The 72,089-nt window shown below is 38.5% G+C and overlaps 5 protein-coding genes across 6 annotated transcripts; 2 read left to right on the top strand and 3 right to left on the bottom strand.

Moving 5' to 3' along the window:
- Positions 1 to 2,931: 2,931 nt before the first annotated feature.
- LOC111907068 (uncharacterized) lies at positions 2,932 to 3,932 on the top strand. The gene is made up of 2 exons (XM_023902863.3): positions 2,932 to 3,269; positions 3,615 to 3,932. Exons 1-2 carry the CDS (start codon positions 2,977 to 2,979, stop codon positions 3,667 to 3,669), a joined length of 348 nt encoding a protein of 115 aa, XP_023758631.1. The 5' UTR covers positions 2,932 to 2,976; the 3' UTR covers positions 3,670 to 3,932.
- A 296-nt stretch (positions 3,933 to 4,228) lies between these two features.
- Positions 4,229 to 7,536, bottom strand: LOC111907055 (uncharacterized). Of its 2 annotated transcripts, none has more exons than XM_023902854.3 (6): positions 7,224 to 7,536; positions 6,004 to 6,835; positions 5,765 to 5,919; positions 5,464 to 5,500; positions 5,059 to 5,126; positions 4,229 to 4,898 (listed from the first exon to the last, which is right to left on the bottom strand). In XM_023902854.3, the coding sequence occupies exons 1-6, from the start codon at positions 7,310 to 7,312 to the stop codon at positions 4,472 to 4,474; spliced, it is 1,608 nt and encodes a 535-aa protein (XP_023758622.1). In that variant the 5' UTR covers positions 7,313 to 7,536; the 3' UTR covers positions 4,229 to 4,471. The 2 variants fall into 2 exon arrangements, with proteins under 2 accessions (XP_023758622.1, XP_023758616.1); XM_023902848.3 differs by having other exon boundaries at positions 5,765 to 5,931; positions 7,224 to 7,533.
- A 27,958-nt stretch (positions 7,537 to 35,494) lies between these two features.
- On the bottom strand, positions 35,495 to 38,277 carry LOC111907075 (protein HEAT-STRESS-ASSOCIATED 32). The gene is made up of 5 exons (XM_023902868.2): positions 38,001 to 38,277; positions 36,966 to 37,157; positions 36,653 to 36,863; positions 35,979 to 36,202; positions 35,495 to 35,704 (listed from the first exon to the last, which is right to left on the bottom strand). Exons 1-5 carry the CDS (start codon positions 38,124 to 38,126, stop codon positions 35,594 to 35,596), a joined length of 864 nt encoding a protein of 287 aa, XP_023758636.1. The 5' UTR covers positions 38,127 to 38,277; the 3' UTR covers positions 35,495 to 35,593.
- Positions 38,278 to 43,831: 5,554 nt separating this feature from the next.
- On the top strand, positions 43,832 to 45,164 carry LOC111907090 (protein DESIGUAL 2). Its single transcript, XM_023902885.3, has 3 exons — positions 43,832 to 44,025; positions 44,533 to 44,738; positions 44,822 to 45,164. The coding sequence occupies exons 1-3, from the start codon at positions 43,903 to 43,905 to the stop codon at positions 45,099 to 45,101; spliced, it is 609 nt and encodes a 202-aa protein (XP_023758653.1). The 5' UTR covers positions 43,832 to 43,902; the 3' UTR covers positions 45,102 to 45,164.
- A 143-nt stretch (positions 45,165 to 45,307) lies between these two features.
- On the bottom strand, positions 45,308 to 46,857 carry LOC111907083 (GLABROUS1 enhancer-binding protein-like). The gene has a single exon (XM_023902875.3). The coding sequence runs from the start codon at positions 46,680 to 46,682 to the stop codon at positions 45,561 to 45,563; it is 1,122 nt and encodes a 373-aa protein (XP_023758643.1). The 5' UTR covers positions 46,683 to 46,857; the 3' UTR covers positions 45,308 to 45,560.
- Between the last annotated feature and the right edge of the window lie 25,232 nt (positions 46,858 to 72,089).

Genomic DNA, 72,089 nt, shown 5'->3' with positions numbered 1-72,089 from the left:
CGAGTTCCATAACCATACGATAAACTAGATATGGCGCGTAACGGGGCCAATATCATTTATGACTTTTGTCACCCGTAGACCTGTCGGTCCCACTGTAGCTAGCAGCAAGGTGCGGGGTAGTCAGCCCCGTATAGGTCTATACACTCAAGTCACGCTCTCCTTCTAAGAGATTCTGGTTACAGGGGCAGTCCTCCACTCGCGTATCTCTGTGGAGTGTTTCAGAGGACGTGTCTCCAATCTTAAGAATAACAAATTTACAAGTAATAATGCGGAAAATCTTGTTTTATGAATGACATGAAATTCTTTGTGAAATATAAAATATAACATTTTATAATGAGTTTCGCAATTAGTTTGAAAACTAACTCTGCAAGTTAAATGGTTGCTTAATACGGATTTCAGTGCTAAAAGCATATTCAACATGTAACTATAACATACGAAATAATAAGTTTTTAATACAAGTTTCCTTGTACTTTTACTTGTATTCCCCCCCTGAAAACATGAAAAACACGGAAAATGGTGTAGAGGTATGAACTCACCAGACAAGAAATGTGTCGGCTATGATGCTAAGTGTCAGTTTAAGGCTTGAACACGCGCGAGGTTCCTATGTAACATAAGGAGATACATAATTGTATCCAATTAGACTTTGAACTACTAATTAAGTAAGAAAATACACTCCGGGGCACGAAAACACTTTATCTCAAGTGTTAGGAATGATCTGGGTTGCATCTAAGGGTGTGTAGGGCCTAGATAAGGAGTTTACTCTTCAAGAGTAGACCCTTAGGTTGTTTACGGTCCAAACACCATATCCCCATGATTTTACGACCGTAAACTCATGGGTGGTGTGTTCTTGGATGTTTAAAGGTCTTACAATGCACAAGGGAAGGTTCTAAGGTTGCATCAAAGGCTTAGGAAGTGATCGGGACTTGAATTGACCTTGGAAAAAGGGTTTACGGTTCTTGAAGGACCCTTGGGGAGTTTACGGTTGTAAACACATGAGTTTACAGCCGTAAACTCATGTTTGTCCATGATTCATGTGTTTTGGTGGTTGTAGGTTAAGCATACAAAGTTCTAGACCCAAATCTAAGTCATACAAGGTGTTAAGGGCACTTAAACACCCTTGGGAGGTGTTTACGGTTTTGGGAGACCTTCCCAAACCATAAACTCAAGTGTTGCTCATTTGTGCATGGTTTGGTGCATCACATGAAGGAATACAAGGTTCTAGGCACTCATGGAAGCTTTTGGAGGTGTTTAAGGGGCAATTTAACACCTTAAAAGGTGTTCATGGTCTATAAAGGTGTGTTTACGGTCCAAGAATGTTCTTGGGCCGTAAACTCATGTTTACCACCCAAATGACATGATTTTGGTGCTCTAAGCTCGTACATGCAAGTCTTTAAGTCTTAGCTAAACACTAGAAAGGATTTGGAAGGGTTTGGGGGCTTCAAAACCCCTTCATGGGAGTTTACGGTTTTGGGAGGTGTTCCCAAACCGTAAACACAAGTTTTTGAGTGTTTTGAATGATTTAAACATAGATTTGCATGCTTAACAAGTTACACAACAAGTTAGGATAGATCACTTACGATTTTGGAGCTTGAAAGGGGCGTTTTTAGATCAAAACTCGAGTTTTAGAGAGAGAGTAGAGAGAGAAAGTTATGAGGAGGTGGGAAAAAGCTTAAATGAAGTCACTCATCCTTTATATAAGGCTTGAGTTTGTGGCCAAGTGGGAATCCACCCAATACCGACGTTAAACGGGGTTTAAAATTTTACCCGATTAGTTTGTCGTAACCCGAATTAGTTGTAATTAAAACTTTTCCAAATGAATATTGAGGGTGTTTTAACGTGTTTCTAATGTGTTCTGACACTTATGAAGTCAAAATAAAAAGTCCCGATTTAATTAACTTAATCCAAAAGTTAACGGGAAATTTTAATAAAAATAAATTTTATTAACGGAAATGGAATACAGTGACGGAATAAATTTAGAGTTGTCACAAACTCAGCCTTGATGGACTCTCGCCTCAATTGACGCAAAGGGGGAGATTGTTATGAATATTATTTTGCGTCATTGTGTTTGTTTAATAGTTCATTTATGTAAACGGGCTTGGGCTTGTCCACCCGTCATTTATTAGGGTTAGAGTATTTAAGGTGCATGCACCGTGTTTCATAACTTTAGCAATTATTCTTGTAACCCTAATCACGTCTCTACAGTTGCAATTCTTAATCGAGTTCTTCTGAGGCTGTGGCTTATAATCATTAACCATATTTTGAATCATTGTCTTGTTCTTGTTCTTGTTCTTGTTCTTGCTCTTATTTACATTCTGTTTTGAATCTAATTGATCTTTCAAGGATGAATATCCTAACATAAAGTACTAAAGGAATAAAGTCTAAAGTCTAAAACTACAAGTTTAAAATATAATAAATAATATATATGTGGGTCGGTTCGGTTTTCATGGGCGGTTTTATACATCAAAACCGAACCAAACCGTTATTTTTCAGTTTTTGTAAAATTCAAACCTAAAACGTCGATTATTGCTTTGGTTTCGGTTTTTCAGTTTCGGTTATGTCGGGTTTTTTTTTTCGGGTTTTGGTTCGGTTTTTGTTCATCCCTAATAAATTTCAAAAGCATACTTCGAGTCTTCAACTCAGATTTTCGTTCCACCGAAATAAATTATATACTAATTTATAGGACTATAATCAATTTAGTCAACTAAATCAATTCTAAAATCCAAATAATATTATTAAAAAGCTAAATTTACAATCAATCGTTTTCGAATCATATCATAAATCCACCATATCTACTTTTAACTACAATAATTTAAGAATGAGTTAAGTGTGGGAAAACGTCGTAATCAAAAGCTGCCGGCTGCGAATTGATGTCTAAAAAAAAGTTTAAAAGTAAAATAAGATAACATATATAAAAAAGAACATTTATTTCCTTCTTAAAAACACATAGATTCTCGAACTCTTCGAGGCAAACTAAAAATGAAGTTTCTGCTCACTCTTTTTTCTTGTTGTGGCATTTATGAATCCAGGTCTTCATCGGTTTTTAAGGAGAAAAACAATAAAAGTCATAATGTCAGTTTGGTTCGTGAAAAGAAGCTTGGTGGTGGTCGTGGTGGCGGCAATGGTGGTGGTAAAGGTGGTAAAACAGTTGGGAAAAATGGACACTGGCGGCCGTCGCTATGCACGATTTATGAGGAAGATGTGGTCAAGACAAAAAGAATACAAGTGTATGTACCGAGTAATGCACCTTCTGGATACAAGCATGAGTTCGTGTAAGTTATTATGTAGATAAAATTGTATTTTGATTATTTTTTAATTCATCCTCGTATCATACAAAATACTCGTATTATTTTCTAATTCATACTCGCATCATAAAAAACAATTGTATATAAAGGTTGTAAGTTTGTTGAATAAATGATTTTCAAAATATATTTTTGAAAATAATATCATGTGTTCGATGACGGGAAATCTTATTTTTTCTGACTTTTTATTTATCGTTCTTTAGTACATTTATGTCATATAAGGCTTACCAAATTACATATTTTTCTCGTTAATAAAAAACATTGTGTAGTTTTGTAAGATAATCATGATCTTTAACTATTTCATTTTATTTTCAGGTTACAAGGTTCATGGGATATGTTTTCGCCTGTCCCAACATCGTTTTTGTTTTAGATTGTGATTAGCAAAATCAGCCGGTAGATGGAAGCTGTATTCATCAAACTAGTTAAAAACTTATAAAAAATATAGAATTACATAGAACACTAAAAGTTAAAAGCTCCAATAGAAAATATTAAAATGTGTTTTGGATTATGATCTTTTGGTATAAAAGCTTTTCTCTTTTTCCTTTTTTTAGAGTTAAAAGATCTACATTTCTATATGTATTCCTCATTGTATATTTTTTTCCAATAAATTACAATATAAAGAAGGTTTTGTTATTATTGAAAATCTAGAGAGGTGAAGAGACTGGTGTAAAATAGAAACTATAACACTACTAAATTAGAATTTCATCGATCAAATAAATGAAGCATCAAAAAAACACCACCTAAGATAAAACCCGGTCCTAGGGCTAGGGGTCAAATATCCTAAGCCCACTGGGCCGGCCCAATATCACAGATTGAAAAGAAAATTGACCTAACAGATTTATAAACGGAGGTGATAGATGAATCAGCGTAGAAGTGAAACTGTCTAAACGTGCAAACATATTAAAACAAACAAGATGAAGATGAAGATGTGCATGAAATAATTGGCACACTTTTACCCTTTTCAGTAAAAACATCCATCAATCAATCTTTTCCTCGATAAAAAAAAGTGTCAGAAACAAGATTATTGTTTTCCTCTCTCCTCTCCCCTCCCTCCCTTTCTCCAACGTTCATCCCACATATTGGTACTATCACCGAAAACCCACTCACGCTTCATTCAAGTCAACTCTTGACCTTCACGGGCAGCTTCAAGAAACATAATTTTTTCAACACATTCAGTGCCCGTTGATCTGATGAGGCCTAGTTGCGGGCTGCCCGGTCAGCCTAGAAAACGGAATCTGCCCCTGCCCGGGAACCCCTCTCAACCCCACCTTTGGGTCCGAGACCGATTTGGAAAAGGCTTGAGCCAGCTCCACAGCGGAAGCTGCTTTTCCGTAACGTGGCCCCACCGGTGGTGTGGGCTCCACCGGTTTTCGCCAGGTTTCCGGCGATGGTGGCCGCTCCTGTGGCGTCGGCGGTGGTGGTGGTTGTTTTTCGATCTTTCGATTCTCATTTCTCCAGTTGCTTCTTCTCTGAGCATCTGATTTCTCTACATGGTCTCGGGTTTTACTGGCGGTTCTGTGGTGGTCCAGGGGTTCGGGTTTTCCGTTTTGGCGGGACGTGACAGGTGGATTGTCGGCCCTGGTTATTTCCTTTTTTGCCCTGAAAAAAACAACAAAATGACATATGGATTTTATCATTGTGCGGAATACCAATAGCAATGTAACTTCAGTTTCACAACCAATATGGGAATTGTACTTTATTTGTTGTAAAAAATAAATAAATAAGTACAACAAAGAAGTTAAAGTAGATATTTATTTACCTATTAGGAGGAGACTGGATCGTGTCATGGTTAACAGCAACATCATCGACTCCCCTCTCTTTCAAAACCTTACACCACCAACAAAAATGTCAAAAAAAAAAAAAAGTTCATTTATTTTAGGGCAAGATACAAAAAAGCACAACATACTTTCACCATTTTATATCAATTTAGTCGCTTTAACTTATTTCAATTGTGATTAAAGTTTTATACTTTTTGGTTTTTAATGAAAACCCGGATCAATTTTTTCAACAGTTGAAAAAGTATAATTTGTTTATTTGATACTGAAAATAGTTATGCAACTAAATCAATAAAATGATGGAACATACAAATGTTTTTTTTTTGTATTTTGCCCTTTATCTTAACCTTAAAAAACAAACAATCACACAAAGACAGATCAGTCCTTACCAATTCTCGAGGGCGAGCACCACCAAACAAGGAATTTCTGTGACAACAGTAAAAAAATGATAAATACACATCAACTTTGCTTTTTAATGTTGGTTATTGAAACTGTTCATTTTTTCTCCCTTTTACTGTTTGATTCTTTCTACATTTTGAAAAAACTCATCCATACTAAAAAAAAGTTATAGTAGAAAAGAAGATATGTAGCTTGCAGAAGTGTAGAGAACCTTTCCATGATTTGAATCTTAAAGAACAGAAAACAAAATTTTAGAAAATCTTTGAAAGAGACAGTTTACAGTTTACTAACCTTTCTCTATCTGTGTTTCTTTCCATTTGTTCAATAGGTTGTGAACGTGGCTTTAAGTTCACTCTTGGTCTATCAAATCCCTGGTTTCCATCCTCTGTAGCATTTGCATTTCCATAACTCTCATTTCCAGTATCCACCATACCTGCTTCACCCGCCTGTGGGATAGCCTACAAGCAAAACATAATTACCAATTTACCCTCATATAACATCAACACATGAAGGGTCCCCAATTACAATACCTGTTTGTAAGCCACCAAGGGTTCCAAATTCTCGACTGGTTTTGATCTTGGAAGTAACTTCAACTTTGGTCTCTCAGACACCTCTGAAGGCTGCAGATCTTGAACCACATCTGTTCTTGGGACTTCCCGTGGAGCCACTGGCGGCACCACCTCGTTTGTGGTCCAACTCCTGGCGGCTTCCGGTGTGGTGTACATGTTTCCCTTTGTTTGGACTTTAGCTTCAGGCTCAGGGTGTCTAATCACCTCTACATCCACCTGTTTATGTTGGTTAGAAAGCCAGCGACCTGAAGACACCTTCTCCAGTGCACTTGCATGGGCTAACTTGGTGGCGGCATCAGGAGCCGACCAAGAAGCCGCCACTGGCTCGGTGATTCCGGCGACTTTCCTTGGGCCCCACGCGTTTGGTGAGGGGCCGGAGTTTACACCAACATTGGATGATTCGCTAAACCTGGCGGCATAAGAAGCTGAGCTGCCACCAGGGAATTGAGAAACAGGGGTGGTGGCAGGCCGAGTAGGGGCATTTCCAGCCAAGGGGTACTCAAATTTTGGCTCCTGGCGAACCGCCACCCCACCACCACCACCACCGCTGCCGCCACGGATATTTTCATCACTTACGGTTCGTCGTGGAGTAGAGCCGCCATCTAATGGCTTTCTTTCATCTTCATCAAAATTACGCCCAATTTGGACATTGTGAGAGAGGAAGGGGGTTTTATCATCGTATGTTCTCACTGCACCTGCTGAACCTGGACGCAACCTGTGATCTTGTCTTCCCATTGGATTTGTCCATGAAGTATGACGATCAAATCCAGTATGATTCAAAGGCCTCACAGTTCTGGAAGAACAACAGAGTGAAGAAATTGTTAAAAGGAATAACTAAAACCTCACAATGATTTTACTTACAACCAGAAGATCTATAAGTAAGATCAAAAAAGTTGCTCGAAATTGAAGCTGATACAAATTTGTTGATTTTGAGCCGAGGGAGTACATATTACTATTCATAGAAAAAGGAAACTTTTCCCTAGGGTTTCGAGTTTTCGCTAACAGATCTTTCACACACACACAATAAAATAAACAAAACACACAGATTATCGCGCATAAAACATCAGATCTAAATCACGCTCATCCAAAAGAGTAAAAACAAGAACGAGCAGATTTGCTTTCGTATCAACAAATCGGTAATCTTAAATCCAAAAGTTCAAAAAATGAATCGCGGTACTCACACGCCAGGAGCGGAGGGTAGAGGAAGATCAGAAGGGATTGAACCGCCATGGAAGTCTTTGAGAGTCATGGTAGCTTTCTTCTTCGCCATTGTTGTTGCTAATTCTTGGATTTTCGTTCCTCTTTGGGTCTATATACGAATGAATGTATCGAAAGAGGGTATACAAATGGTTGTGTTCCTTAATAATCTCTATGAAACACAGATTTCTCTCTCTAGGGATTCAGAGAGAGGGAGAGAGAGAGAGAGAAAGGGACGTTTGCGTTGGAGTCACGGCTAAATACTTGCGAAGCTACTTGATTTTTCAGGGATAATGGTCATCGAGTCGGCATGGCTTCTTCGCAAAACTACATGTAAATTGTAAAGGGGTGTTTGGACTTTTCATGCCACATTTTTTTCCCCTCACAAACAAGCCGGGTTTTTTTATTGAATAATTTTAGATAAGGATAAAATGCAATAAAATGGAGACATATGAGTTAGACTTAGAGTTAGACTTAGAGTTACAGGTGTAAAAGAGTCGAGTCCGAACTTGATCACGTTTAGCTCGGGCTCGTTTAAGTTATGAGGGCTCAAGCTTGAGCTCAGCTCGATTCGTGTTTTATAGTACGAAGCTTAGCTCAAACTTGTGAAGAATTATACACACTTGGTTCAGGCTCAAGTTCGGCTCGTTTTTTGTCTAATAAGCCTAAAGTAGCTTAAGTTCGGTTCAAACTTGTTTACTAATACCCTAAATCCCTAATTATTTAGGCTCACGAGCTCATTAATTGAAGCTCAAATCGAGCTCATTTAATAAACGAGCCTCATTTTTAGCTCGAGCTTGAGCTTGGGCCCGTTTAATTCGATTTTGAGTCAAGCTTTTAACGAGTTGATCCCAAGTAGCTCAGCTCACTTACACCCCTAGTTAGAGTTCTTGATTTTTATCTCGGTCTTTCGTGTTTTAAGTATGTCTTAGGTGTTGTTTGTTTTTTGTAAAAAATCTCTTCTGACCTCTTATTGTTGCGTGTCGCACAACACTTTTAATCTCGCAATTGTTTGGTTTTTAGAAGTCTTCAGAGTAAAAAACATATGTTCTTATTATGTTTGGCACAGCACTTGTATTGACTCTTCCAACCTCCTCTTCTTCTTTTTTCTTGCTGAAATCTTGATTATATGTCACTGAAATCTTATTTTACATTTTTATTGTTTTTTTTATTCTTGTTGAATTTTTTTTCATTTTTTTATATTAAATAATTATAATTTTTTGATGAAATATCATTATGTTTTGCTAAAATATCTTTATTTTTTTGTTGAAATTTCATTATTTTATGTTGAAATATTATAAATTATTGCTTAAATGTCATACATTATTAAATTTTTGATATTAAAAAACTATTTTCGGTTTAAAAAATCTGTTTATTATAATTTTTTAATATATGCAGCAGCATGCAGATGTTAAAAAAACAAACACTTTTCTTATTACAGTCTTCGGTCGTTTTGTCCACCTCTTCTATTACAGAGGGTTGCAGAGGTGGTCTGTAGACTTCATGAATTTTTGTTTCAAAAAAACAAATAGCACCTTAGTGATGTTAAACCTATAGATATCTACCACTTAGTCTTAAGGGAGAGGATGTCAAAGAGGCATCAGCAATAGTGTGGGCAAAGAATATGTTGTAACATCCCAAAAATACAGACCAAAATTTTCATTTTTTATATAACGATTCATAAAAAAATTTAGAAAAACATCATCAAGTTATTTCATTCCATCAAAGCCAAAGATCATAAGTCTCAAAAGCATATCATAGTATAGTAACAATGTCAGAGTACAATCCCAAGAACATCGTAGTGCGGAAAATAGTGGTGCGATGCGTTGCTACTGTGCCGACTCCTTTCCCTTCGAGAAAGAAGGACCTGAAACAAAAATTGTAACCTGTAAGCACAAAGCTTAGTGAGTTCCCCCATCATACCACATACCATATAACATATATACTGTCTAACTTATCCGAGTACTGGACTACCCCTTCGGTCTTTTTCAACCGGTAACTGCATAGCATATCAGGGTGTTAGCCTACCCCTTCGGTCCTGTCGACCGGTACCTAGCCTAGCATATCAGGGTGTTAGCCTACCCCTTCGGTCCTTTCGACCGGTACCTTGCCTAGCATATCAGGGTGATGGCCTACCCCTTCAGTCATTTCGACCGGTACTCGGGACTATTTCACCCCATACTCTACCACATAGCATCCTAGTGTGTACACATATAATCATATACTGCCTAGCTTATCTGGGTGCTGGCATACCCCTTTCGACCCTATCGACCGGTACTGGGCCTATCCTACCCCTCTTATTACATATCAAATAACATCATAGCATACTGGCACATGATCATAACAGATAGTGACATACCAGATAATTATCACAAAGATAATTATCAACTATAACTCTTACTAGTGGGTCGACCTTGGTGCCTTAAACCCACTTCTACTAGAAGGTAATTCACCTCATAAAGCTGAATGTCGAATATCACTGGAAGGAATCTCTAACAGCTGCTCCAATGACTCCCCGGCTATCATTATCATAACAACACTTAGTCAAAAATCCATAATACTTCTTAGGATAAAATGACCATTTTACCCCTTGGTCTAATTTGGACCATACCCAAGGCCCATTTCCATGTTATCTTTCCCATCCCATTATTAGCCCACTAATGGCCCAATTTTCTAAATTGGGCCCCACTCTTCAAATGGGCCTTTTCACAAGCCCAATAAATCCTTAGTCCAAAATAAATAATCTTGAGTGGCCCAATATGGACCAAAAAGGCCCAATACTCCCAGTTCTAGGCCTAAAAACTTTGCTCCACACTGGGTCACGGGGCCTAACTATCCAGGCCCAGGCTTCTAAGGCCCAAAGGCCCAAGTTCGCCACCCTGCATGCGTACACGTAACGTACTAGGGTGTACGCACGGCGTACCGGTCAGCTTTCTTGGGGCTTCATTTGTGAATTAACCCATTAAGTCCTCTCGTCTAGAATATATATCCAGGTCCTTTAAGGCATCCTAGTCCATAAAGTCACAAACTTTATATGCTTGCATGCATGGTTGGGGTCAAAACATGATTTTTTGTCCTTAACCCAACTTTGTGACCTTCAAACACTTGCATGGTTGTGGCTTAACCATCAAGGTCCGATTTTTATTACTCTAAGTGCTTTTAAGAGCCTAAAAGTATGGATGAGCATCGGAACCGGGTACCCGCTATTGGAACCGGAACCGCCTCGGAACTGCCGGCTTTGGAACCGGAACTGCCTTAAGCGGTTCCGGTTCCTAAAGTTATGGAACTGCCTTAAGCGGTTCCGGTTCCGGTTCTCGTTTTTTCGGAACCGCTACCCGCTGGGTACCCGCCGGAACCGGTTAATATATATATATATATATATATATATATATATATATATATATATATATATATATATATATATATATATATATATATATATATATATATATATATATTATCTCTTATAAATATGTGTGTTACTTAGACCGGTTTAGAATATATATTGGTCCGGTTTTGTCCGTCTTTGGTCCGAATTGACTTAATTTGAATCGAACTAAATTGCGGTTTTATCGACAAAAGTTAACAAAATTAATGTTACCGGGTTACCCGCTCCCGGAACCGGAACCGCTGGTTCCGGGACTGGTTCCAAACATTTAAGAATTGCCTATAGCGGTTCCAGTTCCGGTTCCGGTTCTCGCCAAATGAGGCGGGTACCCGCCTATGCTCATCCCTACCCAAAAGGACAACTCTTATGTTCTGAAACTATCAAGACTCAAACAACATCAACAATGGAGTCCAAAACTGACTTAAAACACCCCAAAATCAAATCTAAACATGTAATGATCAAGTTTGAAGCTTGACACCTCAAATAAGTCAGAAATGGTGCTAATCTTCTGGATCTACAAGCTCCCTTTGAACCCTTGCTCCTTCTTCAAACTTCGTTCTCTTCTAAACACCAAAACAACACTAAAATGATCTCAAGTGGATTCCAAATCACAAGAACACACAAATATGAATTAGGGTTTTTGTGCTGGCTGTCTAACGGTGAGTGGGAGGCTGGACCAAAGGCATAAGGACCTTTATATAGGGATCAAACCCTAAAATTTAGTGTTTTAGAACATGCATAAATATGCTGCACGTACTCCTGGTACGCTTGGCGTACAAGCATGGCTTCCGCGTTCCAGTCTATTGAGTACGCTAAGCGTACATGGCAAGATACGCTCCGCGTACAGTGCTTCCTCATGTGACATCCCCAAAATCACGGCCAGAAAAGACCGATTTTGTTTATGCTTTATAAAAATCAGAGTACTTCATTTTATAAAAATGTTGCGGAATTTGTTCCCAGAAAAACATGGTAAATACGTTATTAAAACATTTTCGAAGAAACGTATTTATTTCATTTTAAAACGTTTGGGATGTCATCGTTAATACAGAAACATAAGCATAAACAGAATTTACAATTATTTACACTAGTGATCTACACCTCTTTAAATCTCTCAGTGTAATGTCACTTCATATCAACACCTGTGATATAAATAAACTGAGTGGGTCAGGTTGGGAAACCTGGTGAGTACATAGGGTTTTCAACCCACAATAATATAATTATTATGTTTTAACAATCAAACAATCAACCCAATTACCCACCCCCATTATCTTCTTTATTCTTAAGGATCTACCCTAAGAACCAACTACTTCTCATTCATTCATTCCTAAGGATCATCCTAAGGAAACAACATGAAGTCCATTGTTGCCAATGACACTTTGGTCAAGCGCAGCTGCTAATCTTGTCACTTAGGACCAGCTGCCAGAATTGGGACATTTTCTATGAGGCGCTTCTGCCGGTATTGACCTTTAAACGCTACTGTCATGGTCATAAGGCTCCCTATAAGGCGCAGCTGCCGATACTGTCCTTAGAGCGCAGCTGCTAGGACGTTTGTCGTAGATCTAAAACATCTACGGGTTGTGGCGCAGCTGCCAGTGCTCCTCTATAGGGTACTAGGTCCACTACTTCCAATGTATACCTATAGGGCACTAGGTCCATGCTACTAATGTTCCTCTATTTTAGCTTTTATCCCTCATCATTCATCTACCCATGTTTTACCCAACATATTTCGTAGATATAAAATACTTTATACAGTATACATCTTTTAAAACATGTAGAAAAATCTTTCACCAGCATAGACAACAAGTATTCAAACAATATGCACACATAGCACGTAGTTTACAATAAAATACTTCATATCTATGTGTAAGATGAAAGGGACCATGCACTCACTTGAAAGGTGGTGACTCAGCTCTCGGACAGCGCTTCGATACTCTCAAAACGATATTCCTTCGATAAAACCTAGTACCAATACCACTAGGGTTTAGTCTAATGATAACCGCGACAAATTAATTAGTCTGACTATTATTAAGCGTTAATAACGCTCAATATAACTCATAATAATAGCCCAAATAATTATTTTAAGGACCTAATAACATTCCAATAATCATTTGAAAGCTATATTAAAAACTGCGTAAGCGTAGCACACTTATAGCGAATTTTATCGAAAATCGGAACTTAACTGGAGCAGCGTTTCGAAACCGGAAAACTCTTTTTTCTCGGGACTCCGGGAGCCTCGGGGCTTCCCTCGGGGGCTAAGGGGCTTAACTAGGGCTTAGTGGGGTTTATAGCACTTAGAGAGAGAAAATTTGTAGAGAGAGAAGTGAAAAATGGTGTGAAGAATGAAGAAATCTCGGCCCCTTTTTATCGCCTTGCGAGGCCTCGGTACGCTGGGCGTACCTCGGACCTACGCGGGGCGTAACCATCGGATAAGGGCGCCACCTCGGACCAGCTGGCTTGCACTCCGGAAGAGATAAGGGCGAGGGTACGCGGTGCGTACTGGCTTTGGACGAGGGCGTAAGCGAGGGCGACGTGTTCTTCATCCGAAGCGAGATCTGATCAGCGATGGACGGCCCACAATGTGCCATGTCATCAATTCCTTATCAGCCTTCGCAAATTGCATTCTCGACTTCTAAAAATCATAACTTTCACATACGAGCTCCGTTTTCGACGTTCTTTATATCCACGCGAAGGTGGGAACGTACTCTACAACTTTCGTTTAGACTTCGTCGGCTAATTTTGGCTCGATTTTAAATTTTATATTATTAACAGGTCGGGACAGGATTGGTCCGTTAAATCCTCATAACTTCTTCATCCGACATCCGTTTTCGCCCATCTTTTTCTCGTTACGCTTTCTCAACGAGATCTTTGATTCTCGTTTAGGTCGTGTAGGCTAAAAACCGCTCGATCTAATTTTCGAATTTCGGGTTGTACACTGCTAACTCGAAACTTCGAAAAATCATAACTTCTTCATACGAAGTCAGATTTGGGCGTTCTTTTTATCGATGTTCTTAGTTTAACATATTCTACGACTTTCGTTTAGATCGCTAAGGCTAAATCTCGCTCTATCGTAAATTCACTATTTACGCTTCTCGGTGCCGTGCCGGTTCTGTCGCGAAACTTCGACAGGTCATAACTTCTTCGTTATAACTCGGATTTCGGCGTTCTTTATATGTACGGAAACCTCGTGACATATACTACAACTTGGTTAAGATTATTTATGCTAAGTAATCTTTTGTCGAAAAGTCGTTTTCGACCCCTATTGCCTCTAAATTGACTAGCCCGGATTTGCGGGCGTTACACCTCATCCTAATTACAAGGGCCTAAAGGTCTAAGCCCAAACCTTATAAAACTATTAACCTTATGTAAATAGAAAAAATAGTACCTTATAAATCCTGAATGTTACATATGTTGAGGTGGAAGATATGGTGGCAAAGATGAGGCTGGGCTAGAAAGAGTTAGGGTTGATCGACACACATCATTTATCTTTTTTTAGCAATGAAATGCCAAATAGAGAGGAAGAAGATGATGATGGTAGAGCTTGGCATGTATGACACCCACTCCCTTGGGTCTTAGCCAATAAATAAGATTATTTGTATTTGAGCTTACTAGCTTGTAATTGTATTTAGAAGATCCAACCCACAATATCTTTGTAAGATTTTGTATAGTTTTGCTTAATGAGAATGAATCCTCATATGTAACGACCCAAAAATCACAACAAAAAATTTTCTTTAAAAACATTACTAAAATCATATTTATAAAAACTGTATCATAAGTCATAACATAATTTCTCGAGTATTAATTTAAAACATAATATCGTTATCAGAGTCAAACATTCCCAGGCTAACTGACTATAGTGTGTGCACTGCAATCTTCCCGAGCTCCTCTTTTGAAAACCGAGTACCTGAAACTAAAACTGAAAAACATAAGCACGAAGCTTAGTGAGCTCCCCCAATCTACCACATACCATGCAATAACATATAAAGCACATACTGGGCCTTGCCCACTGCATCAGACCGAGGTCCGGACTAACTGGGGCCTTGCCCCCCGCATCGGACCGAAGTCCGGAAACTGACTGGGACCTTGTCCCCTGCATCGGACCGAATTCCGGACTAACTGAGGCCTTGCCCCCTGCATCGGACTGAAGTCCGGACTAACTGGGGCCTTGCCCCCTGCATCGGACCGAAGTCCGGACTAACTGACTGGGGCCTTGCCCCCTACATCGGACCGAAGTCCGGAACTAACTGAACAGAACCTAACATAAACATATCAACTAGCATGAACACACATATACTACATCGGGCCGTAGCCCGGAACACATAACACATAAATCCTGTCTGAGCCACGAAGGCATCAAACATGATAACTACTGCATCGGATCAAATCTGGAAACTACTACAAGCTAAATGTGCCGGCATTGTGGCCTTAGACCCGTTCCTACTGGAAGGAAACTCACCTGAACTGCTGACCTCTGCTGATAATCCTCTGGCTGCTACTCGACAATCCCCTGAGCCACTGCTCCTCTAGCTCTCCGAACTATCAATATCAATATGACACTTAGTCTGACAGTCCTCTAAAACTCAACTAAGTCAACTCTGGTCAAGGTCAAAATCCTGGTCAAAGTCAACCTTCCAGGTCAACCCTACTCGCCGAGTCCACCTACTAACTCGCCGAGTTCATATGCTCAGGATCCTTCTATTCGCGACTCGACTCGCCGAGTCAGTCCATGACTCACCGAGTCCAATTATTTCCGAGTCCTGACCTGTCCAACTCGTTGAGTCTCTGTGACAACCCGATATTTCAACTCTTTGTAACGACCATAATGGGTCAAGTATTGTAACCACTTCTGAATAATAAAAAGCTACCTTCATAATAACATGTATAAATAAGTTCTACTTAATTTCCTTCTATGATTAAATGTCTTTGAAACATAATCGTACGTGAAAAGAACGCCCAAATCCGACTTCATATAGCGAAGATGTGATTTTTCCAAGTTCGGCTTAGCATCAGACAACTAAAAACTCGAATCGGAAATCGAGCGACTTTTGGCCGGAATGACCTAAACGAGAATCGAAGGTCTCGTCAATGGTATTTCAGCGGTAAAAAGTCTGGCAAAAACCGACATCAGATAAAGAAGTTATGAATTTTCTAAGAAATTCCTTAAACGCGATGGATTTTTAATAAATAATAAAAATATAATTTTGGAATTTGCCGACGGAGTCTAAACGAAAGTTGTAGAGCGTAGTCTCACCTACGCGAGGATATAAAGACCATCGAAAACGGAGTTCGTATGAAGAAGATATGAATTTTGGAAGTTTATTAAATAAATTAGTTAATTATTTAATTCAAAATTCGGACATTATCCGAAGGGGGGGTCCGCTTCCTCATCCGGGTACGCGCCGCGTACCTCTGTACGCCCTGCGTACTCGTAAGACTTGGCCTCGGATCGTCCACGTCGCCATATCCGAGAAATCCGATCCATCCGACCCGCCCGACCCGTCCGACCCGACGTCCCATCCGACCCGGTGTCCCATCCGACCCACCTCCCCAGCAACCCGTCCCATCCGACCCGAGAACCCAACAACCCGTCCCATCCGAACCGAGGCAGTCGAGGCTTCGGTCATGCATGACGTACGCGTACGCAGCGCGTACGAGCGTACGCCCCGCGTACCGAGGCAGACCAGCCTTCCTATAAATAGAATGCGAGGGTTTCCAAAGAAAGGGTTCATTTCTCTTCTCTCTCTCTCAACTTTGCCTCGTTTTCCGTGTCCGTTCAAACCCGAAGCTCTGGTCTTTTTGGCTCAAGTCCCGAAGGTCGATTTTACTCCCGAGATTCCCGAGAATCCCGAGGAAAATCCGTTTCCCGAGACGAAACTCTGCCCGGTTTTCCATCTCGCTATCTTCAAACTTTCAGGTGAGTTTCATACCCCTTAATCAACCGTTTTAATTATTCTAAATACTTTTATATGTTTTCAAGGGGGGGATTACAAGTAAAACACACGAGTATTATCGTGTGTTCCATAAGGAAACTCTTTTATATACTGTTATATATTCAAATATCATGCGATTTATAAACATTTAAAGGAACTTTTATATATATATAACATATGTCACAATAGCATCTTACCTTTTAAAATATAATGTTCTTGTAATGCATGTATAAACTAAACTATTCTTAGATTTTTCTTGTCTATCCTAGACTCTACACCCAAAAATCTATACTTTCATAAACAAGCGATTCCTTTTCTCAATGTTTCTAAACAAACAAGACACGCTTTTTGAAAACTATAATAGGTATGGTTTTACGAAACAAATTTCTAATTCTTATGTAGTAGAATCACATATTTCAAGAAGTTCACTTTCGTGTACAAGAACAAACGTAACATTTTAACAAGTAGATCTGTTTTTATACCACGGATTTGTGAGACACTAACTTCATGTACGTTCGAGTACACATTTCAAGTCCTGTATTATATACCAGAATCCCTTGGAGGGGGAGCATGGTGTTTGTGTATAGATCTATACGGGCTTGACAAACCCGCGCCCTGACTGTTAGCTGCAGTCCACCGTTTGGGGTGACAAACGTCATAACATTCCAACGCCTGAAGAACGTTGTGTATAGGCATTCAGAGTCAATAGTATGGTTATAAAACTCACAAGGGGTATTAAAATGCATTGATTTACAAGGTTTTCAAATTCATTGGTTCTTTTACATTTACATACATTTTAGAAACAAACATTGGTCTTGAGTGAAGGCTACTTTTATACTAGTAGAAAATATTGGATTTTCTAACCAACGAAGATAAAACATTTCAGTTCATTCAAACATTGTCACTTAAATACTTATGAAATTCACCAGCTTAAATGCTGATCTACTCTTTCAAAATTACTTGTATGTCCCAGGGAATCAGTAATTTCAGGTATTCATTTCGCTTTTGATGAAGGGATGCTGCGGCGCCAGTTTAATCTCGTATTTTGACATCATATTGTAATTGAGTTTTGAACATGTAACTTTTGACAAATGTAAACTTTCAATTATATATATGATGGTTGTATTGCTTTCTTTACTATGTATTCATTTGTTACGTTACCACATGAAGTCATCCGCCCCCGAACGTTTCCGCCGTTCAGGTTTGGGGGTGTGACAGATTGGTATCAGAGCAATGTTTATAGTGAACTAAGTATATCGAACCACATAAGATATACAAACTATAAATGCTTAAGGGACTAATACTCTCTGACAAAACAAATTTTCTTTTTACACTTAAGCCGCATTTCGTTCAACTTAAATTGGTAGTTCATTTAAGTACAAATACATACATACCACGAACTATTTTCATGTTATACAACTATACAAGTATTTAGACAAGTTGACACTACGATTGGGACTCGATATATGTAATCAGATTTTGGACAAATATAGCGTGATCAACTATATTTGCCCAAGATTGGACCAACGTATATCGAGGAATGATCGTAGTAAGCAACAAGTCAAAACTTACCAAACCATTACAAGAATCAAACACAAGCACTTAAATACTATAGGAGTATTTGCTATCTAAACTAGTTTAACTTACATGTTTTACATGTTCCGACTTTACTCAATTCTTATAACCCTATTTCTCGTACAGCCAAATGGCTGGATTTCACCACCCTGGCGACCCCTACTTTCCCAACCAAGGCAACGGAGGATGGATCGAAGATGATCCCGAAGAGGACGAGGAACCCATAGAAGTGGGTGATGACTCCGGTACCGACTCAGAGCCGGAAGTTATCAATCCACCACCCATTCAACCTCCCGTCTTCGTAAGGAACTTTCAAGGACCGACTCCCGTCTGGGGAAGTCACCTCCACCATTGGAGCCAACAGCAAAACCTACGCCCTCCCTACGGCATGTGCCGGGACTTCTATGATGTCCGCGGCGGAGGTTCGGCTGATCGAGCACTCCCGGTAATGGTGGGTAAGTTAGCCAATCAGTCCTATCAGTCTGGAGTACAAGCTAGCCGACTCCGGGATATCAATGTGGAAGTGCAGGTTCACACTTCTGACATCCGTAGGCTGGACAAGATGCAAGACAACGCTCAATTCCAAACCGAAGCGTTTCAAGCGCAAATGATTGCAGCCCTCGCCGAACTAAGGGAACAACAAGCCGCTTTCGATAGGCGTCTAATGGAGTCAAAGCAATCAGATACGGAGTCAAGCTCCAAGCGCAACCTTCGACGCAAGTAGTGCTTGTCAAGGACTCAAATTTTGTTATAGCTTAGGACCTCGGCTAAAAGTCTTTAAATTTCTCGAACTTTGTAATCGGAGACCCTTATTGGGGTCAAATTTTCATGATCGTTGTAACAACTTTTATATTAATATAAGTGGCACTATTACTACAATGTTGAGTATTTCGTTCGAACCTTGAATGGTCTTTGAGAACCCCAAATACTTGTTTCATACCTTCAGTCTTACAAATAACTTTCATCCTTCTATTGTAAGACTCATACTATCATCTGTTGTTGAACTATAGCGATTTAGTTCATGAGACACATACATTTTCCATTCTATGAAATTCTCATCCTTGTCTTTTCAATCTATAGTTGAAGGATGCCTCCGCGTAGGAATCCAAGGCGAAACAACGGTGAGGAAGCACCTATACCACCACCACCTCCACCACCCCAATTTGATGCTGTTATGTTTCAAGCAGCAGTCACCGCAGCAGTGGCAGCTGCCATGTCACAGATCAATAACTCAAGTACTAATGGCTCGGGATCTGGCACACACCCATCCAACCATGGCGAGAGTCATGGACCACCTCGGGAATGCACCTATAAGGACTTCACTAATGCCAAGCCCCGAATGTTTTATGGTACTGGTGGTGTGATGGCCCTGAGGCAGTGGATCGAAAGGACGGAGGCAGTCTTTGAAATATGCTCCTGCCCCGAGCACAGCAAGGTCAAATTCGCAACTTTCACCCTTCTCGATAAAGCTTTAACTTGGTGGAATGGCCACGTTAAAGTACTTACCCTAATCGTGGCGAACTCCATAAGCTGGGAGAACTTGAAGGCCATGATGATGAGAGAATACTGCCCACGGGGAGAAATTCAAAAGCTTGAACACGAGCTATGGACTCTCGGAATGGTGGGTACCGACATCGCTACTTATACCAACAGATTCTGCGAGCTGGCAATCCTTTGTCCAGATATGATTGCTCCCGAGAGCAAGAAGATAGAAAGGTACATCTGGGGACTGACGCCCCAAATGCGATCAAGCGTGTTAGCTTCTAAACCTGACACCTTTGAAAGTGCTAAGGAACTGGCACAATCTCTGATCGACTACGGAGGTCATCAGAACTCAATCACTTCTGCACCAGCACCACAGAAAGCAAACAACAACTACAACAACTACAACAACAACAACCACAACAATGGCAGGAAGAGAGCATGGATTAAAGGGAAGGGTGGATCTTCCCAAGAATCCGCGAAGAAACAACTTGTGTCAGTAAATGCTGCCATTGTACCTACTACAGCCCCTATAAATACCTACCCAACAAAGCCTTATATAGGCAACCTCCCAAAATGCACCAAATGCAATTACCACCACCATGGACCTTGTCGAACTATGCAGTGCGCCAACTGCAGCCAGAAAGGGCACACAGCCCGTTTCTGCAAGGAACCCGCAAAGCCGATCACTCAAGTTCCCGGTGCGGGTGTAGGGCAGGCTTGCTACGGTTGTGGCGAGGTGGGCCACTACCAGAGAAACTGTCCTAAGGCAGCAGGCACCGGAGGTGTGAGACGAGTTTTGGCAATAGGCCACAACGAAGCTGTAGCTGACCCAACTATTGTTGCTGGTACGTTCCTTCTCGATAATTCATACGCATGCATATTATTCGATAGCGGAGCGGAGAGAAGTTTCGTGAGTCAAAACTTTATTCATTTACTTAAACCTAAACCTAGCAAGTTAGAAAAATCATTCACTATAGAGATGGCCAATGGAAAAACCGAAAACACAAATTGCATATACATGGGCTGTACGTTAACATTAGACGGCCATTCTTTCCCAATCAATCTCATGCCGGTTCAAATTAAAAGTTTCGACGTCATAGTCGGCATGGATTGGTTGAGCCTTCTTCGCGCCGACATCATGTGCTTTGAGAAAGCAGTCCGTCTTAACCTCCCAAACAACGAAACATTAGTTGTCTACGGCGACAAATCTAGTGCAAACCTTCGCATCATTTCGTGCATCCAAGCTCGAAAGTGCTTGCGGAAGGATTGTCGAGCATTCCTAGCGCACATCGTCGATACAAGTCAAGAACTGAAGGACATCAAGAGCATCTCGGTAGTACGCGACTTTCCCGATATCTTTCCAGAAGAACTGCCAGGATTACCACCGCAACGCCAAGTCGAGTTTAGAATCGACTTAATTCCAGGAGCTACCCCAGTAGCGAAGTCGCCTTATCGTCTTGCACCAGCAGAGATGCAGGAACTTTCCAGTCAACTTAATGAACTCCTTCGCAAAGGATTCATAAGACCAAGTTTCTCACCTTGGGGAGCACCGGTCTTGTTTGTAAAGAAGAAAGACGGATCGTTCCGTATGTGCATCGACTACAGAGAGCTGAACAAACTTACTGTCAAGAACCGCTATCCTCTACCCCGTATCGACGACCTATTCGATCAACTTCAAGGGGCGAACTACTTCTCCAAAATAGACCTGCGATCCGGATATCACCAATTACGAGTTCTAGAGGGGGACATTCCAAAGACAGCCTTCCGAACTCGTTATGGACACTACGAATTCGTGGTGATGCCGTTAGGATTAACCAATGCACCAGCAGTATTTATGGACCTAATGAATAGGGTATGCCGCCCTTACTTGGATCAGTTCGTCATCGTCTTTATCGATGATATACTTATCTACTCTCGAAGTGAGGAAGAGCATAGTCAACACCTACGAAAAGTCCTAGAAACACTGCGAACGGAGAAACTCTATGCGAAGTTCTCTAAGTGCGAATTTTGGATTCGAAGAGTCGAATTTTTAGGTCACGTTGTTAGCGAGAAAGGTATACACGTGGAACCTTCCAAAATTAAGGCTATTGAGAACTGGTCGGCACCAAAGACACCTACAGAAATTCGCCAATTTCTAGGTCTAGCTGGCTACTATCGCAGATTCATAAAGAACTTTTCGAGCATTGCGAAACCTCTTACTTCATTAACCCAGAAAGGAGTGGCCTTTGACTGGGAAGCGAAACAAGAGAAGGCATTCCAGACACTAAAACAGGCCTTGTGCACCGCACCGATACTATCCCTCCCCGAAGGGATAGAAGACTTCGTAGTGTATTGCGATGCTTCAAATCAAGGACTTGGTTGTGTTCTTATGCAAAGAGGGAAGGTTATCGCTTATGCCTCCCGACAGCTTAAGACACACGAAGTGAACTATACGACACACGACCTTGAGTTAGGAGCAGTGGTATTTGCTCTGAAGATCTGGAGGCACTACTTATACGGAACAAAGAGTACTATATTCACCGATCACAAGAGCCTTCAACACATTTTCGATCAGAAGGAACTCAACATGCGACAACGACGATGGGTTGAGTTACTGAATGACTACGAATGCGAAATTCGTTATCATCCTGGCAAGGCCAACGTAGTAGCCGACGCCCTCAGTCGAAAGGAATACACTGGTCGGAGGGTCAAATCTCTGACCATGACTATCCATTCCCACCTATCCACACAAATTAAAGAAGCACAAATGGAAGCTTTGCAACCTGAAAATGTGGCGGGTGAATCCCTGCGAGGAATGGAGAAGAATTTAGAAGTCAAGGGTGGCGGAGCCTACTATCTCATGGACCGAATCTGGACCCCAAATCATGGTGGTTTCAGAAACGTAGTCATGACCGAGGCTCACAATTCAAGATATTCCGTTCACCCGGGTTCAGATAAAATGTATCTGGATCTTAAGAAACTGTACTGGTGGCCTAACATGAAAGCAGAAATTGCTACCTTCGTGAGTAAATGTCTTACTTGCGCTAAGGTTAAGGTCGAGTACCAGAAACCGTCAGGACTACTACAACAACCAGAGATACCGGAATGGAAATGGGAGCGGATTACTATGGACTTCATAACCAAGTTACCCAAGACGACAAGTGGACTCGATACCATATGGGTCATTGTCGACAGGTTGACCAAATCCGCACATTTCCTACCCATCAAGGAGACTGACAAAATGGAGAAGCTTACAAGAACTTACTTAAGGGAAGTAGTACGACTGCATGGTGTTCCGATATCCATTATCTCCGATCGAGATAGTAGATTCACTTCAAGATTCTGGCAGTCACTACAAAGTTCCCTGGGAACTAGGCTAGACATGAGTACAGCCTACCACCCACAGACAGACGGACAAAGTGAGAGAACAATACAAACTTTAGAAGACATGTTGAGAGCCTGTGTGATTGACTTTGGAAAGGCATGGGATATTCATTTACCCCTTGTCGAATTTTCATACAACAATAGTTATCATACAAGCATAAAGGCTGCTCCGTTTGAAGCCCTCTATGGTCGAAAGTGCAGATCCCCTCTGTGCTGGACTGAAGTTGGCGATACCCAGTTAGCTAGAGGAAGAGTTCCTGAAAGCACTCTCACAGGTCCGGAGATCATACGTGAAACAACAGAGAAGATCGTTCAGATTCGTGAACGATTGAAGGCCTCAAGAGACCGACAGAAAAGCTACGCTGACCAAAGGAGGAAACCTTTAGAATTCCAGGTAGGAGACCACGTCTTATTAAAGGTCTCACCGTGGAAGGGTTTAATACGATTTGGAAAGCGTGGGAAACTAAATCCAAGATACATAGGGCCTTTCGAGATTCTTGCCAGAATCGGCCCTGTGGCTTACAAGCTTAACCTACCGCGCGAACTTAGTAACATCCATCCAACCTTCCACGTCTCAAACTTGAAAAAGTGTCTGTCCGACGAGACTCTTGTTATTCCACTCGACGAGATCGAGATCAACGAGAGCCTCAACTTTGTGGAAGAACCAGTAGAAATCATGGATCGAGAGGTCAAGCAAACAAAACAAAGTCGAATACCCATCGTGAAGGTTCGATGGAACGCCAAGCGGGGACCCGAATTCACATGGGAACGCGAAGATCAGATGAAACAAAAGTACCCTCATCTCTTTCATGTTCACTAGTATCTTTACTACTTTAAATTTCGGGACGAAATTCTCTCTAACGGGGGGATGATGTGACAACCCGATATTTCAACTCTTTGTAACGACCATAATGGGTCAAGTATTGTAACCACTTCTGAATAATAAAAAGCTACCTTCATAATAACATGTATAAATAAGTTCTACTTAATTTCCTTCTATGATTAAATGTCTTTGAAACATAATCGTACGTGAAAAGAACGCCCAAATCCGACTTCATATAGCGAAGATGTGATTTTTCCAAGTTCGGCTTAGCATCAGACAACTAAAAACTCGAATCGGAAATCGAGCGACTTTTGGCTGGAATGACCTAAACGAGAATCGAAGGTCTCGTCAATGGTATTCCAGCGGTAAAAAGTCTGGCAAAAACCGACATCAGATAAAGAAGTTATGAATTTTCTAAGAAATTCCTTAAACGCGATGGATTTTTAATAAATAATAAAAATATAATTTTGGAATTTGCCGACGGAGTCTAAACGAAAGTTGTAGAGCGTAGTCTCACCTACGCGAGGATATAAAGACCATCGAAAACGGAGTTCGTATGAAGAAGATATGAATTTTGGAAGTTTATTAAATAAATTAGTTAATTATTTAATTCAAAATTCGGACATTATCCGAAGGGGGGGTCCGCTTCCTCATCCGGGTACGCGCCGCGTACCTCTGTACGCCCTGCGTACTCGTAAGACTTGGCCTCGGATCGTCCACGTCGCCATATCCGAGAAATCCGATCCATCCGACCCGCCCGACCCGTCCGACCCGACGTCCCATCCGACCCGGTGTCCCATCCGACCCACCTCCCCAGCAACCCGTCCCATCCGACCCGAGAACCCAACAACCCGTCCCATCCGAACCGAGGCAGTCGAGGCTTCGGTCATGCATGACGTACGCGTACGCAGCGCGTACGAGCGTACGCCCCGCGTACCGAGGCAGACCAGCCTTCCTATAAATAGAATGCGAGGGTTTCCAAAGAAAGGGTTCATTTCTCTTCTCTCTCTCTCAACTTTGCCTCGTTTTCCGTGTCCGTTCAAACCCGAAGCTCTGGTCTTTTTGGCTCAAGTCCCGAAGGTCGATTTTACTCCCGAGATTCCCGAGAATCCCGAGGAAAATCCGTTTCCCGAGACGAAACTCTGCCCGGTTTTCCATCTCGCTATCTTCAAACTTTCAGGTGAGTTTCATACCCCTTAATCAACCGTTTTAATTATTCTAAATACTTTTATATGTTTTCAAGGGGGGGATTACAAGTAAAACACACGAGTATTATCGTGTGTTCCATAAGGAAACTCTTTTATATACTGTTATATATTCAAATATCATGCGATTTATAAACATTTAAAGGAACTTTTATATATATATAACATATGTCACAATAGCATCTTACCTTTTAAAATATAATGTTCTTGTAATGCATGTATAAACTAAACTATTCTTAGATTTTTCTTGTCTATCCTAGACTCTACACCCAAAAATCTATACTTTCATAAACAAGCGATTCCTTTTCTCAATGTTTCTAAACAAACAAGACACGCTTTTTGAAAACTATAATAGGTATGGTTTTACGAAACAAATTTCTAATTCTTATGTAGTAGAATCACATATTTCAAGAAGTTCACTTTCGTGTACAAGAACAAACGTAACATTTTAACAAGTAGATCTGTTTTTATACCACGGATTTGTGAGACACTAACTTCATGTACGTTCGAGTACACATTTCAAGTCCTGTATTATATACCAGAATCCCTTGGAGGGGGAGCATGGTGTTTGTGTATAGATCTATACGGGCTTGACAAACCCGCGCCCTGACTGTTAGCTGCAGTCCACCGTTTGGGGTGACAAACGTCATAACATTCCAACGCCTGAAGAACGTTGTGTATAGGCATTCAGAGTCAATAGTATGGTTATAAAACTCACAAGGGGTATTAAAATGCATTGATTTACAAGGTTTTCAAATTCATTGGTTCTTTTACATTTACATACATTTTAGAAACAAACATTGGTCTTGAGTGAAGGCTACTTTTATACTAGTAGAAAATATTGGATTTTCTAACCAACGAAGATAAAACATTTCAGTTCATTCAAACATTGTCACTTAAATACTTATGAAATTCACCAGCTTAAATGCTGATCTACTCTTTCAAAATTACTTGTATGTCCCAGGGAATCAGTAATTTCAGGTATTCATTTCGCTTTTGATGAAGGGATGCTGCGGCGCCAGTTTAATCTCGTATTTTGACATCATATTGTAATTGAGTTTTGAACATGTAACTTTTGACAAATGTAAACTTTCAATTATATATATGATGGTTGTATTGCTTTCTTTACTATGTATTCATTTGTTACGTTACCACATGAAGTCATCCGCCCCCGAACGTTTCCGCCGTTCAGGTTTGGGGGTGTGACAGTCTCCACCCGACTCACTGATTCGAGTTTCAACTCGAAGGGTTTGGGGTTTCGCGACCTGACTCGCCGAGTCCAAGAATAGACTCGCCAAGCCCAAGGCAATCTTCAACCAACTCGTCGATTTGTTCTTCCAACTCGCCGAGTTCATGCCTAACTTCATCCGACTCGACGAGTTGTTCATCCCACTCGTCGAGTTCCTCCTCATCTTCATGCTACTCGCCGAGTCCATTCAGATCTACATACATGCAGAGGACTTTTGAGTCATGCATGGACTCCAAACTGTAGATCCACTCTTCTAAAGCCTATTCCTTACGTAAAGTGGCAAACTTTACGTGTAGCTAACGAGATCTAGGCTCAAATCACTATAAACTAGGGTTTGAGACAAAGGGGCTCAACAATCAACCCATAGACTGATGCTTTATGATTCTCTAGGCCAAGATACACATAAATCTGAAGTAACAACTTCAGATCTGGGCTTCTAACTCGAAATGGTTCATAAACTTGTCCTAAAAGCCCCAAATCCCATGATAAAGGTTGATCTATATGCAAAAGAGGGAAGGTAGCGACTCATTACCTTCAAATGCTCTGGAAGACCTCACAAACTCTGGATCTACTCCCAATTCTTGAATCCCCAATGTGTGCATTCTTCCTTCTTCCTTCAAATCACCCAAAATGGCAAGAAAGCTTGAATGAGCAACAATGGAGGCTTAGGGTTTCTGGTTCTGGACTACAGGGCCGCAAATGAGCCCTAGGGAAGAGAATAAGATGCTTAAATAGGGTACCAAGTCCCGAAATTAGGGTTTCCTCGTTCAGAACCAACTCGCTGAGTTCACGAGCCGACTCGTCAAGTTCCTCCCTGGGCTCGACGAGTCCACTCCTTGACTTAAGGTTTCTTTCCTTTTCTTGGACTTTCTGATCTTGGGTGTTACATCATAAGAAATAGTCATTTTATATGATATCATAGTCAAACATCTATTTTCTTTCTCCTAAGATTTCTTCATTCCTTCTGAACTAGCCACCAACACACTCTTTCCTTGATGACAACCTTCTCTTTCTCCTAATATTATTCTTTTCTTTATATTATGACTACCAACAACGACAACCTTCGAAATTATGAACATCAAATCATACATTTACCTCCCGTTTCTGGCAGAAGTTCCACGAGGAATTGGGCACGCGGCTGCATTTTAGCACAACATATCATCTACAGACCGATGGTCAGAGTGAGCGGACCATTCAGACTCTCGAGGATTTGTTGAGGGCGTGTGTCATTGACTTCGGTGGGAGCTGGGATTCCCACCTACCCCTCGCAGAGTTCGCTTACAACAATAACTATCATTCCAGTATTGGCGCCCCGCCTTACGAGCTGCTGTATGGGCGGAGATGTCGCACCCTGGTTTTTTGGGGTGAGGTTGGACACAGGGTGATAGGATGGACGGATGTAGTCTTGCAGACTACCAAGAAGATTCAGCAAATTAAACAACGACTGCAGACCGCTCAGAGTCGGCAGAAGAGTTACGACAGACGTCGATCTAAGTTGGGGTTCCAGGTGGGGGACATGGTATTATTGAAGCTTTCACCCTGGAAGTGTGTGATTCGTTTCAGAAAGAGGGGAAAGTTGGGTCCCCGATACATTGGGTCGTTCAGGATTATTGTCAGGGTTGGCAAGTTGGCATATAGGCTAGAGTTACCGGAGGATCTTAGTCGGATCCACAACACTTTCCATGTTTTGCAATTGCAAATGTGTATTATGGATCAGGAGGCAGTGGTATCGTTGGATGATATCCAGGTCGATGAACGCCTGAATTACGTGGAGAGGCCAGTGACCATACTAGAGAGGAAGTTGAAGGTCTTTCGGAACAAGGAAATACCTTTGGTGAAGGTACAGTGGGAGCATCAAAGGGGATCCGAGTGGACGTGGGAGCCCGAGTCCGAGATGCGGGAGCATTACCCGGTATGACATCCCCAAAATCACGGCCAGAAAAGACCGATTTTGTTTATGCTTTATAAAAATCAGAGTACTTCTTTTCTTAAAAATGTTGTGGAATTTGTTCCCAGAAAAACACGATGAATACGTTATTAAAAACATTTTCGAAGAAACTTATTTTATTCATTTTAAAACATTTGGGATGTCATTGTCAATAAAGAAACATAAGCATAAACAAAACTTACATTTATTTACACTAGTGATCTACATCTCTTTAATCTCTCAGTGTAATGTGACTTCGTATCAACACCTGTGATATAAATAAACTGAGTGGGTCAGATTGGGAAACCTGGTGAGTACATAGGGTTTCCAACCCACAATAATATAACTATTATGTTTAAACAATCAAACAATCAACCCAATTTACTCTTAAGGATTTAACCTAAGAGTCATCTATCCTGCATTCGTTTATTCCGAAGTCCCTTACTTCTAGAGTTATAGGACTGGCACTAAATCGATAGCTGCTATAGTCTACTCATCGGGTATTAAATCCATAGCTACCAGTGTTTATCTAATAGGTACTAAGTCCATAGCTACCAATTCCTAACAGGTACTAAATCCATAGCTACCAGTTCCTAACAGGTACTAAATCCATAGCTACCAGCTCCTAACAGGTACTAAATCCATAGCTACCAGCTCCTAACAGGTACTAAATCCATAGCTACAAGCGTCTAACTAATAGGTACTAAGTCCATAGCTATCGGTGTTCGTCCCATAGGCACTAAGTCTATAGTTGCCAAAGTATACTCTCATCATCTTATATCTCTCATCATTCATCTACCCATGTCATACCCAACATATTTGTATATATAAAATACGTATACGGTTTAAGTCATTTAAAACATGTATAAAACGTTCATCCAACATAGACAACAAGTATTCAGACAATAAGCATACATAGCACGTAGTTTATATAAAATACTTCATATCTATGTGTAAGTTGAAGGGGACCATGCACTCACTTGAAAGGTGGTGACTCAGCACTCGGACAGCGCTTCGATACTCTCAAAATGATATTCTTTCGATAAAACCTAGTACCAATACCACTAGGGTTTAGTCTAACGATAACCGCGACAAATTAATTAGTCTGACTATTATTAAGCGTTAATAACACTCAATATAACTCATAATAATAGCCCAAATAATTATTTTAAGGACCTAATAACATTCCTATAATTATTTGAAAGCTATATTAAAAATTGCGTAAGCGCAGCACACTTATAGCGAATTTTATCGAAAACCGGAACTTATTTGGAGCAGCGTTTCTAAACCGAAAGACACTTTTTCTCGGGACTTCGGGAGCCTCGAGGCTTCCCTCGGGTGCTAGGGAGGTTCCCTAGGGTTTAGTAGTGTTTAGAACACTTAGAGAGAGAAAGAAGTTAGAGAGAGAGTGAAGAAAGGTGTGGAAAATGCGGAACCCTCGTCCTCCTTTTATACCCAGCGAGGCCTCGGATTACGCTGGGCGTAGTCCTTGGCTACGCTGGGCGTAGTCTCGGATAGGATTGCCAGCTTCGCACAGCTAGCTCGTACCTTCTTCGGATGGATAAGACACGAGGGTACGCGGGGCGTAAAGCGAGGGTGACGCGTCGGTCATCGGATGCGAGACTGTGGGGAGCAAGGGAAGGCTAGGATCGTGCCACGTCATCACCAGCTTTGCAAATTGCACTCTCAACTTCTAAAAATCATAACTTTCACATACGAGCTCCTTTTTCGACGTTCTTTATATCCACGCGAAGGTGGGAACGTACTATACAACTTTCTTTTAGACTTAGTTGGCTAATTTTGACTCGATTTTAAATTTTATATTATTAACGGTCCGGGACATGATTGGTCCGTTAAATCCTCATAACTTCTTCATCCAGCATCCATTTTCGCCCATCTTTTTCTCGTTACACTACTCTCAACGAGATCTTCGATTCTCGTTTAGATTGTGTCGGCTAAAAACCGCTCGATCTAATATTCGAATTTCGGGCTGTACACTGCTAGTCCGAAACTTCGAAAAATCATAACTTCTTCATACGAAGTCAGATTTGGGCGTTCTTTTTATCGATGTTCTTAATTTAACATATTCTACGACTTTTGTTTATAACGCTAAGGCTAAATCTCACTCTATCGTAAATTCACTATTTACGCTTCCCGGTGCCGTGTCGGTTCCTTCGCGAAACTTCGTCGGGTCATAACTTCTTCGTTATAACTCGGATTTCGGCGTTCTTTATATGTATGGAAACCTTGTGACATATACTAAAACTTGGTTCAAATTATTTATTCTAAATAATCTTTTGTCGAAAAGTCGTTTTCGACCCCTATTGCCTCTAAATTGACTAGCCCGGATCTACGGGCGTTACACCGGAATCTATTTACCGCAGCAGACTTCAAGGATGAAGTCTAGGTTAAGTGGGGGAGAGTTGTAACATCCCAAGATTTTTGCAGGTATTTCCAAACTCTCCTCTATCTTTACCTTGCCATTTATAGTCCTTGGGGTTGGAAGTGTAGAGCCAAGTTAAGTTTAAGGGCTAAAGTTGCAACCTTGGGCCAAGAAAGAGTACGTTGGGCGTACTAATGTCAGGATGAAACCCTAATATTTAGGGCTTGGGGGATATATATAAGCAACATTATGAGCACCTACCCTTCCCTTACCCCAACCTCCACTGCTTAGAGTCGTTTTCCTCGAACCCTAGCCATTTTCCTGAGAGTTTGAGATTATTGAGTCTTTCTTGAGATTTTTAAGAATAAGTGTTGCATCAAGGAGTTGGAGAAGAAGATCAAGCTTGTAGATTTGAAGTTGGGTTGTGTCCTAGAAGCTCCATAAGGTAAAAAGCTTCAAACTTTATGCATATATGTATAGATCTTGCCATTTTGCTTTAAAGAACCATTTCTTGTCCCAAAAAGTCCCAAAATGGTGCATGGTGTGATTTGGACGAAAAGAACTGTCCTTATAGACTCTTGAAGGAGCCTTGAGTAATAAAAATGAGGTCCTAACAGCTGAATGTGTCCCATGCATGGAGTAAGAAGGTCTTAATGGATTAAGACCAAGTATTAAGATCTTTTTGGACGTCCAAAGTGATAAAGTTCATGACTTTATGGGTCATAGGCACGTTAGGTCACTGAATTTGTAGTTTGGGCTTAAGTGCTTAAGTTATTAAGCACTTATTAGGGTTTTGGCAAAACCCCGCGTACGCCCAACGTAAATTCAATACGCCCAACGTACTGGGTCAACCACCCCGATGGTGGTCAACATATGGACAAGTACGCCCCGCGTACATCCTAAGTTTGGGCCTTTGATGTTTTTGCTTCGAGTTTTGGACTGTTTATTGGCTAATTGGATTTGGGCCTTTGCTGGACTTTATGAATAAGATGTTTTGGGCCAAGTTTTAGATATTGGATCTTAGGATTAGGCCCAATTAGGGAGTTGAGACCAATTTAGTAAATTGGGCCAATAGTGGGCTTTGCATAAGGACTTTCAAGGTTATGGACTTGGTATTGGGCCTTGGCCCAATAAAGAGAATGGACATCATGGATTGTGTGGACACTTAGTCAAGACTGTGATGTTGAGTATTGACTTGATATTTTTATGTGATAGTTTGGGATTTCCGGTAAGACATCGATTAGAGGTTTTTGGTACTTCGACATTACTTGTAAGGTGAGTTACCTCACTATACTAAGGGGTCTAAGGCACCAAGGTCAGCCCATTAGATATGATATCCTAGCAGTTGGTAGTATGTTGAGTATTAGTTAGTGTTGCATGCTTATTGCTATGCCAGTTAGGTAGATCTGTAGGACTACCTGTAGTATTATGTGATTATTTGTATGCTCATTAGTTGTGTTATATGTCGACATATTATGTGGGATGGGTTGAGGTGATATTGCTCCGTGCGGTAACAAACAAACCCGAGAGCATTCCATATATGAGCTGAGGGAGACTCGTACTGTGGGCTCGGGAGCACTCAAAATACGAGCTGAGGGAGACTCGTACTGTGGGCTCGGTGGCAATCTAGATGTGAGCTATGGGCCCGAAAGGCAATCCAGACTCACACTGTGGGCCCAGGGGTAATCCAGTCTGTAAAGTTGTGGACCCAGTACATGTTGTTATTTGTATATGTGTTATGTGAAGTGTATCAGTATTTTGGGGGAACTCATTAAGCCCCGGGCTTACAGTTTTCAGTTTATTGTTTCAGGTACATCAGGGGATTGCGGAAAGGCAAAGAAATGATCGTACAACTCCTCATATTTATGTTTATGTTTCTGGGATACTCTGATATTATACATTTTGAAAACAAGTTTTGTAATGATTAATGGTTTTGAAATGTTTTTAAAAGTTTAAATTTGGCATGATTTTTATGGGTGTTACAAATACGTTTCTTCGGAAATGTTTTGATAATATCATTATCATGTTTTTGTGAACAGATTCCGCAATATTATTATTTTAAGGATACTATGATTCCAAAATAAGCATAAATAAATCGGTCCTTTTTGGCCGTGAAATTGGGAATGTCACACTACTCAAAGATGTCGTGTAATGTATGATAATGTTATGATTATGTACATTAAGTTATGCTAAACGTTAAATAAAACATGATTAAAATGCAAATGAAATGCAATTTACCACGTGTTAGTGAGTTTATTGAAGTGCTTAATCCTAACATGAAGTTCTAATATGGTTGTTTTAGGAGGGGAGTGTGAAGCTCTTTAAGGAGGTTTCATAGGTATCATGCTTCAACAATGGTAGTGGCTACGCCACAACAATAAATTTGGAAATAACATCATGTTACTTTAAGGAACATGAAATGAGATTATTTCCCAATAAGACATAATAGTTTGACATGGACTGTCTAGTAACTAGAGTCGACGACTGAGTATGCCATGAAACTCATTTGGAAAGTAAAGCAACGACTCTCTCTCTCTCTCTCTCTCTCTCTCTCTCTCTCTATATATATATATATATATATATATATATATATATATATATATATATCTTTCGTATATCCTAATATAGTCTCTATCTCGGAGGGGGAGTGTTATTGTATCCAATATTGGTGGGACACGATCCTATAAGGGTGCAAAAAATAGAGCAAATAGTGGTAGCTAGCGGCGAATGATAGGGGTGGTGCCTCCATTCCTTTCATGTGGGGGCTGAAGTGCTTCCTAGGTGGCAAGGGGTTGGGATAGTTGGAAAAGATAAGTTCCCTCCATCCTAAGGTGTTGTTTATTTTTTAAGAAATAAAAGATCTACAGTCTGCGACCACATATGCAGTCATATGCAGAAGAGGTGGACTAAATAGATGATTAAGAAGTAATAAACACAAAAATAGGATGCACCATCAGAAACCTTACACATATGAGAATTGATTCAATTGAACAAGATTATTTGCTATTGTTTACCAATTCATTGCACAGTTAAAAAGAGTTTGACGATTAAGAAAATGAGTATCGAGTCTCTTGAAAAAGATTTTGACATTGTTTGATTTATGAAGTCAATAACATCAAACAATTTGAACCGACATTGACATCACAATAATTTTATTTTCCTAGACTTACTTTGTGTTAATATTTTTTATAAAATAATGTAGTTTTATGATATTTGTCTTTTTATTAACATGTTTTTACATTTTAAATATATGTCTATCGAAAGCTTTAAAAAATAACACCGAAAGCTTGAAACATTTAGAGACTAAGATGGTTTTAATTATAATTAAATTGGTTTAATTTTAATTTTAGTTTGATATAGAAAGTTTAGTAAAATCAAATGGTATTTTGAATTTCGGATAAGTTTTTCAATATTAAATTGGGTTAATCCTATTAAAAAAATCAAATTTGATATATATTGGAACTTTATTGTTTTAGATGGACGTATATGTAGTTTATCGACATAAAAGTAAAATTTAAAGTTTGTATGGATATTAATAAAATTCTAGCTTTTTATTTATCAGAAAAAAGTTTGCAGACTTAAAAAGATGAGTCTATGTCCGCTTAAAGAAGGCATTCGAATCTTTTTAGTTTTTAAGTTTATGATCTTCTAAAAAACAAGTAGTCTGTAAGAGAAAATGTATATGCAATGTCAATATGAAGCAAACAAAAAAGGTCATAAAGTTCTTGAAAAAAAAACACCATTTAAAGTTATGTTTGGCATAGTATTTAATAGCTGAAAAGCTAGTTGTTGTATGAAAAGTCAGCTGATAAAAATGACGTTTGGTAAAACAAGCTGAGAAGCTAGCTAAAATATATAAAATGACATAAAAATATTTAAAAAAAATATATGTTTTATATAATTAATTAAGGGGTATATTTGAAATTTTTTTAAAACACTCTTACAAAGCTAGTTTAAATAGTTTTTTAAAAATCTAACTTATAAACTACTTTTTTGTTTGTTAAATATGACAACTTAAAAAGCTCAAAAAATAAACTAACTTATTAGCTTGTTGTAGCACGTTAAAGACAACCTAAGTATTTATATATGTTGGGAGTTTTTTTCTTATAAATAAGTAATGACTCACATGTATTTCACACATATGTATGAAAATTCTTTTAGAGAATATCAATTGAGTATATTTTATACACATATCTACAAAAATCAATCAAGTTTCTAAGAAATAGTTATATGACACGTTAGTTCTTTTGGTAGTAAAAAATCAATATCATGATCAAGTTTTAGAGAATTAAAACCAAACTAATATTCCTTGATCATCAGTCAAACTCTCCACTATCACCATGTCCTATCGACAGGGCCCACAACATGTTAAATAGACAACGACTCGTGTTTGCTTTTCGAATAAGGCACTTTCAATAATACAGCCGACAGACACTTTCAGTACTCCGTTTTCATTTTCAGAATCTTGATTTAAAGCAGTTTCTGGTTCATGAAAAGTCTATTCACCATTCAAGACCCAAATCAAGACAAACCCAATTAATTGAGACTATCAGTAAAAATAAATACTATAATCCAAATTACATCAATGAAATGGTTTTTATGTCTTTATTATGGGCTTCAATCTCAAAATCAATGGCTAGGCCCAACTTATGGGTCCCACGAAGAACTTTCTAGAAATAATAATTAAAAAAAAAGATATATATAAGAGAATACTGAATTTGTGGCAAAAATGAAAATATCGAATAAACGACCAAAACGGGTAAGTATTTAATACAAATCAAATCACATTAGACCTTCAAATGTCTTGTGTCCTTTTCAAATTTGATATATAAAATTTTAATATGTTAAAAAAAACTATATATCTCTTTTTAAATGACATAATTTCAACCGATTTATTTAAAAAAAAAAAAATCATTTTTAAAGAAAGATATGTTCGGTATCACACCCTACACACACAACATGCATAACAACAAATACAAGTTTCATAAGCATTCACATTACATATATCACACATATAGTAGACCATATTTCAACATAGAAAAAACGAAGAATCAAGAACCGATTTGTGATTCTTTCCAAAGTTACGTCCTCGAATACACTCCAAATCCAGCACTTGAGAATGATCAACAAAAAGGTTAACCTGTCTCCCATCAATCCATGTGAAAAGGAATAGAAAAAAACTGTTACTTACATAACATGACACAACACAAATTAGGACTGATGTTTACATGACATAACAGAGTCTTGTAATGGGACTGAAACTGTTGTCAATGGGATAAAAAAAATGCAATTTTATTGGAAAAACAATGTGGGACCATGCAAAAGACTGAAAATAGTCATAGAAAGATTGTCCGGTCAGTCAAGTCATGTACTGTGTAACAAATACAAATGCAGTATGAAGGGTATGAACATACATTTGGGCCGTATTGCTTAATGAACCATTCGGAGGTTTTGGGATTTGATGTTTCAAACATGGCCTTTTCGAGTCCTAGACGCCCAATCACCTTTGCTATGATGTCTGCTCTAACAGAATCAGGGTATCTACAGACGTCTTCTGCATCGATTGTTATCATGTCTGCTCCTGCTTCCAAGCATCTCTCAGCTCTTCTGATCAAAAAGTCCACATCCTCCACACGTTCTGTTCATTATACAGTTAGTTGGTATCATGCATTTGTTACACAAGACACGACAAAACATCATGACATTATACTCTAATTTTTGTCTTATTGGCATCAGTCTAGTCCTAGTCTGATTTGACGCATGCCAATTGCAGTACAAGGTCGTCATATTGTGTCTTGTCGAAGCTACAAAAACTACAATTTTTTTTTGCTGAAATCCTAAAGTTAAAATATAAAATGACGATTTTACCCTTGTAATGTTTTCACTCATTTTTTGGATTTGGTCCAAAAAGGAATCTTCTTCCCCTTTTGATCCATGTTTCATTGTTTCATAATGCTTTTAGTCCCTGAATCAAACACAGTTATCGGAAGGATCTAAAAAGCATATAAAATGACTATTTTGCCCTCATAATGTTTTTAGTCCTTCAAATGCTCATGTCAAAAAGGAAAGAAAGTGGAGTCTTAATTACCAGATGTTCGAGGTGTTGGAACAACATAAGCACCATAAGCTCTTGCACGGGTTGGAGGAATGTCAGCCTTATTGAACTTAACAGCAAACTGAGGCTTAGCTTTAAGCCCCTCACTCTTAATTAACCTTATGTATCTCAACAAAGTTTCTTCAGGAAGTTCAAGTGAACCCATATTTAGCTCAACTGTATCAAATCCCAGCTGCTTACATTCCTATTATGGTCATACAATACAATTTATTAGGGTAGAACTGGAAGTCAAAAAATAAGTGAAATGTGATTTGACCTTTTGTGAGTTGTGACAATAGCTAATTACCTCTATATACTCTTTGAAAGAAGATGGACCTTTTTGAAGCAGATATTCGGCCCAATCACCTGTACTAACATATATATCATGTTCATGGGCTAATTTTGTTGCTTCTTTAATGAAGGATTTTGGCATCAAACTTTCAGAGCCTCCTGTAAACTTCAAACCATCAACAAACTGCCCCACAGACTCCAACATATCCTGGCCCAATTAGAAAATCAGTAAACCATTATTACCAAAATGTGCAATCAAGAATTGTATTTCCACATAACCTAAATTGGTTTGCAGCTATATTGAATATCCTCATGAAGTTTGATTCTTGCTATGATGCACAGAGGACCAAGTTCTCTTATGTAAAAGCTATGTTTAGTTGAAGGAATTGCATTGTAACTTGTAAGGTCATATTTTCCTTTGTTACAGATTTAGTAAACCTATGTTAAAGGACATATCACTTGCTTCAAGGAACTCAACCTATTGAATATCAAAAATAATTTTGCTTCACACTACAATTTACATAATAATGCACATAGGAACGAATTCTCCTGGATAGAAACTCTATTTAGTTGAAGGAATTATATTTTAATAATTTTGCTTCTCACTTGCTTCAAGGAACTCAACCTATTGAATATCACAATCATTTTCACAACCGATTGCAGAATACAGCTGATGATGCTCAGAGGACCAAAAGTAGAAGCTATAATTAGCTGAAGCAGCAACTAATCACCAAATCAGAATTGTAATGCAATTAATGGATCTGAGTACAAATTGCATAACATGAGCTTATCATCCGTAGAAGAAAAAAAATCCTATGTATGAGTTATAATTAGTTTAAATATCAATTAATCACCAAATCAACGTTAAAATGCAGATAATCGATCTTACTATGCATAATGCGATCTGATTATTCAGAGGGGGATTATTCTGTGTAGGAGTTGAAATAAGTTGAAGGAACAATAATTCAGCAAAACAACATTAGAACGCAGTACACTGATGAATGATGTGTGTGTGTGTGTGTGTGAGAGAGAGAGAGAGAGAGAGAGAGACCTGAAGCAAATTGTGAGAGAAGAGAGAGTTGTGATTTGGGCCACGGATCTCCGTTACACCGAATCTCCGAGGTTTTTCAGGGCGGTCTTGGTCCTCGACGAAGCTCTTCCATCTGTAAGTCGCCATAGTTGATTAGTTTATCAGTGGCCGAGCTTCCGGAGCTGAATTTGTGAGAATTTTCCGGTGGAAGGATGGGGGGAATGGTAAAAAGTAGAAGCATGTAGATAAGCTGGGAAGCAGATTCTAGAAAGTGTCGGAAGCTATGATCAAGATATTGATCTTCCTCGTGTTTCTTTACGTGTCAATTGCCACGTCAAAAATACTTTTCAGTTTTCACTATCACGGCTACGGGTCCTATCCTCATTATTATTATTTTTATCAAGGTTTTGAAAACCGGACTGGAGACCGAATCGGTCGTCTTACTGGTTCGATGGTTCAGGTGGTCCAACCGGTCGGACCGGTCTCAAAAACCGGAAAAACCGGATGATGTCATAATTATATTTAATTATATAGAAAATACAAAAAATGAAAAAAAATAAATATTTTTTAAAATTTCCGGTTTTACCGGTTCAACCGGACCGGTTTTTACCGGTTCGACCGTTTTTTACCGGTTTTCACCGGTTCAAACGATTACCGGTTTTTTGGCCTTTAAGAACCGGATCCGGGACCGGTTCCCGGTTGAACCGGTCGAACCGGCCGGTCTGGTCCGGTTTTCAAAACATGGATTTATATATATATATATATATATATATATATATATATATATATATATATATATATATATATATATATATATATATATTTCATATCATCATTTACACATTTTATATCTACTTTGCCACATGTCTTTTTCTCATTTTTTTTTTCCGTATCATCATTTACACATTTATATATATATATATATATATATATATATATATATATATATATATATATATATATATATATATATATATATATTTCATATCCTCTTTTCATTTATTTGGACACATGACATTTTCAATAATTTTTTATTTTTCTAGTTTCCACTTGTCATTTTATTGTATTTTTCATTTTATTAAATTAAAATTCAACATTTAATATGTAAGGTAATATATATGTAAGATATTTATTAGAAAGAGTTTATATATGTAATATATTCAATACATTAAAGTCTCATTAATTTTAATAATTCAAAAAAATTCTCATTTTTCTTATAAATTCAAAATTTTCAAATTGTTAAAATTTCATATTTAATTTTTTTCAAATAAACTCATGTAATACATAGGTCTCACACCTAGTTTTTAGAATAAATTATAAGAATTGTCTTTCAGGTGTTCACGTGTCGTTTGGTTTACTGGAATCAGAAAGAATTGGAATCTAATTTCATAATTTTTCTTTGTTTGGTTCAACCTTTCAAAAGGAATTAGATTCCTAAATGAGTCAATTTTTCCTTCCAACGAAGGAAACTAAATTTCATCCAAAAATGAATGAATTAAAATTCCTTTTCAAGTGAGAATGTTGAATATTATCATATTACTCATTTTACTTTTAACACTACATCTGAAACCCCTCTGTTGCCGCCACCACCACCACCGCTACATACCACCTCCACCGCCACCCATTATCACCTCCACCGCTACCCACCATTACCACCACTGGTAAGTCAGCTACCACCACCCTCCACCCACTAGCACCGCCACGTCCACCACCATCGCTACCCACCTTCCGCTACAACCTCCACCACCACATATCACCGCCGTCAACACCCGATACATATCACCTCTACCACCACCCACCACTGCCAAAACCACCCATAACCACCACCGTCACCACCTATACCACCACACTACCTTCCACCTCCACCACCACTCGCTATCATGACCATACCATCACTGTCACCACCACCGCCACCATAATCACCTCCGCTACCACCACCAACACCTTCATCAACACCACCGTTACTACCATCATTTCCACCTTCACCACTACTCATGACCGCTACCATCTCAATCACCATCACAATTAGTACCGCTACCACCATCATCACCTCCGCCACTACCCACCATCACCCCTGTCGCCATCATCACCACTATTGTCACCGTAAACATCACTGTCACTATCACCGTCATTTACTAATTTATAATTTATATAATATAATTTTACATATAAGTTATAAAAATAAGTAATATTAAGCAAAAAAGGGCAATTTTGTCATTTCATATTATTTCAGTTCTATTTTCTACCAACCAAACATAATATGGAATTAGATTCAAATTTCATTCATACCAACCAAACAAAATATGGAATTTGATTGCAATTCCTAGTAGATTCCAATTCCTTAACATATTCTAATTCTTTCAAAAACATTCTGCAAACCAAATGTCACCTCAGTTTTTATTTTTAAAAATCAACTCGGATCGTCCCTCATTATTTTAAAACTTACATGCTTCATCTTCAAAACATAAAAAAAATACAATTTTACCTTTATTTATTTCTTTTTTGATTTATTTTCTATTTATTTTCAATTTATTGATTTGTTTATTATAAAAATAATTATTTATTGTCTTATATAAAAGATATTAAATAAACATTCCTTAAACCCTAAGCACGTCGTCTCTCTCCCACCATTTCTTCTTCAGTCGCCTCCACTACTATTATCGCGACTCCGACGACTTTAGGAGACATCTCTGGTGTTGCTATCAAACCCTCACCCACCACAAACCAACCCACCCTCCCTCTTCCATTTCCCCTATTTCCTTTTATCCTCATTGAAACCATGTCATCAGGTTACAAGTCCATCATGCAAGATCGGATAAGCAAGTTCAGATCGAACCCAGATCATCTCCATCAACGGTCCTCCTCTGCGACGACACGATGATAAGAACACTAGATGATACAACGATGGCAGTGTGCCAATAGCGCTGGTGGCTATATGGGTTTGATATAAATGGAGTTGGCTACGAGGGCAATAGATGTAGAGGTACACAAAAAAAATCGGTACAAGATCATAACCGGTCGAAGAAGCGGTAAACCTGTCCACGATGAACCAAATTTAATTTTGTTAATTTGTTGTCGATGTCATATCTTTCCATAGTTTGATTTACAAAAAGATTAAACAATTAAATATTTAATTACTATGTTTAGAGCTGACAATTAATCGATTTTGGTTGGGTTCGGGTTCAACTCATTAATTAATTGGGTTGAAGATTTTAACCAAATTCCACCTGTTTATTTAAGTGAGTTAATATTTCCAACCTAACCCAACCTTTTAGATAAATAGGTTGTCATCGGTTTGACCCGTTTGTGTAGTTTCTAATCCAACCTATTAAATAAATAGGATAAACATGGGTTAACCCTATTACAATAAAAAAAAATTAAATAAATTAAATAAATATAACACCATTTAAATTACTTCCAAACTTAAATAAAATTTTCAACGTATGATAAACACAATCACAATTCACAAATACAAATACAAATAAATATTCAAATAACAATAAAAAATATTTAATTTCGAAATGATATTGAAGAGTTACTAATATTGTCGGTGTGAAGAAAAAATTTAGGAATTAAGATTGCATCTTTTTTAAAAATATATAATAATACAAAATTATAATTTTTAAATTAATACTTAGAATAATACATGAAAATATTTTAAAAAATTATTAAATTAATATATATTAAAATTAAATGGGTTGGTGAGTTGAAAATTGACGGACAATTTTCAACCAACCCAACCTATTTAATCAATGAGTTAGATGAGTTGACTCATTTAACTTAAATTAGTTGCAAATCTCAACTTAACCTACTAACTTTGAGTCGGGTCCGGGTTGGATTGATAGATTGAGTCAATTTTTGTCGGCTCTAACTATATTGTAGGAATATGAGGAAAGATCTAATCCGTCAAAAAGTCAAAATATATTTTGTTAATTTTTACTCATGGTCATGTCACCAAAATAATATGATAACTTAAAGTGGTTAAAAATTAATAAAGTGTTTGTATGTAGTTTTCGTATTGTTATCCTTTTATGGTTAAATAATATAAAAATAATTTCGAAAAAAACATGGTAACTATCAAAAAGATAAATTAGTAATCTCAAGTCTTAACATTGAGTTTCGTTATGTCATAGTCTTGCCAAAAACAATAAAGACGAGTTGTTCAATCCAATCATATCGTCCGGTTTAATCTTGTTTGGTCTAGTTTAGTTCCACGCACCAAACACTATCTTATGGTAGATGTAGGCATCTCCATCAACCCTTCCAACTCTTTTGCTACATAAACGTCATATCATCTTTTTTTTTTCTCCTATCATTTACATCCCTCACAACCCCAACATAATTAATTTATCTTTTTCAACCCACATCCAACATAAAGAACTGAAGCATATGTTACAAGCTAAGGGTGTGTTTGGGATGGTTTTTTGAGCATAAAAGTCCTTTTTGTAAAAGGACTTTTTGTAAAAGAACTTTGTGGAAAAGATGGTGTTTAAAATGTGTTTGGTTTGACTTTTATAACTTTTAAGTGATAAAAACTAAAAGTCACAAAAAGATAGGAATTCCTATCTTTTCTCCAGCCAAATTTTCCTTCTTACTAAAAGTTGGTTTTAAAATATATTTTTAAATTGCCAAACAACTTTTAGTAATTTTTAACTTTTTGGAAAAGTTAAAAGTCCAAAAGATGATTAAAAAGAAATGTCAAACACCCTCTAAGTGCGTACATGAAAGAGAAAGTGAGACGAGCAGGTTCAAAGAGGTGGTGAACCTTCCCAACCCCTCATCTAGTACCAAGTACCAACCCAAAGACCGATGATCTCACACTAATGAGATAAATAAATATTAGAATTTTAATAATACATTGTACAGCTTTATAAGAAACCAAAAAAAGATAATGATAGACATTAAACAAATTACAAATCAATACGATCGGCTAAAAATCTATTATAATAAATTAAAATCTTTTTGTCAAATATCACACTCTCATTCATTTTGTCACATGTCATTTTATGGTTTTTTCTATTTTATTAAATTTCACAAAATATTTAAATATAATAATTGTAATAAATATAATAATAAATGTATATCAATTTAATTAATGCAACTTTCTTTTTAGTTTCAAAATTTCTAAATTAAAGCCTAATATTTGTTTTGTTTATTTATTTAAATTTAAAAAAGAAATGAACATTTCAATTTTAATAGTTAAAATTTTTTCTTACAAATTCTTTATAAATTCAAACTTTTAAATGTTCTAAATGTTTATACCTTCATATTTTTAACTTGATTTTTAATAAATCCGTATAACACATGGATATCTGAACTAATATAAAAATAAATTGTTATGGTCGAATACTCGAACCTCATTGTCCCACCAATGCTTTTATGTTATTATTTTAATTTTATAAAGAAATATTTATCTTACATTAAACGATGAATTATAGATTAAAATGATTTTTTCTTTTTTCTAAAAATAACAAGATCTAAAAAATCGTAGGAAATTGAATACACTTTGTGCATTCGACTTTCAACTCGAGTTTTAATTTTAACAAAATTGCTTAGTTTTTCCCACTTTACAATTTGATAAAATATAACTTGAATAATGCTCTTTTTTTGTTGCCATATTTACTAAATATTAAGGGTTTAACTTGCATACATTTTAATATTGGCTCAATTAGTTAAAGCGTTTTGTGCCATCATTTGACCAAGATGCTACATTTAGCATGAGTGAAAAGATACCCTTCTTTTCTTGTTAACCATGGAAGGAATCAAAGCTAATCTTACAACATATCCATATGCACTTCAACCTCGTTCACTCATTCACTTTATTCTCCTTTTCCTTCATTTTCTAAGTTCTAAGCCATGCCCATAAAACCCCACAATCTGTTTTGTCTATCTTTCATCTTTTCTAGATCAAAAACAACAAAAAATGGCAATAAACGGTCAATATAATGTGGGTCAATACATTGTACCATTCGTCTGTCTATTGATCATAGCCATGGATCTCAGTGCAGGGATTCTTGGTATTCAAGCTGAGATAGCCCAAAACAAGGTACGTTCTTTGAGCGGTCAATTGGACTAAAACTGATGTCAATGAGACACAAAATTGCAATTTTTTTTACACCCAAAAAGTTAGGACAAAGATTCAATCTATATCTCTCGTTCATGCAAAATCCGTAAAATCTCTCCTAATTGTCATTAAAAAAAAAACTAGAAAACTTGTCTCGTCCCATATTACAAAACACAACCTAAAAAATAGGAAGCTATGAAAGCTCCATCCCAAAAAAAAAAAATCATGTAAGACGTAAATCAAGTGCACAGCGGTCCGATAGGTGGCTGACATAAATGTACACGACCCACAATGAGCCCAATTCACATTGGAAATTACAAATTTCACACTGTTTCTCGAAAACTCGAACCATTGTGCATCACACTGTTTCTCTGAAACTCAAACCATTGTGCATGTCTACCACCTCAAAACCAACTATGCAACACCCTATGGCAAAAACTTATGATTACGGGCTCACATGTTGTATTTTAAACATGTGTGTTCTTGTAGGTGGAAAATCTAAGAGTGTGGATCTTAGAGTGTCGAGATCCAAGTTATCAAGCATTCAAACTAGGGTTTGCAGCCGCAGTTCTTTTGGCGTTTGCTCACGCCATTGCAAACTTATTTGGTGGATGCCACATCGTATTGTCCAAACCAGAGCTAGACCGAGCCACCTCAAACAAACAATTCGCCATGGCTTCACTCATCTTATCATGGTACACTTTTTTTCACATACTCATTTCTCACTTACCCATTTTGCATTAAAAACTTGTACATTACGCATCAACCTTTGTACCAGGATTACATTAATCATTGGGTTCGGGATGCTAATTGCTGGAGTCATGGCTAACTCAAGTTCAAGAAAATCATGTGGAGTTTCAAACCATCGTTATTTGTCAATTGGAGGCATTGCGTGCATCATTCATGGATTGTTTGCTGTTTCTTATTACATTTCTGCCACTGCTGTTGAAAAAGAAGAAAAGAAGTTGAACCCACATGGACCCACCATGATGAACCACCCCCCTGGACCAATGATGATCCCGCCTGGACCTATGCATGCACCCTCGGCACCTGTTTGAATCTTGGATATTTTTTAGTGCTACATGTAAGAAATAGCAATGTGATTCTATTTATTTGTGTTTTATTGCATCTTACTTTCGGAATTTTCTGTTACACCATTGTAGTTTCAAACTTTTTCTTATTAAGACACAGCAGTTTGAAGAATCTACAGGATTACAACATTTTAAAAAATATAAGACATTTACGCCGCATCACAATCACACTATTATATAAAGAAAATTATCAAGCTCTATTATAGAAACAAAGTTAAAAATTGCTACAATACAAGCTCAATTGATTTGTTCATCTTAAAGATACATATTAATTAAAGAAACCATATACGATACTATAACAACAAGTTAACTTTACCAAACTAGCATCCTAAAGATACCAAAACAAACATATTACACACATAACAAAGCCTAACTCTTTTTTTTGCAGAGCTCCTAAACAAATACAACCCATAACAACAATGTAGTTTAATTATCACCAGATTTCACCATAGCATTCAACACGATCTCCCCTTGCTCTTTCAAAAGCTCCACCTTCTTCAAGAAATGCTTAAGTTCTTGAACCTTAAGATTCTTCCATTTTTCTTCCATTTCTAACTTTTTAGGAGCTGAAAGCAGCTCTAACCCCTTGTTCATAATCGCCTCATCTGTAAACATGAACCCCATTGAACCATGGTCCGACCGCAGGGGCTGCACCACTTTCGGTTGAACCTCTTTAGGGGTCACCTCAAGTTCAGGTTCAGGTTCAGGTTCACCCCCTCCATTCACATTACTCTTACGATTCTTGTTTGGTTTGGGTGTCACGTTGACTTTCTTGATGGTGGAACTCATGACTACATTCTTATTACTATCATTACCCCATAAGTTTTTTGATAATTCATACATTTTCTTCTCATGGGGATTCGAAAAAGATCGAACTTTTTTACTTTGGTTCTCAGCTCTAGCTACGTTGTTTTCGTACTTCTTCCTCAGTCTTCTAACTTTGGCAATCACTTGTTTGTTGTTGACATCGACATGAAGTGATTTCTTCACGAAGTCATGAAAATCGTTGACATCTGCAACGGGATCTTTACCCTTTTCATTAACGTAATTAATCATACCTTCGATTAGCTCAATTTCGTTGTCTTCACTCCAGAGTCTTTGAAAAAGTTGTTTCTTTTCACCACCATTACCCGCATCCGGTGCCGCCACCGCGACCACCGTCTTCTTCTTTACCCTCTTCAAATCCTGAGGTTCACCCTCTGCCGCAGGCCGTTTTCCGGTGGATGATTTAAGAGGAGGTGGTGAATAGCGAGTGGTAGGAATCTTGGATCTGGGTTTTTTCGATTGGTCATCTTCCATGGGCTTTGAGGCTATGGGTTTGATACTCGGGTCGGGTATTGTTGGCTTCTCGGGAGGCTTATCGGTGTCGGATTCAGACTCTGAGCCCGATTCGTCAGAAGATGAATTGTGGGTGAGTTGCGTTTTCTTGGAAGAAGGTGGAGGTGTTGACGTCTTGTCGGGCTCCGATTCTGATTCCGACCCTTCAGACGAAACTTCTTCTTCTTCACCGGATGATGAATTCGCTGGTTCACTCTCCGATCCGGCCATTGTTGGTAAGAAAGAGCTGAGTTTGTTGCGATAAATCTAGGGTTTCTTAGTGGAGGAATGAGAGAGGTAGGGACTGGTGATGTATTGAAGCTAAACAAGAAATTCAGTCGTACGCAAAACACGATGCTTATCGAGACTCCTTGGCGTTTGGCTCGTGTTTCGGAATCGGTCATAAGGAATGTAATTGCCGGATTTGGAGTACCAATTTTGAAACAATTTACTATTTCAATCTTTCAAGGCCGTAAACAAACTCAACGTTCAACGAATCGTATATGAATCATTAGGCGGGAAGTCCGTTTGTATTTGTTTATTTAATAAGAGTTAACACCTTAAAAACCATTATTTATACATCTTCGTTTTGATTTAACCCCAATGTTCTTTTTTTGTTACTTATTTGCCGTTAATTGTGTTGATTGTGTATGAAAAGTCAATGCTAGTCAGTGTAATCGGTTTAGCAAGTAACCCTAACTTTTTACATACCCAAAATCGTTATTTGCCCCAAAACCTCTCATTCGCTCTTGGTTCAGTGTTGTTCCTCACACATCACGTCTTCTTCTCCATGGCTTCTCGGGAGGCTTATCGGTGTCGGATTCAGACTCTGAGCCCGATTCGTCAGAAGATGAATTGTGGGTGAGTTGCGTTTTCTTGGAAGAAGGCGGAGGTGTTGACGTCTTGTCGGGCTCCGATTCTGATTCCGACCCTTCAGACGAAACTTCTTCTTCTTCACCGGATGATGAATTCGCTGGTTCACTCTCCGATCCGGCCATTGTTGGTAAGAAAGAGCTGAGTTTGTTGCGATAAATCTAGGGTTTCTTAGTGGAGGAATGAGAGAGGTAGGGACTGGTGATGTATTGAAGCTAAACAAGAAATTCAGTCGTACGCAAAACACGATGCTTATCGAGACTCCTTGGCGTTTGGCTCGTGTTTCGGAATCGGTCATAAGGAATGTAATTGCCGGATTTGGAGTACCAATTTTGAAACAATTTACTATTTCAATCTTTCAAGGCCGTAAACAAACTCAACGTTCAACGAATCGTATATGAATCATTAGGCGGGAAGTCCGTTCGTATTTGTTTATTTAATAAGAGTTAACACCTTAAAAACCATTATTTATACATCTTCGTTTTGATTTAACCCCAATGTTCTTTTTTTGTTACTTATTTGCCGTTAATTGTGTTGATTGTATATGAAAAGTCAATGCTAGTCAGTGTAATCGGTTTAGCAAGTAACCCTAACTTTTTACATACCCAAAATCGTTATTTGCCCCAAAACCTCTCATTCGCTCTTGGTTCAGTGTTGTTCCTCACACATCACGTCTTCTTCTCCATGACTTCATCTTCTATCATCAAACCGATTTATCGCACCAAGTGTGATTGTGGTGATCAACTGCAATACTCAGTTTCAAGAAACGATAAAAACTCAGGAAGAAAGTTCAAGGCATGCCCTAACTATAAGGTAAAATTAAGGGATTTTGTTTTCCCATTTTGTTATCTTTTAAAAGTTATTAAATGAAGATTTTGTTTGCAAGGTACCAAAAAAGGGTGTAAATATTTCAAATGGTTTGACACATACGAGTTGGAGTTTTATGCTAATGAAAGGGAACCCTATAACGAAATTGTTGTCAATGGTGTACTGCAGGTGATCATGTTGTTAAAGTTTGTTTTGGTGATCATTGGAGTAATTCTTATAATTGGCATTGTATTTTAATGTATTCCCCTAGGTTAGGACAGTTGTAATTTTTTGTATTTTGGTAAGGTTAAGGCATTACAGTAAAAGTAGTTGTTGTAAGGATGTTGTAGGTTTGTTATTTTGGTTTGATGTAAGAACCAGTTGGTTAATTGTTGATTTCGGAATGTAATGTTTATGTAAAATTATCTTGATGGTAATCCGATGCTGTTTATGACCCATGTGATTTGGTATTGCATTATAGTGATTCATTACAGTGTAGTTATGGTAATGTACTAAAACTTGTGTAAACAAGTAAAGGACATTAACTAGAATGACAATTAACTTATGATTGTAAATAAGTGAAATGACAAGCAAAGGCACGTACTTTAAATACTTGCAATCTTAATAACATAAAATGGGGTATTACAATAAGAGCCAAACATCCAATCGCCCAAAAAAATTTCATATGGCCATTAACTACCAATGTTCAAAAAGAACTAATTGAATACCACTAGATGTTGATATACAATTGGATGGTTGTTACCAAAACCTGATGCAATGTTAACAAAAAGGGTAAGCAAAATACATAGTACCCATGATACCCCCTCTTAAATAGTCCTACTCCAAATTAACCGGTTTCTCAATACTAGAACCCCTTCCATCCTTATCATAAACTGCTTTTTTCAGCTTGATCTTCACAATTCTCTTAGAAATCTTTATGTTCCTAGGCCTCCCAACAACTTGTGTATCTTCAATGAAGTCATTCTCCCCATCAATTTCCTCATCGGCTTCACTAACCTAAGCATTAGCATCTAAATCTTGTATAGCAGCTTCCCCTTGCACTGGTGGCACAAGGTCAGGTATGACATCCCCTTCTACTTCCAAGTGATCTTCAATCTCATTAACATCTACACCCTGTAAGACATGATGCAGTTAATTACCCTATTTAAATCACATTAATTATAAAAATTTTAAGTAAAGGTTGTCATACCATTTCCAAGTTATCTTCAATCTCATTAACATCCTCTTCTAAGTCTGCTTCCAAGTGATCTTCAATCTCATTAACATTTACATCCTATATCGTATGATGAATTTAAGAATTAAAACACAAATGAGGCAGCTACAAGAAATTAAAAATAGAGTTTGGCATATCATTTCCACTGGTAACACAGGTTTAGGCATCACATTTACCATTTTCCAAAGCTTATGCAATCTCATGAGGTTCATAACCACATTCCTCCAACATCAATACATCATCATTGTAAACAATGTTTGGAGGTTCGACTACATTTTCTGGGGAGGCGGCTCCTGAAACATTTCATCTAAGGTTTCATGACAATGAACATCCTCTTGTACAATTTCATCAATAGTAGCATCTGCAGTTTCATTTTCACTTGCTTGATCATCATCTCTAGTTGCATCATTTGTAGTTTCTTGTACAGTTTCCTGTACAGTATCATTTTCTTACTGTGTTCTTGCTTCATAAGCTTGACCATGTGTAGTTTCTTGAACATTTTCAGCCATTGTACTTGCTTCAATAGTTGCTTGATTTGAGGATCCTTCTCTAGCCTTCTTTGTTTTCTTTTTTCTTTTCACTACAAGCTTAACTTTCCTTTGTTTTGAAGTTCCATCGCCATCCCTATTTGTTATACCATTTCCATCCCTCCTTGGCCTTCCTGTTTTTTAGGTGGCACATAGTCCCTCATTACTTGCTCATTCTTACAGGATTTCAAGTTATGTCCGAATTGTAAACATTTGCTACACCTAACATGTAACAGCCGGAATTCCAGGTATCTTTATTGTTTGATTATTTTGTGTTTTGAGAGGGGACTCGGCGAGTTGGAGCTCAGACTCGCCGAGTAGGGTCGTGATTCTGGACGCGGGATCCGTCTGGACTCGGCGAGTCTGCGTTGTTTAATGAAACCCTAATTTCCCGGTCCTAAGCCCTATTTAAAGGACCTTATGGCCCTCATTTGCGGCCACCTTGAACCCTAAGAGCCCCCATACGACTGTGAGCCCTTGTGAGTGTATTTGGAGGCCATTGTTCACCATTTTGTGTGATATTGCAAGAAAGGAGGGAGAGGATCAAGCTTGAGGAGTTGGGGAGCTTGGATCTGTTGCTAATTCTTCAAGGGAGTCTTCTTGAGGTAAATTTCAGAGCCAAACTTCGTGTTTTGTGTTGATGTGTCAAATCTAGGGTTTCTTCTTGCATTTCTTGGCTTAAATTGGAAGTATGAAAGGTTCTATGGAGATATGGAACCTAGATCTGGGCCTTAGCAGGTCCAGGAGACCCCATATGACTAGCTTTATGTCCATCCTTTTGAGTTAGAAGCTAAGGTGGTCATATTAGAGGTTGTTTCCCCAAAATAAGCCTTGTACGCATTGCATGGCAACCAAGACTGAGACTTTACGTGACAAATAAGCTTGGGAAGGCCAGATCTATGAATGTATGGAACGGATCTGACCGCAAAAGCCAGTTTTAGCTGATGCATGGCATGGACTCGCCGAGTCTGATGAACAGACTCGACGAGTCGCTTGAAGATTGTCCTTGAGACCACCCAGTGTGTAGTCCTGACCGAGTTATGGGCGACTCAGTGAGTCGCAGAGAGTTGGAAAGGTTTTGGCAGGTGGTCGAGTCAAGTTGGGACTCGCCGAGTTGTTCTTGAAACTCGGCGAGTTGAGTCGGGGTGGCCCCGCGATTCTTCCAGGTGGAACTCGTCGAGTCAGGGGGAGTACTCGACGTGTAAGAAGGGAATCCTTGGGAGCTGGCGAAAACGTCTAGACTCGCCGAGTTGCCCTGTGCACTCGCCGAGTCCGGTCAAGTTGACCGTTGACCTATGTTTGACTTCTTAGGGATAGTCAAACTTAGAAGATAAAAGGGTTAATAAGAGATGTATGATGTTATAGGGAGATTGTAGCTCGGCGGATCGAGCACGAGTGACTTCGGGATTTGCTAGCTATCGATATTCACGAGGTGAGTCTTCTCACTATACTGTACCCGGAAGGGTTTGACTGTGTGACCGGAAGGTCGGATGTGATATGAGATATATGTGCTATATGTGATAAGTTAATTGTTATATGTGCTATGTATGTTATGTGGGCCGGAAGGCATTATGTTATGGGCCGGAAGGCGAATATGTTATGAGCCGGAAGGCGTTGTGATGTGGACCGTAAGGTTGGCGTGGGTAGGACCAGAAGGTTTACCCAGCAGGGACGGAAGTCCCCTGAGACACATGGACCGGAAGGTCAGGGCCTGGAAAGGCGTATGTGCGTAAGTTGTATTTTGGGGAACTCACTAAGCAATAATGCTTACAGTTGTTGGGTATGTGTTTCAGGTACTAGCGAGGACCGTGGGAAGGCGCCGGCGTGATCTGTACACACTGATAGATGATTTGGGATCTTGGGATTCATATGATTTGTATTCGGTTATGACACGTGGAACGTTTATGCCTTGTTTTGGATGAAAACACTTTATTTAAAAATGAAAAATTTGTTTGAAAATTTACGTTGTTACATAACAATCCTACAAACTCTAGCTCTAACAGTTGGGAACTTGGAATCATTGACCTCAAACACATACCTTTTTCTCTTGGTTTTTGGCCTACTAATCATTCTCCTTATCAATGGAGGTAATGGCTTTATACAGTCAATGGGTGCCCATATGTTGCTTCCATTCATTGGTGATATATTTGTGGAATATGAAATCACAAATTTCTCTTTTTGGAACCAAATGCTTAGAAAATTAGTTGGATTCATGTAAGTGTCGTTTATTGCTGCTTGACCATGCACATACGGTATTCCGGATATCTCCCATAGTCTACATGTGCAAAAGTGTTGTTCCAAATCCACTTTGTAAGCTACATACCCATACCTTGTCTCAAATACAGACCCCCCCGGTATCTATCACTTTCCAGTTCATATAAATAAAAATTAAAATTAACAATTTCATGTTAAGTATAAAGCACAAATTAATGGTAATTAGTAACAACTTAATGGTAAGTATTTACCTCATCTCTTTTCCAAAATCCTTCATTTTCTCTATGATAGCTGGACAAGATTCAGTTCTCCATGTAGAGGCTTTATCAACTAAATAATAAAACCTAGCCATGACATAGATTATGATTTCCTCTAACATTGTTAGAAGTGGTTTTTTCCTAATATTTATGATCATGGAGTTGAAGAAATCAAAAATGCCATTTTCCACTGCTTCACATACATACCCTTGTGCAAAAATTTCCCTACACCATGATTGTGGATTGTTAGACATCAACTAATCATATCCATTTAAGGTGATTTTCTTAATTTTTTCCATGTTGGCCACAAAATCCCCTTCATGTGACCTAGTTGCAGCAGCCCCGGACAAGTTCTTCAACTCAAAACCTGTATGCCTCTTCTTGAAGTTGGCATAAATGTGTTGTGCACACTGCCTATGTTCAAAATGTGGAAGAATAGCTTTCACTGATTCTAGAAGCCCCTGAAACAAGTAAATAAAACATTAATATTGGTTAGACAATATAAATGAATACATGACAAAATTTGTATAGTATTTATGTTTACCTTGTGTTGATCTGAAATGACAAATAGACCCCTCCCACCCTCAACACCCAAGTCATCAACCAAAAGCTGTAAAAACCAAGTCTAAGTTTCTTTGTTCTCTACATTACTACAACACATGCAATTGGATACACGTGATTGTTAGCATCTCTTCCAATAATAGTCAAAATCTCCCCTTTGATTTGTCCCTTTAGGAAACATCCATCTAATCCAATCACACGTCCGCACCCTCTATTCCAGCCATCTTTTAATGACTTAAAACATACATAAAAACGTTGAAAATAATTCACCCCGTCTGGATTTACTGACACTCGTACTTTGCATGTGCTTCCAAGGTTAGATCTAAGGATTTCATTGGCATAATCCCATACCTTAGCATAGTGTTCCTCTAGTTTACCGTCTATCATTTCCCTTGCCCTTACCCTTGCTCTATGACATTGCCCCTATGACACTTTCATGGAGTATTTTGTAAGGACATCCTCCATCATCTCAGGCAATGTCATTTTGGGCTTCCTAATTGTATCCTTAATGTAGTGTTTTGCTAACAAATTACAACTAACCAAATGTCCAAAATTATAATTCCTTGCACAAAGATGTGTTTCAACCATAGATTTTATCTGAAAAGTACGTTCATTATACTTCCATGAAGCATGGATCCAAAAAGGACATGTCTTTTTTGCATTTTTTTCCCACACCTAACAATTACCTTGTTTTTTTATCACTTTTCATGAACCAAAGTTGGTATCCATTAGCTACAACATAGTTAGTTAGTGCAAACCTTAACTGAGCAGGAGACTCGTATAACTCACCAATTGTAGGCTTCATTTGGTTCCACTTGACGGTAGGATCGTGCACCATGAACTCGACACCCACTTCCAAGTCATTTTCATCTTCTAGGTTTTCATGCTCATGCTATTCCTGGTGGATATCTTCAACATCAGCTTCATCATCCCTTTCAAATTGATTATTATTTAACATTTTACCATCACATAAAATGTTAAGAAAAGGGTCATCACACAAGTTAGATGTAGGATTGAAGTTGTCTGGTTCAACATCCAACAATCCTAAGTCAAGAAGATCATCATTAGACTCTTCATCATGTACGTATCTCATCTTTGTCTTCTTTTTCGTCTTTGATTCTTTACTTTTCCTTCTCTATGATGATTATTCCATCAAACCCTTGAAAACCTTCAAAAACCCTCATCCAAAACCTTCTTTTGATGATGATCGTATCTGGATAACCCTTTGTTAGTCAGTCAACGGAAAAAGTGGTGGCTACTATGCACATTCCCAAGAATTAATACTCGAGTGAAAAGAGGCAACCGGCAAGGACTTGATTACCGGTTGTTAACCGGGTAAGGTTTAATAAATGGAACATCATCTCATTAACGGTGGCAAATAAGTAACAAAAAAAACATTGGGGTTAAATCAAAACGAAGATGTATAAATAATGGTTGTTAAGGTATTAACCATTTAATAAATGAACGAACATGAACAATGATCTCGTTCGTTCATTTATCTTCATGAACGTTTGTTTACGTTTGTTTGTGTTTGTTCGTTTAAGTTAATTTATGTTCGTATATGTTTAATTTTTTTTATTATATTACTATATTATATGTTCGTTTATGTTCATATATGTTCAATTGTGTTTGTTTATCTTTGTTCGTTTTGTTTATGTTCATTTAACATGTTCACAAACATAAATGAACAAACATTAACAAGAAAACTTGTTCGTTTATTCGTTCGTGTTCGTTTTTTTGTTCGGCTAACTTAAACGAACGAACATGAACAAGCTATTATTCGTGTTCGTTCGACTCGTTTACAACTAAATAGTGACAAAAGTCAATGCACCACGATAAAATATACGATAAGAAACAAAATTAGGATAAAATCGAATTTTGAGTTTGTGTTCATGTCATATATAAAAAACACGATGTAGTGTTGTGTCGTGTTCGTGTTTAAAATTCGACACACTAATAGCATGATAATAGTACGAAATATTGTGTTTGTGATGTGTCCGTGTCATGTTTGTCTTCGTGTTTAAAAGTTGTGTAACATCCATTTTAGGTATATATACTTCTTTTGTGAATATGGCTTTCAAGTTCAAAGATGTAACGTCCAAAAAATACTGATAAAAAATTTCATTTTAAATAAAACATCAAAACCATACATCCTTTGTTTGGGAACCCATCACAGTAAAAATATATCAATATCATTAGAGTAAATAGTCATCGATGTGGAAATCATAGGGGATGTTGTGCAGTCAGGCCGGACCCTTCCTTTTAGAACTGGAAATACCTAAAGTTGTTAAACCACAAAACTGTAAGCACGAAGCTTAGTAAGTTCCCCAAAATACCACATATCATACATAACCTCGGGCCCCTTCCACATATCGGTCCTCGCCCACATATCGGGCATCGCCCATCATAATGGGCCCTGATAAACATAAAAATAGGCCCCGCCCGTCATACATAATGGGCCCTGCCCAACATGCAAACAGACCCCACACAACATACAAACGGGCCCCGCCAAATACACAATGCAAGAGTCGCAAAGACAACTAGCATCCTGCACAATATAGTAAGAAGACTCACATGTCTTACATGATTAACTAAAACACAGTTCACTGCCATGCAAACTACACTACAACACACCTATTGAATCAAATAAGGTACCACCTTAGTCTAACCTCCAAAACTAGCTAACTTGACCAAAAGCCAAATCAGTTCAACACACAAGGTCAAAGTCAATGGTCAACATCACCATCAGCGGGCCCTCACGTCATGACCAATATATGGTCACGTCGTGAGATTCACACTTAGATCGGGTCCAACTCGGTTTCCATCCCATTCAACCAACTCATTTTCTTTCCAACTTGGCCAACTCAGTCTCGGTCTTTTTATCCGACACATCATGACCAGAAGAATGTCACGTCGTAAGCACGGGGTTTTTCATGGCATAATGGGTTCAACTCTCAATCCATCAAACCATGCCACCAATCCTTACAGAAAGATTTCAAACATAATTTTGTCCAAACAAACTCTTAATGGATTTGGATCTCATACTTGGTCAAAAGTGAAGACATATCACCAAAACCTGCATGCATGGGTCCAAAACTCTCCCAACTTCTAGATCATAACAAAATAATACTCAAGGGACCCTAGAATCCATAAAGTTGCTAACTTTATGGATCCTAACAATCAAGTTTGCTCAAACAACAAGAAAATGGAACAAAAACTGTCACACTCCCAAATCAAGATGGCAGAAACGTCTGGGGTGGATAACTTCATGAACAATATCACAACATAATGCACAATAGTGATCAAAGCAAACACAATCATCATAAATATAATTGAAAATCTTACATTGTTTCCGAGTGCTGTATGTTTCAAAACCAATTACATTATGATGACAAAATGAATAGTACGACGTCGTAACGTCCCATCCTCAAAAGCCTTGTGACTACCTGTTTAACGGTTTCCTGATAATACAAGTGGTTTTGAAAAGTGTCAACAATTAAGTTGGTGAGGTCATAAGAGCTTTGTATGTGAAAAATCTATAATAATTTCCTTGTAAAATGATAGTGTTTGTTCCCAAAAAATTCAATATTTCCTTAAAAATGAGTTGTCTTAAAAACCCTACGACAAAAAACGTATAAGTATTTCTATACTTAAAATAATATTACGTAGTTTTATTCTTATATAAAACCATTTGAATGCATGTTACCCCGTAAACTAAATGTATCGTTGATTCCCCATGTGAGTTATTATAACCATGCTAAAACCAAAGTTGGCTTGCCGCGACGTTCTTCACGCATCGGAATGTTAGGCATTTATCACCCCAGACCTGCCGGTCTAACTGTAGCTAACAACTTAGGTGCAGGATTGTTAGTCACGTATAGATCCATACACAAGTATCACAATCTGTTATCGAGATTCTGGTTATAATTCAGGACTCTAGTGTGTACTCTATAAAGTACGGTGAAGACTTGGTCTCACATAATTGTTTCAATGTGTTCATGTTTTGTTGTAATGAAAACCCTTGTATGTGTAATTACCACTTTTCCATAATATTAGTATAGTGTATAATAACTATTTACTTTTATATAATTATTCGTCTTGTCCCAAGATATCGTAATAGTGTTAATGACCTAAAAACTACACCTATTATAGTTTATTATATATATATATATTTTGTTACACCTATATATATATATATATATATATATATATATATATATATATATATATATATATATATATATATATATATAGGTTAACATGTTTAAACGTTCATAAGTAACATATATTATACATCTAACACAAATATATGAACTTTTAGTATGATAAAGTCAGTTTTCTAGCTTTTGACTTTCTTTACATCACCAAATTCTAAATATTGAATTATAAACTTTGTAAAATTTGTTATTACATTTTTGTGACATTTAAGTCAAGTTAACATTTTATGTTTAAAACAACATATTTTAGGTCAAATCTCACAAAAATGGTAGCATGACCTGATTATGACCATTTTTGTTAAAAAAACCCTAGTTTTCACATAAAGTGATAGATTTTTAGGTTTTCTTTTTTGTAAAACCAAATCTTTGGTATTTATAACTAGTTTCATAACATATGTCCAAAATAACATATTTTGATTTATATCCCACGAAAATGGTGGAAAAACTTGGTTATAACCATTTTTGCTTGAAAAGTCATATTATATTCATAAAACCATAGTTTTTTTAATGACTTTTTCTTAAAAACATATAGCATGTTTATACTCATTTTTTGTAAATGTGTATTTTAAATAACATACCACACATAAATGTTCATAGTACTAGGTAATAACATTATTTCATGTAGATAACATTTTTACACAACATGAAAGTAAAGCATGTATAACAACCTGTATAATTATACAAGTTTACATGTATTCTCCCACTAAACTTGGATAAAGATGAAAATAAGGGGTATGAACTCACCTTGAGTGTGTTTCTTGGTGGGTAAAGAGGTGAATATGAAAGATTTCAAGTTAAGAACACATGAAGAACACTTGATGATTGGAAGATCCTATGGATATTAACACATATTAATGTGTGTAATTGTAACAAAACTAGTATACATATACGTATAGAATCACTTGATTAGTAAGGAAAAACTTACCAAAAGATCAAGAACCAACTTAAGAAAATTAGCCTTGAGAGAGAAAGCTTGTTCTTGAGGAAGGAGATGAGCAAAAATGAAGAAGATGGGATGGGTGGGGGGGTCGGCCGAATTAAAGAAAAGAATGGGGGAGGGTGGGGTGGGTATGGGGGACATGGAGTGGTTTCTTGAATTTAATATTCAATCTTGTCTCACTTAATTAAATAATAATACTTTAATAAAGGTGTAATAATCATATAAGACAAAGGTGGTCTTATTAGTTTACTCTTATAAAAAAGGGTAATTTTTATAAAAGTTGGTGATTTTTATAAAAAGTGTGGGAAAAATGATGTATAATTACTTAATTTGAATCATATAAATTCAAATTATTATAACAATCATTACCATAAAAATTATAACACGTTACACGAAAGTTAGGATGATTCCTAATTCTTTTTATTAAAGTTTGAGTGTTTAAACCGGGTAAAGAATTTTGTCGCATTTGGTGATGAATTCAGCAAAAGTCCAAATATGTAACATTTGTCATGAATTTTGTCATGTATTATAAAGTTTGTGAACTCAAATACATTGTGTTATGAATATTATTTATACCTAAATAATATATAATTGAATTATCGAATTTTTTACGTTACTAACCCTAGTTAGGGTTTATATTTAATAATTGGTAACAAGAGGGGTACTTTGTATTATAACTTGCCAATAGTACATTAGAAACATTAGGGAATATGAATTTCATATTTCTCCTAAAATTCTAATACGAGTTGAGTTGAACTGGTTGACTTTGTTTGACCAAAATTGAAGTTTGTCACATCATCCCCCTGTTAGAAGAAATTTCGTCCTGAAATTAGCACTGCGAGTGGGTTATCAAGAGCTAGGGAAAAGATGTGGGTATTTCTATTTCATTTGGTCCTCACGATCCCAGGTAAATTCAGGTCCTCGCTTGGCATTCCAACGGACCTTTACTATTGGTATGCGGCTTTGCTTCGTTCTTTTGACTTCCCTGTCCATAATTTCCACAGGTTCCTCGACGAAGTGGAGACTCCCGTTTACTTCGATTTCGTCAAGTGGAATGACGAGAGTCTCATTGGAGAGACACTTCTTCAAGTTGGACACATAAAAAGTGGGGTGCACGTTGCTGAGTTCTTGCGATAGCCGAAGTCTGTAAGCTACCGGGCCAATCCTGGCAAGGATCTCGAATGGCCCTATATACCTTGGATTTAGTTTCCCACGTTTTCCAAAACGTATCATTACCTTCCAGGGGTAAGACCTTCAACAATACGTGGTCACCAACCTGGAATTCCAAGGGTATGTGTCATTTATCCGCATAACTCTTTTGTTCGGTCTCGAGATGCTCTTAGTCGTTAACGGATCTGAACGATCTTCTTCGTCGTTTCCTGTATGATCTCAGGGCCGGTAAGAGTGTTGTTAGGAACTTGTCCTCTAGCTAGGATAGTGTCACCCACCTCATCCCATCACAGAGGTAATCTGCATTTGCGCCCATGGAGGGCTTCAAATGGAGCAACTTTAATGCTAGTGTGATAGTCGTTATTGTATGAGAATTCGATGAGCGGTAAGTGGGTATCCCAAGATTTAACGAAGTTTATCACACAAGCTCTCAACATGTCTACCAACGTTTGAATAGTTATCTCGCTTTTCCCATTGGTTTGTGGGTGATAGGTTGTACTCATGTCGAGACTGGTTCCCAAGGACTTTTGTAGTGATTGCCAAAACCATGAGGTAAACCTGTTATCTCTGTCAAAGATAATGGATATTGGAACAACATGTAATTGTACAATCTCCTTGATGTACATCCGTGTTAGTTTCTCCATGATGAATGGAGTACTTGATCTTATGGGCTTCGTTCACGGTAATGTCTCTGTACCCACCAAATCTCGGTGTCTAGATTAAATTCATGAGATAAAGAGCTCTGTTACCCTTGACCTCAAGGTTTTTATCCATTCCTCGCAAGCTTCACTTGCGACATTATCAGATTTCAAGGCTTCAAGTTGCGCCTCCTTGATCCGAGTGGACATATGTGAATGGATAGTTATTTTCAATGATTTTACTCGGTGGCCCGAGTACTCCTATCGACTTAGGGCATCTGCTACCACGTTGGCCTTGCCTAAATGATAACGAATTTCACATTCGTAATCATTTGGTAACTCTACCCATTTTCGTTGCCTCATATTGAGCTCTTTTTGATTGAAGATGTGTTGGTGACTCTTATGGTCAGCGAAGAGCTTACAATTTGTACCATAGAGGTAGTGTCTCTAGATCTTTAAGGCAAACACTGATTGGTTTTAGACATAAGAACTTTCCTATGTGCACATACAAACCCTAAAGCTTGGATCTAGGTTTCTCTAATTGAACATGCAATATATCCAAGACTTTCATGGCTATATCTAATGTAAACTAACAATTAGAACATGTGAAAACAGATCTAGAATAATACCTTGAGTTACTTGCTTGAAACCTTCTTCTTCTTGGAGCTTAGAGTCACAATTGTCACTCCTCTAATGGCTTACAAACACCAACTAGCAAGAAGATGATTTGAGAGAGGTAAGGAAGAGGGAGATCGGCTCTAGGGTTACTCCAATAACAAGGTGGTCGATTTCCACAACCCCAAGGGTCTATTTATACTATGAGCTCCTAGGGTTTCACCCTAAAACCCTAATTGGATAACTTAGCCTCAAAGCAATCCAATATCCATTCTAGATAAGGCCTTGGACGATTTCTAGGTGATCCATATCCCTAAAATCATCCACCCCATATCCATAAGGATTCTTAGCTCAAAATACAACTATCACACATTTGACAGTTTATACCCCTTTCTTCAATTAATCTCTTTAAGTCACCAAATTAATTCCTAATTAATTTATGACTTATATTAATCAAATAATATTATTATTCCTTTAACATGTTATTCTTATAATACATTAATAATAATATCTCTTCTCTCTATATAAATCACCCTGTCAAGTTGCTATGGTGAAGGCAATCCAAAAGGACCATGCACAATCGGGTCAAGTACTTACCAAATATAGTTACAGCCTTAGACACTAATCCAACAGTCTCCCACTTGGATAAGTCTAGTAACTATAAACGCAAACACAATCCGATTAGCAATCATAGCTCTCAAAGACGCTATCAACTCTGATCTTATCAATAACCTGTCCTTTAGATAAGGGATCGTACAGTCCTCTATTTTGATATCGTGCAGACGATTTCATGAAACATTGTCATACTTATTGTCTAGCAACTATTTTCTCGATCTCAGATTTATTTGACATAGAATTTAATTGAACACATCAAATCAGTCCTGACCGGGCCCGACACATAAGTCAAATCAAATCATCGAGCGACCGTGATATCACTTTTACCCTCTTAGGATAAAAGTAACAGATAAACTTCGAATTATATGCATTTACTTATCGACTAATCAACTATACACAACAATGCGTTTTATGACATCAATTTACTGATACGGTTTCGCATTATCAATGTACAACCAATTAGTAAATAATAAACCATATATCTAGGTTTTAAGACCATATGATATTATCGTCTTGCGATCACCCCAAAGTGATTCCAGCAAGCGCGAGTTTATTCCAATGCTCAAAACTTGTTCATAAGCACTCATGAACGTTGCAGCAAACCTTTGCTATGTCTAATACCATTTAGACAATCTACACACCAATTCATGACAATCTTCATTCATACCTAATTCCAACATATGAACGATTGTGGACAGTTTGAATAATTCGATTATTCTTAATAACCTCAATAATTCTGGAAGTCAAAATATGCAAAGTGAAACAATAGCTAAACAATTAACATAAGATAGTAACTTTACTTATAAACAATACTCTTTTATTTAATCATCAAATGTCAATTACATTTACCTATTACATGTTTCTAAAACTATCTAATCTAAACTAATATCATCCTTCAGCCCAAAACTCCTAGCATGCTGCAAGTGCTTAACCCTGCTCAGTCCCTTCATAAGCGGATCTGCTGGATTATCTTCTGATGATATCCTCTTAACCACGAGGTGTCCTTCTTCTACTCGATGTCTAATAAAGTGATATTTTCTATCGATATGCCGAGATCTACCATGATCCCTCGGTTCCTTGGTCAAGGCAACCGCTCCTTCATTATCACAGAAAATTTCCATGGGCTCCTGTATAGCAGGCACAACTCCAAGATTGCCAATGAAGTTCTTCAACCATATTGCCTCCTTTGACGCTTCGCTCGCTGCAATATACTTTGATTCGCACGTTGAATCAGCTACAGTTTCCTGTTTGAAAATTTTCCAAGTTACCGCTCCTCCATTAAGGGTAAATACCCATCCCGACGGCGAACGGTAGTTGTCCCTGTCGGTCTGGAAACTGGCGTCACTATACCCTCGCACCTTTAAGTCGTCACTCCCTTTGAGGACTAGAAACAATTCCTTGGTCCTCTGAAGGTACTTAAGGGTGTTCTTGACCGCAATCCAATGCGCTCTTCCAGGATTCCCTTGATATCTACTGACCATGCTCAAAGAAAAGGCCACATCAGGACGAGTACAAGTCATAGCATACATGATTGAGCCAACTGCGGAAGTGTAAGGTACTCGGCTCATCTCAACTATCTCGGCTTCAGTACTCGAACTTTGAGTCTTACTCAACTTTGTATCGGTAGTTCTCCCTTCTTCGAGTTCTCCATACTAAAACGTTTTAGTACCTTATCTAAGTAAGTATTCTGACTAAGTCCTATTAGTCTCTTACTTCTTTCTCTCACTATCCTTATTCCCAAAGTATAGGAATCCTCTACGAGGTCCTTCATAGCGATGCACTTCCCGAGCCAGGACTTTACCTCCTGCAGACTCGGGATGTCGTTTCCTATGAGCAATATGTCATCGACATACAAAACGAGAAATCTAACTATGCTCCCATTGGCTTTGACATATACACATGATTCATCTTCGCTTCGTACAAATCCAAACTCTTTGACTTTCTCATCAACACAAAGATTCCATTTGCGAGATGCTTTCTTAAGTCCATAAATGGACTTCTCAATCTTGCACACTCTATTTGGATGCTTCGGATCGACAAAACCCTCTGGCTGAGCCGTGTAAACATCCTCAACCAGCTTCCCATTAAGGAAAGCGGTCTTGACATCCATTTTCCATATCTCATAATCATGAAATGCGGCAATGGCTAGCATCACCCTAATAGATTTTATCTTAGCAACTGGTGAGAAGGTCTCATCATAGTCAACTCCGGGAGTTTGAGTAAAGCCCTTCGCCACCAGTCGTGCCTTGTATGTGTGCACATTCCCATCCACGTCGGTCTTCTTCTTGAAGATCCATTTGCACCCAACTGTCTTACGTCCGGGCACATTGTCAACTAAATTCCAAACTTGGTTGTCATACATGGATTGAATCTCGTGTCCATCGCCTCTTTCCATTTTGCAGACTCCGGGCCTGCCATGGCTTCCTTATAGCAATTAGGTTCATCTAGATTTATTAGTGTACTATCACTAATATACGTGTCCCCTTCGGTAGTAATATGAAAACCATACAACTGGGGTTGAACTCTAACTCTTTCGGAACGTATAAGAGGTAAGGACTTGTCAATTGGTTCAACCGGAGTTTCCTCCTCGGGTTGAGCGCCAGCGGTAGAGGTTCCTTCATCACTCGACTCTTAAATCTCTTCAAGATTGATCTGCCTCCCACTGTTTCCTTGGTTTATGATTTCTCGTTCTCGGAAAACCCCTCTTCTTGCTACGAAGACAACATTGTCACTTGGTCTATAGAAGAGATATCCAAAGGATTTCTGCGGGTAGCCGATGAAAATACATTGCTCACTACAAGGTTCGATCTTGTCATGAGTTTCTCGTCTTACAAAAACTTCACAACCCCAAACCTTGATATGTGCCAACGAGGGAGCTTTCCCTGTCCACATCTCGTGAGTTGTTTTTGCAACCTTCTTAGTAGGGACTCGGTTAAGGATATGGGCGGCAGTCTCTAAGGAATACCCCCAAAATGAGATAGGTAGTGAAGCACGACTCAACATAGAACGAACCATGTCTAACAAGGTTCAATTGCGCCTTTCTGCCACACCATTTAACTGCGGTGTCCTAGGTGGCGTCAATTGCGAAACTATTCTGCATTCCTTAAGATAGTCGTGAAATTCAAGACTTAGGTACTCTCCTCCTCGATCGGATCAAAGCATCTTGATCTTCCTGCCCAATTGATTCTCCACTTCATTCTTGAACTCTTTGAATTTTTCAAACGTTTCAGACTTGTTCTTGATTAAGTAAATACACCCATATCTACTATAATCATCGGTGAAAGTCACGTAGAAGCGGTTTCCATCCTTTGTGGTGGATCTAAAGGGCCCACATACATCGGTATGTATGAGATCCAATAAACCCTCACCCCTCTCACAAGTGCCAGTGAAGGGTGACTTGGTCATCTTCCCAAGTAAACAAGATTCGCACGTGTCATCTTCCCTAAGGTCGAATGACTCCAACACTCCATCCTTTTGGAGTTGGGCTATGCGTTTCTTTTTGACATGTCCAAGACGAAAATGCCACAAAGATGCTTTATCCACACTATTGGAAGAATCCATACACAACACATCATTTCCTAGGTTATCTACAACCATAATAGTTTCATAAATTCCATTACAAGGCATTGCTTCAAAGTATAAAACACCATTTAGATAAGCATAAATAGAACCATTCATATTATTAAACGAATATCTAAATCCTTGTTTAAACAAACCATGAAATGAAATGATGTTTCTTGCCATATCTGGCGAGTGGCAATAATTATTTAAATCTAAACCTAATCCATTACTAAGCACTAAAGAATACACTCCAATCTTGGTGACAGGAGACGATCTTCTGTTTTCCATGATTAGATTTATTCTTCCTTGCTCCACAACTCTATCTCTTCTTAGTCCCTGCAAATCAGAACAAATGTGGTAACCACATCCTGTATCAAGAACCCAATAAATAGTATGAGATGAATCATTAGATTTAATTGTGTATATACCTGCAAAAGATGGCTTGATCTTTCCATCCTTGATGGCTTACAGATATTCCGGGCAGCTTCTCTTCCAATGCCCTATTTTGTGGCAATGATGTCACTCTACCTCCTTCGGGTTAGGGTAAGGCTTAGCAGGATCAACCTTAGTCCCACTTGAAGAGGAACCATCTTGGGACTTTCCCTTGAAGTGGATCTTTGATAGAGCCTTCTTCTTCTTGCCCCTTCCCTACCCTATAGCCAAAACAGGAGCAGCGGTTTGTGCGGGAGTTGGTGCAACAGACTTTTCCTTTAGGTTGCTCTCAGCAGTCCTTAGGAGTCCTTGGAGTTTGCTTAGGGTGACCTCTTCCTTGTTCATGTGGTAGGTCATCCTAAATTGGTTGTAGCATGAAGGCAAGGAGTGAAGAACAATGTCGATGGCCAAATCCTCCCCGAAGTTAACATTTAACTTGCGAAGACGATCAACATATCTTTGCATCTTTTGCAAGTGCACGGTTAACGATTCTCCACTTCCCATCTTGGCGGTGATCATGTTGGTGATGATCTCATAGCACTCTTGCCTCGCGCTTTGGTGGTACCTCTCCATCAAGTCTTAATGCATTTCATAGGGATACATGTCCTCATAGGACTTTTGGAATTCTTGGTTCATAGTGGCTATCATGATGCAATGGACTTTCGTTGCATCACGTTCGTGTGTCTCAAAGACAGCCATCTCTTCGGGAGTAGCGATTTCTGGGTTGAACTTCTCGAGCTTTTAGTCGAGGACATCCTCTTTGTCCTCGTAGCGTGCAATGGTGCGAATGTATCTTATCCATTCGCTAAAGTTCGTACCATCGAAGGTCACCTTTTGGCAAAGACTCATTAACGTGAATGAGTTAGCAACAGCTTTGTTTGCGTTCGACATCTACAATTAGAAAGGACAAAGTTTGATTAGAATTGGATCCCTAATTAAACACCCAAAATGAAAAATTAGGGCTAGGACCCAACAACATTATTTACATATTAGAAAAGGGATGCCGTAATTCAACATGCAAATAATTTGGAGGTAAGTGAATGACGATTCACTAATTCTTCACCTTGAAAACATAACCTTAAGTTTTTATTGAGAATTCCTAGATTTTCTTTGAGATTCATTGAACCTTTCAATGGCATGTTTAAATCTCGATATGCCCCTCTAGTTTGTGATTGGGATACCGAGGATCACAAAGTGGGTGTGAATAACCATGCAAATCTACACGGTGCCTTCATTGTTACAATCAACGATTCGATGGGCTGGTAAACCACACACGCTCCATCGAACTATGATAAACAATGAATCACCCTTTGTCACCTTTTCTTAGAACCAATTAGTGTGCCGGTAAACCACACACGCTCCACTAACTTCTTAGCAGGGGTGCAAAGTGCAATTTCATGGGATTGCATCAATTCACTTTTCCTAAAGTAGCTAAGATTGGGAGTTTTATAAAATAGTTTAGTTACTTTATAAATTCATTATACTTATTAATGAGGAGAGTTAGTTGCCCTATCCTACCCGTTCGGCTAACGACCCTCCACCAGTCAAGCAAGCGGTGGGTGTGAGTGTACACCCATTAAGCGCCATTTTATAGGCAGCAACCTTATACCCACCTTATAGACCGGCTTCGTGAATGAGGCCTACTAACAGTAAGACTAGCATTTTAATTTTACTTATATATTTATTAATCTTTTAATAATATAATAGTATAGGGTTGAATTTTAAACTTGTAAAATTCTAGGGGTTGAAATTTAAATTCTTCTAAATTAAACTATTAATCACCAAATTCAAATTTCAAAACTTTCGGGATAAATATTGAACTTTTCAAAACAATGGGGATCAAATAACAAATAATTCAAATTAAACAATTAATTTCATAATTATTTATATTTGACCTAATCCAATTTTAGTCATTGGATAATTACCAAATAATCTTAAATAGTCCATATTTATCATATAAATAATTAATATTCACAAGATTTGAAATTATCTATTCTTATGTCAAGGATAATCATTAAATTAGGTTAAAATTCGGATTTATACTTAATAAAAGGATTTAGGTATCAATCCAAGACAAAACAACAATAAAATCCCGAATTATCCTCTGTCTAACGCTGGGACTCGCCGAGTCAAGCTTTGGACTCGCCGAGTCCAGACACTGACTCGCCGAGTTGGGTCAGACAAAGGTGAAGAAAAACGATTTTCAGCAAGCAAAACAGTTAAGCATCACATTCAATTGAAACCAATCATGGCTCTGATACCACTGATTGGTTTTAGACATAAGAACTTTCCTATGTGCACATACAAACCCTAAAGCTTGGATCTAGGTTTCTCTAATTGAACATGCAATATATCCAAGACTTTCTTGGCTAGATCTAATGTAAACTAACAATCAAAACATGTGAAAACAGATCTAGAATAATACCTTGAGTTACTTGCTTGAAACCTTCTTCTTCTTGGAGCTTAGAGTCACAATTGTCACTCCTCTAATGGCTTACAAACACCAACTAGCAAGAAGATGATTTGAGAGAGGTAAGGAAGAGGGAGATCGGCTCTAGGGTTACTCCAATAACAAGGTGGTCGATTTCCACAACCCCAAGGGTCTATTTATACTATGAGCTCCTAGGGTTTCACCCTAAAACCCTAATTGGATAACTTAGCCTCAAAGCAATCCAATATCCCTTCTAGATAAGGCCTTGGACGATTTCTAGGTGATCCATATCCCTAAAATCATCCACCCCATATCCATAAGGATTCTTAGCTCAAAATACAACTATCACACATTTGACAGTTTATACCCCTTTCTTCAATTAATCTCTTTAAGTCACCAAATTAATTCCTAATTAATTTATGACTTATATTAATCAAATAATATTATTATTCCTTTAACATATTATTCTTATAATACATTAATAATAATATATCTTCTCTCTATATAAATCACCCTGTCAAGTTGCTATGGTGAAGGCAACCCAAAAGGACCATGCACAATCGGGTCAAGTACTTACCAAATATAGTTATGGCCTTAGACACTAATCCAACAAACACTACTGCCCCTAATTCAAGTTCATGTGTGGTGTAGTTGACCTCGTGAGTCTTAAGTTGTCTTGAGGCGTAGGCAATGACATTTCACCATTGCATGAGTACGCAACCTAGACCCTGCTTGGTCGTATCGCAATAGACCACAAAGTCTTCTGTTCCTTCTGGAAGGGACAAGATCGGAGCACTGCATAAAGCTTGCTTTAGCGTCTGGACGAAAGTTTCTTGTTTACCCCCCCCCCCCCCAGTTGAAGGTCACTCATTTCATATTCAGGGTAGTAAGTGGCTTTACGATGTTGGAAAAGTTCTGTATGAACCTTTAGTAGTAGCCAAAAAGGCCCAAACACTGGCGGATTTCTATCGGTATCCTTGGAGCTTCCCAGTTTTCAATTGTCTTGATTTTGGAGGGATCCACATGTATCCCTTCCTTGTTGACTACGTGTCCCAAGAAGTCCACCTTTCGAATCCAAAATTCACATTTTGAAAACTTTGCATACATTTTCTACGCCCTTAGCGTCTCCAAGACTTGTCACAGATGTTGACTATGCTCTTCCTTACTTCGTGAATATATTAGTATGTCATCGATGAGCACTATCACGAATTTACCTAGGTAAGGTCGGTATACGCAGTTCATTAGAACCATGAACATCGCGGGTGCATTAGTCCATCCAAATGGCATCACAACAAACTCATAGTGACCGTAACGAGTCCTAAATGTCGTCTTAGGAATATCTTCCTCTTGTACTCGGAGCTGATGGTACCCTGACCTTAGATTGATTTTCAAGAAGTAGCTTGATCCTTAGAGTTGGTCAAACTAATCGTCAATTCAGGTTAGGGGATATCGGTTCTTGACGATGAGCTCGTTCAACTCCCGATAGCCAACGCACATACGGAATGATCCGTCTTTCTTCTTTACGAATAGGATTGGTTCTCCCCAAGGTGAGAAGCTTGGTCAGATCAATCCTTTACTTAGCAGTTCATTCAGTTGATTGGACAATTCATGCATATCTGTCGGGGCTAAACGATATGGTGATTTGGCTATGGGGGTGGCTCCAGAAATCAAGTCGATTCTAAACTCGACTTGTCGCACGGGTGGTACTCCCGGAAGGTCTTATGGGAATATGTCGGGAAAATTACATACTTTTGGAATATCCTTGATGTCCTTCACTTCTCTATTCTCATCAACAATGTGGGCAAGGAATGTGTGGTACTTCTTGTGCAGGTACTTTTGAGCCTTGATGCAAGAGACGATTCGGAGGTTTATGTCGGTTTTGTTACCATAGATGACAAGGGTTTCGTTATTTGGTAAGTTAAGTTGAACGGCCCTTTCGTAACACATGATATTGGCATGGTGAGGGCTTAACCAATCCATGCCAATGATCACATCAAAGCTTCCTATTGTAACATGCGTTAGGTCGATTTGCAAGGAGTGATTGTTTAGGGTTAGGGTGCATCCTATGTATATGTTTTTGGTGCTTTCAGTTTTTCCATTAGCCATCTCTACTGTGAATATTTCATTGAGTGATTGAGGTTTTTGTTTGAGTATGTGTTTAAACTTGTGGCTCATGAAACTCCAATCTGCACCACTATCAAAAAGTATCCATGCATACGAGTTATTGAGGAGAAACGTACCGGTAACCAAAACGGGGTCCTTCATCGCTTCCTCATGCTTTATTGTCAAGACCATTCCCATGCCTCCGACATTATTATTAGTTGCCTTTAGGCACTCCCTTTTGAAATGTCCCGTCTCTCCACATCCATAACACGCTTGACTCACCCCAACTTTAGTGGCTTGGGTGGTATGTTGAGTTAGCGCCTTACAGAAACAAGCAATATGCCCTTCCCTGTTATAGTTGTTGTAGTGCATCTCCCGACAATCTCCATTGTGATGGAAGTTGCACTTGTTGCATTTAGGCAGATTCCCAACATATTGTTTAGTTGGTGCTGGGGCAGTAGGGATTGTGGTGGCAAGGACTACCACAGTTTGTGGTCTTCTGAGAGGCTCTTGAGTCGGTTGGCCCTTTTTCTTGTTCCAGAACTTTTTCTTGTTATCTACCCTTTTTGGTTGATCAGGTGAGGGTGTCATAATGCCCTGGAAGACTCCATGGTCAACAAGCCTATGTGCCAAACGTTTGGCAATGTCGTAGGTGGTTGGGTTAGCATATACAACCATTCCTTGAATCTTGGGGGATAGTCCACAGATGTAGCGTTCCACATTCTCGTCTTTCATGGTGACCATCCCAGGGCACAGAACTGCCAAGTCGTTGAACCTAGCAGTATAGGCAATCACTTTAGATCCCGTCATTGTATGTTTCCATAGCTCTTGTTCTGATTTCTGAATTTCTCCCTTCAGGTAGTACACATCCAACATCATGACCTTCAGATCTTCCCAACTCATAAAGTTGGCCACAACGAGAGTCAGGGTTTTAACATGGCCATTCCACCAGGATAAGGCTGCATCGGCAAAAGTGCAAGTTGCGTACTTGACTTTACATTTATTTGGGCATGAACAGACTTCAAACACATATTCAATTTTCTCAACCCATTTTGTTAAGGTGATGACATTGCCGTCGCCATGAAAAGTCTTGGGCTTGTAGTTCATGAAATCCTTGTAGGAGCATACTTGTTGGTGTCCTTGGCTTTCGCCATGATTGGAACTGTTGGCACTGTTCCCGTTCCCATTTCTTTTTATGTTTGCGTTTATGCCATTAGCGCTATGTTGTGTCATGACGGTTGCCACAACGGCTTGGAATGTAGCCAGGTCCACCTGTGTAATTGGTGTTGGTGGAACTGTTGGTGTTATGCCAGCACGTCAGTTACTTCTTCATGGTGGCATTCTTCTACCCTAGGGATTAGAGATGGAATGACAGTAAGTCCTCGATAATAGCTATATGTCGTGTATTATCGAAATAGAACATCTTAGTTATATGTTTGTTATGTATCGCCTTTATTGTAACTTGTAAACATTTCATAAATTTTTAATATAATAAGTAAACAATTGCATAACAATTTATGAATTTAATAGTAAAACCTGTAACACTCCGAATCAGGTATTACTATTTAGACCCTTGAAATTGAAAATATGACATAAAAGGTCCCTTAGTACACGGTGCGTACTCCAAGAGTACGCTTAGCGTACTAAGGATGCATGAACGCGGAGGGTGGCCGCGTACTTATAGGTACACGGGGCGTATGCGACAGAGGGCCAAAACCCTAATTTTATTTAAACACCCTTAAGCCTCTTGGACCAAACCCTAATCAACCTCCATAGTCTCATTTCACCCTTCTACACCAGGGATACCTTGTGAGAGTTTTTTTGAGCTTAAGGAGTGTATTTGTGACCATTTTCGAGTTCATCCAAGAAGAAGGAATTGCTAAGCAAGCTAGGAGTGGCATTGGGCTTCAAGAATATGTATCTAGATCACCTTGAAGAGCTTATAGAGGTGGAAAGCTTTGATCTTGCCATCTTATTCATTAGATCTAGCTAGGTTTTTGTATATTGTCCCTTTAGTTGGTTTTTGACCTTCTCTTGAGAGCTGAGCAACTCCAGACACTGAAATGGTTAGATCTGAGCTTTGCGAGCATGCTAAATGCATAAAGGTGCTAGCTTGAAGAGTATATAGACTCCATGCATGAGTTTGAAGCTTTATATGAAGTCCTAATGTGGAGAATGAAGTTTTTAAGTCCCATATAGCATGCAAGGGCGTAAAGTTGCCAACTTTATGTCCTAGGACGTCTTAATGAGCTTGGATCTAATATAGGACGTAAGAACATCAAGTATTAAGCACTTAATGGAATAAGGTGCTTAATCTGTTTGTACATTAGGCGTAACTTAGAGTACACAACACATACATCTAAGGGACTTAGTACGCTATGCGTACCAAGGTGGTACGTAAGGTGTACGCACCTCATATGGGCTCGCACTTGTTTTGGGCTTA

The sequence above is a fragment of the Lactuca sativa genome, chromosome 7, assembly GCF_002870075.4.
Source record: "Lactuca sativa cultivar Salinas chromosome 7, Lsat_Salinas_v11, whole genome shotgun sequence".
Lineage (NCBI taxonomy): Eukaryota > Viridiplantae > Streptophyta > Magnoliopsida > Asterales > Asteraceae > Lactuca > Lactuca sativa.
This window is presented reverse-complemented; position numbering and strand designations above follow the sequence as displayed.

Excerpts from the sequence above, each read along its gene's own strand:
- LOC111907055 (XM_023902848.3), bottom strand. The coding sequence starts at position 7,312 with ATGGCGAAGAAGAAAGCTACCATGACTCTCAAAGACTTCCATGGCGGT. Across the intron at positions 5,932-6,003 it reads CCTTGGTGGCTTACAAACAG|GCTATCCCACAGGCGGGTGA; the intron begins GTATTGTAATTG and ends TTTTGCTTGTAG. Across the intron at positions 5,127-5,463 it reads GTGCTCGCCCTCGAGAATTG|GTTTTGAAAGAGAGGGGAGT; the intron begins GTAAGGACTGAT and ends TGGTGGTGTAAG.
- LOC111907068 (XM_023902863.3), top strand. The coding sequence starts at position 2,977 with ATGAAGTTTCTGCTCACTCTTTTTTCTTGTTGTGGCATTTATGAATCC. Across the intron at positions 3,270-3,614 it reads GGATACAAGCATGAGTTCGT|GTTACAAGGTTCATGGGATA; the intron begins GTAAGTTATTAT and ends TTTTATTTTCAG.
- LOC111907075 (XM_023902868.2), bottom strand. The coding sequence starts at position 38,126 with ATGGCGACTTACAGATGGAAGAGCTTCGTCGAGGACCAAGACCGCCCT. Across the intron at positions 37,158-38,000 it reads TCTCTCACAATTTGCTTCAG|GATATGTTGGAGTCTGTGGG; the intron begins GTCTCTCTCTCT and ends TAATTGGGCCAG. Across the intron at positions 36,203-36,652 it reads TCCAACACCTCGAACATCTG|AACGTGTGGAGGATGTGGAC; the intron begins GTAATTAAGACT and ends TATAATGAACAG.
- LOC111907090 (XM_023902885.3), top strand. The coding sequence starts at position 43,903 with ATGGCAATAAACGGTCAATATAATGTGGGTCAATACATTGTACCATTC. Across the intron at positions 44,026-44,532 it reads CTGAGATAGCCCAAAACAAG|GTGGAAAATCTAAGAGTGTG; the intron begins GTACGTTCTTTG and ends GTGTTCTTGTAG. Across the intron at positions 44,739-44,821 it reads GCTTCACTCATCTTATCATG|GATTACATTAATCATTGGGT; the intron begins GTACACTTTTTT and ends CCTTTGTACCAG.
- LOC111907083 (XM_023902875.3), bottom strand. The coding sequence starts at position 46,682 with ATGGCCGGATCGGAGAGTGAACCAGCGAATTCATCATCCGGTGAAGAA.